The sequence below is a fragment of the Budorcas taxicolor genome, chromosome 25, assembly GCF_023091745.1.
Source record: "Budorcas taxicolor isolate Tak-1 chromosome 25, Takin1.1, whole genome shotgun sequence".
NCBI lineage: Eukaryota > Metazoa > Chordata > Mammalia > Artiodactyla > Bovidae > Budorcas > Budorcas taxicolor.
Window position 1 is genome coordinate 26,064,090 of NC_068934.1, and position 69,839 is coordinate 26,133,928.

The 69,839-nt window shown below is 44.5% G+C and overlaps 1 protein-coding gene across 1 annotated transcript; it reads left to right on the plus strand.

The window, feature by feature from the left end:
- Positions 1 to 34,151: 34,151 nt before the first annotated feature.
- Positions 34,152 to 49,982, plus strand: E2F8 (E2F transcription factor 8). Its single transcript, XM_052661723.1, has 12 exons — positions 34,152 to 34,166; positions 35,924 to 36,202; positions 36,547 to 36,703; positions 38,784 to 39,098; positions 39,316 to 39,477; positions 41,386 to 41,523; positions 43,179 to 43,382; positions 43,695 to 43,782; positions 44,042 to 44,573; positions 48,813 to 48,945; positions 49,063 to 49,457; positions 49,800 to 49,982. Exons 1-12 carry the CDS (start codon positions 34,152 to 34,154, stop codon positions 49,980 to 49,982), a joined length of 2,601 nt encoding a protein of 866 aa, XP_052517683.1.
- Positions 49,983 to 69,839: the final 19,857 nt, after the last annotated feature.

Consider the following 69,839-nt stretch of genomic DNA (forward strand, 5'->3'; position numbering starts at 1 on the left):
AAATCCTGTTTCCTAACCACGTGTCCATGAGGCCATCTTGAAGATGCTTAAATAACCTAGGGATCTCTCTGGAAGATACGTGGCAAGAGGGTCCATTGCTGGTGGAGAAGGGACAGAAGGCTGACCTTGATCCTCTTGCCAGTTCGGGGGAGGGGCTCAGGAGAGTTTAAATTTGCATAATTATTTCCTCTTCACTGAACTCCTCTCACAGCTAGGGCTGATCTCCTGGAGATGCTTTTCCAAATGACAAGTATGTTGTCAACCAGATCAGATCCATCCACTAGGCTCACTATTAAATCACAAAGAACGCCCCAAATGAGCAACTTTGGGGACCTGCAGGAGGAGGCTGGTAAGAACACATTCTCCCCACCCCCACCACGGCTGTTAATTATGAAGGGGAGCCTCAATAAATTATATTGAAAACAGATGATTGACTCGAGCTGTGTTTACTAAAGAAATAACCAATGGCATGATGCCAGCATGGATGAATCTCACTGTAATCAGTGTATTTATTTTGCCCAAAAAAATGCCTGTCTGGGCTTCTTTTTAAGCCTGATAAACTCATTATGCTAAGTTCCAGCCTCCACAGAACTAAGGCTTTTCTATATGTTAATTCATTTTAGTAAATAATTATTCTGTTTGAAGGAATGCATGTCTCCATCATTGGATAATTGGGAGGGTTATTCCATGTGATTAATCGGAATCATAAACAAATACTGAGAAGATAATAAAGAGGGTCAGTAGGGAGGCAGGAAAGATTCTCCTATAATCCACCCTCTCTCTCCTTCTCCTTTCAGAGTTAGGGACTCCAGACTTGGAATAGGAGAGACTGCCCTTCTTTTCTGCCCAAGACCCAATTCTGATACATAGCACAGCTCTCTTTGGAGCTTTGAAACACGCATGTGTGTGTGTAGGTAAAAGGAAAGAAACGGAGAAATTGAGAGAGGAATTGGAGAGACAGAAAAAGAAGGGAGCAAGAATTTGAAGGACGGGTTCTTCCAGGCCAGAGGCTTCCATCTGAATCCCAGCCTGTCTTTTCCAGGTTGACCAGTGACGTTTTCACCAATCCTCCGCGAAATGAGATCTATCAAGACAAGGCAGTAGCTTTCCTGAGCCAAAATGCACCCCAATTTTTAAAAATTCTGAGATCATCTTTCACACAATTGGAGTGTTCAAAACACCCTTTTGTGAAATAATGAGCACTGGTCACGTTGCTCTCCCTCTCTGTACCTAGAAAAGGAACAACCGGCCAACTCTAACATTCTGGGGCATTTTTCGTTTAGAAATTGACCAGTCTGTGAAACTCCGAAGTCCTAGAACCTCTGCTTTAAATCAGAGCCCTTCAGCCTGGAGACTTCCAAATCTGATTTTTCTGGGCTACTTCCTTGTTTACTAAGTAGTGAAACTGATTAAGCTATATATTAACCCAGCAATTCAAAAATATCACTTGAGCACTGCTCTGTGCTATTCTTAGCACTGATGATAAAGGATATGGTGTGTTTTAATAAATAACTAATCAATTTAGTTGAAGGAGTGCTAACCCTATAAATATGGAGGTTTGCTGCACGCAACTAAGGCAATGACTACAATGCCTGGTTCAGTGAAGTGTTCGCTGACTGAATGAAGGGATGGTTGTGATAATAGATATAAAGCCCCTGATATATTTCAATATTGTTGTTGTCATTGATTTCTGCCAGGAAATGGAGCTTCTGGCCCCACCAGGGCCAGATGGGGAGCCCTACAGTGCCTACAGGGAGCCACATGAACTGACACCCCACTATCACTCCAGACATGCTGGCCATCGGGGGCACCCTGGCTTCCCCTGCCTGTAGCCCCTAGACCCCTGCTCCCTGATCCCAGCCCTCTCACTCCCGACCTTTCTCAGCCCTGCCACCCGCACCTGCTCTGGTCTCTGGGTCCACTATCCAAGCTCAGGATTCTTCCTCCACTGTCCCTACCCACTAGAATCTTCTTCCAGGACCAGAGCACATTGGTTCGGACAAAGGATGTGCAGGTTGGGGCTGCCTCTTGCCATGCATGCCTCACTGCCAGGAACCCAGTGAACCTAGTGAAGCACAAGTCCTGAGGCCTGGCAGGCACCAGAGAGCTAAGCTTTAAGTTACTGCCTTGAAGCTGCAGAGGAGGAGAAGCTTCCAGATGCATTCTTTCACTCAGTAAATAAATTTAACTTGTTCCTGACATACACCAGTCTTGGTGTGAGGCACCGGGCATATTGCAATGAACAAGGAAGTGAAATACCTGCCCCCATGATGCTTGATTTCTGATAGACAGATACAAACACATAAATGATATACTGCCAGGGAGTGAGAAGTATTATGAAGACAAAGCAGAACGGGGAGTAAGGTGGTAGAGAGGGCCTCTCTTGGGAGGTAACATTTGAGGCAGAAAGGCATTCCAGGCAGAGAGAACAGCAGGTGCAAAGGCCCTGAGGCCCAAGCACACTGGAATGTTCTAGAAATGACAGTAGTAAGACCTGGATGGCTGCAGATTGGCAAGAGCAAGGAAAATGGACCACCAGTTCACGTGGCCCTGGTGGACAATTTTGAGGGCTGTGGATTTATTCTGAGTATTTAGGGAATCAATAAGAAATTTTCTAATAAATCAAAAGCAAGGGAAGGCGGGAGCTGAAGCCTGGCCTGACCAACCAACCACACAGTCATAAAAGAGGCAGCCTGTCTTCAGAGAATTCCTTCTAGGCTTTTCTTTTCCCTGTATTCTCCAGCCCCCACCTGACACCCTTCTCACCCACCCTGGTAAGGTCTCTTGTGGCCTCTCATTCCCATTGCTCATGGGGTCACTGACTCATCATCAACAATGCTAGAAGTAGGGGATGGCCATCACCTGCCAAGAACCAAGCCATATCTGAGGTTGGGTGCTCAGATAAACAATCAAATGAAAGCCTGGTTTAGTAGAGACAGTACCAGACACAGGATTACAGGAGCTGGTTCTAGTTCAGCTTTGCCATTTAATAGCTGTGTGACCTTGCACAGGTTACTTAATCTCTCTGGGCTGTCTTTATCTTTTTTTAAATTAATTTTTAATGGAATATAGCTGATTTACAATGTTGTGTTCATTTCTGCTGTATAGCAGAGTGAATCGGTTATACATACAGATGTTCTTTTTTAGATTCTCTTCCTATATAGGTCACTACAGAGTACTGAATACAGTTCCCTGTGGGTCTTTGTCTTTAAATGGCAACTGTAACCACTGCTCTGCTCACCTAATGTGGGGTGAGGATCCCACGTGACAGTGCTTCAGGTAAACTATAGAGCAATGTATACAGGTCAGCTCCTCATTATGATCATTCAACCCTGAGCCAGCCTATAGGACCTCGCCCTGGCAGCTAAGTGCCTTCATACCATCCTCCCGGACTTCCCTGGGTCCTGGGCCCCAGGACTGTCTCACCTCCATTTGCTCCTCCAAACTCCCCAGACCTCACTGTATCTCAGTTTCTAGGAAATAGTGACCTTTGAAATCCCAAAGGTCACAGGGAACATCTGTGGCATGTGAGGGCTCTGCTGAGTGTCTCACACATCGAGTGGTGTGCGAGGACCCCCTCCAGATACTCACCCCAACAACCTCATCCACAGCCTCACCCGCACACTCTCCCCACCCACACACACACGTACAGAGTCAAGCAAGCCCTTGATCACACCGCTATCCTCTGCTTAGCTGATCCATGCAGTGGGGATGATGGAGAACCATTTCCTCTTCTCATTCAGTCAGTCAGCCATCAAACATTTGCTTAGAGGTCAGCCAGGTTCCATGCTAGGGCCTGAGGCTCCATCAGTGAAGCATGCGGGTCTGGCCCTGGCCTATGGGGCACTTACTCAAATGTACTAGCCTTACAGCTGTGGGCAGCTTATCAGCACCCAGAAATCTCGACTGTGTGCATCCAAGGGGTCAGGGTTGGCTAGCGCTCCTCTGAGGAAATGTCTGGGTCCCCGCTCTTGGAGACCACATTTGCTGTTCTATGGAATGGACCATGGGACAAACCACCTTTCTCCATAGAAGTGCCCATCCCTGCCGCCCAGCAGCAGACAGCAAGCCAGGCGACCAGGGATTCCGTCCTGGCTGTGCCATGCCAGGTTGGCTCGTAACCCTGGACACATGCCTTCCACCCTCTGGGTCTCAGGCCCCCAGCCTGTCACAGGAAGGGTAGCAGGAGCCAAGCTCTCCTAAACCTTCCCTTCTCCCTGAACCATCCTTATGACTTGTGCCCGCATACCCCTCCCACCTTCAACTCCCTTAATGTTATCTGACAGTTACAAATACAGTGCTTAGTATCAGCTGGAAAATGTTCTAAGTGCTTTAGAAGTATTCACTCATGTAACCATCTCAACACCCTTATGAAACGGCTCCTATTTTGCAGATAAGGAAGCTGCTCCACAGTGAAGATCTCTGCCCATGGCTCCTCAGACAGGAAGGGTGGATCTAGGAATCCCATCCAAGAACTCTGGCTTTGGAGTTCACTTTCTTAACTATTATGGTTGGCTGCTCCTCTGAATATCTTTTTTAAACCAATTCACTTTTATGTCAACTTCTTTTTTAAAAACTTGGTATCATGGCTATCAATTGAAAAGCTATATGCCTCGCCATAAGTAGAAGAGACATTAAAATGCATCATTATTACACTTAAAACACAGTATTTCTTAGAACGAGGCATCACCACACGGCAGTCAGAATGGCCATCATTAAAAAGTCTGCAAATGGACTTCCCTGGTGGCCCAGGGTTAAGATTCCCACTGCAGGGGATGTGAGTTCAATCCCTGGTTGGGGAACTAATCAGGACTAACTGTTACATGCTGTGTCGTGCAGCCAAAAATCCAGATCTACAAATAATAAATGCTGCAGAGGGTATGGAGAAAAGGGAAACCTCCCACACTGTTGGTATGAGCGGGAACTGGTGCAGCCTCTATGGAGAACGGTATGTAGATTCCTTAAGAAACTAACAGTAAATGCGCCACATGATTCAGAAATCCCATTCCTGGGCATATATCCAGGAAAGCCTCTAACTCAAAAAGACACATGCACCCAACGTCCCTGGCAGCATTGTTTACAACAGCCAAGCCTTGGAAGCAACCCATGACCATCAACAGATGAAGGGATAAAGAATGTGGTGCATATGTTATATACATACCTGTCTACATACAACGGAGTATTACTCAACCACAGGAAAGAATGAAATAATGCCCTTTGTAGCAACATGGACGAACCTAGAAATTATCGTACTAAGTGAAATAAGTCAGAGAGAGACAATACCACATGATATCACTTATACAGCTGCTGCTGCTGCTAAGTCGCTTCAGTCGTGTCCGACTCTGTGCGACCCCATAGACGGCAGCCCACCAGGCTCCCCCGTCCCTGGGATTCTCCAGGCAAGAACACTGGAGTCGGTTGCCATTTCCTTCTCCAATGCATGAAAGTGAAAAGTGAAAGTGAAGTCGCTCAGTCGTGTCCAACTCTTAGCGACCCCATGGATTGCAGCCCACCAGGCTCTTCCGTCCACGGGATTTTCAAGGCAAGAGTACTGGAGTGGGTTGCCATTGCCTTCTCCCACTTACACAGCACATGGTATCCAAATATGATACAAATGAACTTACTTACAAAACAGAAACAGACTCATGGACACAGAAAACAAACTTACGGTTATCAAAGGGGAAAATGGAGGCGAGGGAGGGAACGGTGAGGGATTGGCAGATGCAAGCTATTGTATTTTGTAAGATGTGAAGCTATAAAATAAACAAGGACCTGTTGTATAGCACAGGGAACTATATTCAGTATGTTGTACTTTAATGGAAAAGAATATGAAAACAAATGTATATGCATATATACAAATGTAAGGGTTTCCCAGTGGCTCAGAGGTAAAGAATCCGCCTGCGATGCAGGAGCCACAGGAGACGTGGGTTTGACCCCTGGATCAGGAAGGTCGCCTGGAGGAGAGCACGGCAACCCACTCCAGTCTTCTTGCCTGGAGGGTCCCATGCACAGAGGAGCCAAGCAGGCTACAGTCCATGGTGTCACAAAGAGTCAGATATGACTGAAGTGACTGAGCATGCACACACACATTCGCATGTATATAAATGTATAATCGAATCACTTTGCTGTATGCCAGAAACTAGCACATTGTAAATTAATGATACTTCAATTTTTAAAAAACTCAGTATTTCTCCATGTGACTCCAAAGATCATCTCTCATACCACCAGGGGACACGCAGACAAACCTAGGAGGGGACGTGCTAATGGCCTTCCAGCGCCATTACACTGGGATCTCTGTCACTTCGAGGCACTGCTTGCTTCCCCAGGAGGAGGGCTTGAGGCAGCCTTTCCTCTCCAGCCCTCCTCTCCCACCTACCAGATTCCACTCAGTCGCACACAGTCTGAGGACTTCCAGGGAATTTGGAGCTTTGATGACTCACCTGCCTCCTCCCGCCGTGGGTGAAGCTCCCGCTAAAGGTTTGGTGATGCCCCAGCCCTCGACTCCTTTTGCACTCTGCTTTCTCAAAAGACAGACCACTGGAGATGTGCCCAACCTCCTGCCAGAGTAGTGGACAATTTGCAATTGTCCCTGGTCCACAGGGGCCCTTCAGGGAATGCCAGCCCCGGGTGCAGGTGCTGGGGTAGGCGAGAGTGGGTGCTGGCATTGCTACCCTGCCAGAAAGGAGTTTTTAGGATAGTGGGCGTAAACCACACCTCTGCAGCTGCATCGCATTGCAGACCAGGTGTATCCCCCACCACACATCCCTCTGCCCTGCACCAGGCCCTTCATTATAAAACCAAGGATTGTCTTGTATTGACGGTGGAAGGAAAGATAGGTGGGGAATGGATGGCATGGCATGAAACGGTCCGCTACTGAACAGTTTTCTTGGAGTACAAATTCACGCAGGGATGATGTAATTACTTGGGGAACCAAATTCTGCAAATGCCAGTGAGCAGGGAGCTGGGAGCTTGTGGTGCCCCCTTGAGCCTTGATCACAGCATGCGGCTGAATCACGGAGGTGAGAGAAGCTGAACTGAGACTCCCAAATAAAGTGTGAGCCCTGCCTTTAACCCCTTGGACAAGTGAGTGTGTGACCTTGGGCACCATTGTTTATTCTCTTTGGGCCTCTGTTTCTTCATCTTAGAAGCGAGGATCATATCCTGGGCTGGTCCAGCACAAAGGGGCATTGTTGGGGCCAAATGAGATGGCTGCTGTGAATGTGCCCCAGAAGCAGTGAGGCTCCCCGTGGAAGCAGGAGTCTGAGATGATGAACCACCATCCCCTGGTGACAGCTGGCATCACGGCAAGGATGCTTGGTCTCAGGTTCACCCTCTGAAAGTGAAGACATGGTCCTGCCCATCTCAGTGTCTGTAATAATTTGTCAAAAGGGGCATCATTTGACCTGTAAGATAACCAGAATTCTCAGGAGGGCAGGCAGGGACATGAATTCTTGACAGAAGCAGAATTCAACACACTTTGAAATGCCTTATTTTGTTCTGGAATGAAAGAGAGGTTTGAGTCCCATTATAACTTCCTGTGATTTTATCAAGTGAAATTTGACTTGTCAGGGATGGTGGGGGCACAGCTGTCATTCAGTCGCTCAGTCGTGTCTGACTCTCTGCGCCAACCCCATGGACTGCAGCTCACCAGGCTTCCCTGTCCTTCACTATCTCCCAGAGTTTGCTCAAACTCATGTCCATTGAATCCATGATGCCATCCAACCATCTCATCCTCTATCCTCACTTCTCCTCCTGCCCTCAATCTTTCCCAGCAGGGGGCACAGAGACAACTTTAAATCAAATTTCAACAGGTGGCAGATATATGGGTTAAGTTAAGCTTCCAAGCCAGAGGACTGTTGGCCTGGTTTGGGTTTAGGATCTGTTACATTCGGGGTTTCCTAGCCTTTTGTAATGGTGTTTGAGCAAGTGACACGTCATACTACAGTTTTCTAGTGTTTGCAGTCAGCATCCATTTGATAGTAGTCATAGCCAAATCTGAATGTCATCTAAGAAAATAAGCTGCAGAACCATTCACCCAGACACACAGGGCGAGCACTCATCCACTGCTTCATTCATTCACCCACCCATTCATCCATTCATTCACAAACATTTATTAAACCCCCACTGTGCCAGCATTCCCCCTAATGCTAGGAAAGTGAAAATAAGACTTAGTGTCTGATCTCATGGTCAGGTGAGAAACAAGCCTGTAGGGAAACATATTACAACCTAGCATGTCAGGGGCGAGGCCTATGCACAAAGCAGGACAAAGAATCGAAGCAGTGGTGCAGCCCAGAAAGTCTTCATGGAGGAGGGGGCCCCTAGTCTGTACCATGAAAGATAAGTTGAGGTTCACCAGCCAAACAACACTAACTACATTCTGATTCTCATTTACCAGTGTGTTTATTTCTGCCCAAGCACACGTGTGTGTATGCACCAGTGTACACAGAGTACGAGGATATCCCCAGCAGTGGGACTTGGTCTCACTGCTACATCCCCGAGAACCTAGGACGATGAATGGCACGTATTTGTCAAATGAATTATATGACTATTACCGTCGAAGAGCACGGCATGTGCAAAGGGCTCAGAGGAATTAAGTTAAAGTGGACAAAGAAGGTGGTATCCATTGATGCTGGAAGAGAAATCCTGTGGGCTGGCTCAGGAATGGGCAGCTGCTCAAGCCACTGGGCAGGGGGTTTGCCAAGGAGGAAGTTATCTGACAATCAACAGGGAGACGTAGCTGAGACCTTTATGTGGCCGTATGTTTTGGAAGGGTTCAGATCCTCCACTCTACCCTAGCCCCCACCCACACACACACAATTTATGCACTTAATTTGCCTGGAAATTGGCAGACAGAGCAGGCTGGCACCATCCATAGGGCAAATGCATTAACCAGACAGTGAGAAAAACACTGCAGAAAAAGGGTGGGTGAACACCACCCAAAAACCTTCCTCCCCTGACAAGCCAAGGCCCTGGACGGGCTAGGGTGACAGGTGCAGAGCCTAGAAGGCCACTCTTACAGAGCCGCCACTTGGAAGGCAGTGATAGGAACAAATAATGCTCATTTCCAATTCCAGGGGCTTAGGTTGGGGGATCTCGAGACAATCGAAGAGCCATGACTTTGAAGCGAGGCGAGAAGTGCACACCTTAACACCACATCTATCACTTATTCCTGAGCCAGAGAGGTAATCAGGGCCTTGGATCTGCAAGTATCAAATGGCAAAGTAACGTCTGTCCTTGCCAAAGATATGGACTGTGTCACGAGAACGTGTCAGCCATGGCAAACTCGGTCTGTGAAGGATCAGAGTGGGAGCAAAGGAGGGAAGTTAATTCTCCAAGGGGAGAGATGCTAGTGCAGACAGTATGCACCATAGCCAGTCGGCCAGGTGGCTGCAAATAAAAAGATGGGGCTTGCCTAAGTGTTCAGAGTGTAGAACAACTCCCAAGGAAGATGCATTTATCACAGCTTCACGACAGACGTCAGAGAAAGGCGTGCACGTGAGGGAAGAGAGAAGTGCATTGATTCTGCTCACAAAGGCAGGCAGAGGCGCCTCCACCCAGAAAACAAGCCCGTGCAAATATAGCGGCTGAAAGCCACTATAGAAATGGGTAGAAATGAAGAGAGAGGTAACACTCAGAAGAGGTAAAGCATCAAGCGATGGGGTCAAGGTGGACGTGTAGACTTAACAGGTTGTAAAGATGCACCCATTAAGTGAATTAGGTCCCCTAAACCACACCTCTTCCTTTTAAGTGGTCACTGACTTCTAGCTGGCAAGGCCAGACAGTCCTGCAAACCAAACCCATCCCTCATCTTCCACAAGAGACACGGTGATGTGGCAGGATGAAAGGGAAAGTGTCAGTCGCTCGGTCATGTCCAATTCTTGGCGACCCCACGGACTGTAGCCCACCAGGCTCCTCTGTCCACGGGATTTTCCAGGAAGAACACTGGAGTGGGTTGCCATGCTCTCCTCTAGAGGATATTCCTGACCCAGGACTCGAACCTGGGCTCCTGCATTGCAGGCAGATTCTCTACCATCTGAGTCACCAGGGAAGCCTCATGGTAGGATAGCTGGGAGTCAAAAGTGCTTCCTCTCACTAGCTACTAGTCCCCTCAGCCTCTAAGCGGCAGTATCTTCATCAGGGATATAGGAAGAGTGAGGTCGGTAGAACATAACTATTGTGAAGCTGCTATCAGAGATGCAAAACTGCATCAGAAAGTTTGGGCTGTGCCTATATTTTTAACAGGTGAGGGCACTGAGGTTGAGTTCAGTTCAGTTCACTCACTCAGTTGTGTCTGACTCTTTGCGACCCCATGAACTGAAGCACGCCAGGCCTCCCTGTTCATCACCAACTCCCGGAGTCCACCCAAATCCATGTCCATCGAGTCGGTGATGCCATCCAACCATCTCATCCTCTGTCGTCCCCTTCTCCTCCTGCCCCAAATCTTTCCCAGCATCAGGGTCTTTTCAAATGAGTCAGCTCTTGGCATCAGGTGGCCAAAGTATTGGAGTTTCAGCTTCAACATCAGTCCTTCCGGTGAACACCCAGGACTGATCTCCTTTAGGATGGACTGGTTGGATCTCCTTGCAGTCCAAGGGACTCTCAAGAGTCTTCTCCAACACTAGTTTAAAAGCATCAATTCTTCGGTGCTCAGCTTTCCTTGTAGTCCAACTCTCACATCCATACGTGACCACTGGAAAAACCATAGCCTTGACTAGACAGACCTTTGTTGGCAAAGTAATGTCTCTGCTTTTTAATATGCTGTCTAGGTTGGTCATAACTTTCTTTCCAAGGAGTAAGCATCTTTTAATTTCATGGCTGCAATCACCATCTGCAGTGATTTTGGAGCCCAGAAAAATGTTGAGATGTGAAGTGATTTTAGCCCAAGAAATCAGCAAAAGGGAAACAGAAGCAGAATTCCCGACCCTTCCCTCAGTGCACATCTTGTCTCCTCAGCAAGTTTCTCTGGGACAAGGACTATGCGCTCTCCACGGTTCAGGGTATTTAACAACAAAGACAACAGGTATGGAGCTGTTAAATGAGGCTAGGCTTTGCTCTAAGGGATCTTCCTGCACTAACTCATTTATCTACCTGTGAAATCTATCAGGTAAAGTATTATCATCTCCATTATTACAGGGGCAGCAGCCAAGGCCCAGGTTAAGAAACCAGCCCATATCACCCAGCCAGGAGGTTGGCGATATTTCTCTACTGAGACGTCTTACTGCAAAGTTCTGCTCTGGATACCGAAGCAGAAGCACTGGGGTCACCCAGAGCTGCCTGCGCCACTCCCCAGGAAGCCTGGCATAAGGCTTGTACACACCAAGGATGTAATCGACTGTGGATTCCCTTAACCTGAAGAAAATTCTGTGATAAAAAAAATTAACCACTTTCAACCCTGTCCCAGCTTCCTGTTCTTGGGATGACCTGAAACACTTCCCTCCTTCCCTTTCTCTCACAAAGGACTCAAGGAAATTTGTCCTAAAATGTGATGGACAGTCACAAAGAGACATTAACAAGCTAGGAGAAATCTTCACCCTCGCCGGGAGTTGAAAAAGACAAATTAGAATTAGACAGTCTTTTCACCTGTCAAATTAGAAAAGGTTTTTTTTTTTTAATGATAGTATCAAATGCTGGCAGGTGTGCAGTAAAACAGGCCTCTTTACCTCCTGCTGGTAACAGGGTGCATTGATTGTACTTCTCTAGAAAATAGTTTGGCCGTGTTCAGTCGATTCTTGCTATTCCCCATAGTTATATTTTATAAAGTCACCATGAACACTGAATTATAGTGAATACTGAATCACAGTTCCTAGGGGGAATACAGGGTTAGGTTACTGTGTGCCTCTGGTCATGGCATTTTTGTCAACCAATCAATACGTAACATATTTTACATGTGTCTTTGTTTAAAGATACCTCTTTCAATATTGGGCTTCCCAGGTGACTCAGAAAGTAAAGAACCCGCCTGCCAGTGCAGGAGTCCTGGGGTCTATCCCTGGGTCAGGAAGATCTCCTGGAGAAGGAAATGGCTATCCACTTCAGTATTCTTGCCTAAACAATTTCATGGACAGAAGTTTTAGAGGGCTACAGTCCACAGAGTTGCAAAGAGTTGGACACGACTGAGTGACTAACATTTTGACTTCACTTTCATTCAATATACTGGATATAGTTGACTTGTTAGTACTGAACTCGCAGACAGCCCCAGTACAAGCCAGGCCTAAGTGAAGCTTACCAAACACAAGTATTTTCTGTGTAAAGCACATCACAGCTTTCTTGTGCTTATAAGCTGCTGCTGCTGCTGCTAAGTCGCTTCAGTCATATCCGACTCTGTGTGACCCCAAAGATGGCAGACCACCAGGCTCCCCCGTCCCTCGGATTCTCCAGGCAAGAATACTGGAGTGGGTTGCCGTCAAGACAGCAAACCAGCACAGCAGGTGGGGGACATTTAGAACAGCAAAATCACCAACAAAAAACCCCCAAAATGCATGGCCCTGAGCAGACCATGTGAAGGATACTTCTTTACGGTATAAGGGGAATGAGAAGGCGGGACATCTCAGCTGGAAATAAGTCTGACGGAGACTCGGATTTTTCCACTCTGTGCATGTCAGGGCATCACTGTAAAAGCCCAGCAAGCACGGACTTGGAGGTTACCAACAAATTTTAGCAGGAAGTGCATTTGCAAATCCACTAAAAATGAGGAGCCACGGTATCTATTAAGAACTTAAAAAGCGCAGGTATCTTGAAAAGGTGACACAAATCTAGGCTTGATTTCACAAGTACCTTCTGAACGGATCCCATTTCAGCTGAAAAAGATCCACCTGAATCTGAGTCAGGGCTTGCCTGGTGGGAATCACTGTGCATTTCAGGCTGAGAAGGGCAGTAAGGAGAGCTGAAGGGCCCCATTTGGACTTGGGGACGGGGAGCATCATGAAGCCAGGCACAGGCTCCAGGCTCTGTCCTCTGGGGAAAGTTCCCAAGGACCAAGCCCTCCTCAAGTCTGTGCCAAGCCCTTGGCTCTTGGGATGGCCTGGATGCCAAGGCCCCTTCTCCCACTCTGACTTATCTCCTGCCCTCACTCCGACTTGTCTCTGTCCCGCTGGCCTCCCTTCTGTCTCCTTGAATGAACCAGGAAGGCTATGATCCCACCTCAAGGCCTTGGTACTTGCTGTCCACCCCACCTAGAACTCTTTCTCCCTAGTCGATGGCTCTCTCCATCATCTCTTTCCTCTCTGCTCAGTGAGGCTTTCTCTGCCTGTCCTCATCCATCTCTCGGCTCTCTCCTCGTCTTCATTTTTCCTGAGCTATTATCATCTGACTTATCATTCACTTTACTTGCTCATTTATTGCTATCTTTCCCAACAGAAGCTAAAAAGGGGGATTTTTATCTTTTTTATCCCCCATTCCTAAAAGAAGGCCTAACCCATGCTAGGCACTCATGGGGCACTCAATATTTGTTGATCAAATGAATGAAATTAATTAGTCAGATACTAGTAGTAATACTAGTAGTATAGTAATGCTGCTGCCGCCAAGTCACTTCAGTCGTGTCTGACTCTGTGCGACCCCAGAGACGGCAGCCCACCAGGCTCCCCCGTCCCTGGGATTCTCCAGGCAAGAACGCTGGAGTGGGTTGCCATTTCCTTCTCCAATGCATGAAAGTGAAAAGTGAAAGTGAAGTCGCTCAGTTGTGTCCAACTCCTAGCGACCCCATGGACTGCAGCCCACCAGGCTCCTCCATCATGGGATTCTCCAGGCAAGAGTGCTGGAGTGGGCGGCCAGTGCCTTCTCCGACTAGAGTAATAGGAGCTGGAGTGGGGGGCCAGTGCCTTCTCCGACTAGAGTAATAGGAGTGAACATTTTGGTACTGCTCACTGTGCTGCGTGCTTTATACTTGCTTCTTCACTGATGTCTCAAAGCTTTAATGGACGTGCACTGTTAAGCCCATTTTATAGGTGAAGGCACCAAGACACAGGGAGATAATACACTTGAATTAACATCAGCCAGTTAGTAAGCGACTGAGCTGCAATAAAGCCCAGATTTTTCTCATCCTATAGCTTCTACACCAGTGCTTTTCAAACTGTCTGTGATGAAGGACAGCTAGGGTGTTCATTTCTTTCTCGGTCCATCCCAAACTGATCATAGAAAAATAAAATGAAAAAAATTATAAGATACCATCTGCACTCCACAGTGTCAGAGTTTTCAAACACTTTCAGTTTGTACATATCTCACCAGACTGGTGGAAACCATACCATCCAGATGGTACTGAGCAGGTCTGCACTCACAGCTAAAGAATCAAACCGTCCTGAGTTTTCAGGGGGCCTGGGGAGCAGGGCTGAGGTTCCATGAGAAAAGTTCACACAGAGAACTTGAAGATTTCACACATCAACCTTCCTTCACTCAACCCCTTATAGTTCTGTGAGGTGGGCAGTAGGTTTTCTCATCCTCAGGAAGTAAGAAAACCTGCTTTTCCCTCAGCCCAGAAGGCCCCTTCCCCGGACAGACTCCTCATCAGCCCCGGGGGGTGACGGTTGGGGGGGGATCTCTGCTCAGCATCACCTTCTCAGGACACCCCTCCCCCAAACCCCGCATCCAAATAACACCTCTGACCCTCTCTGTTACACATCCTATTTATTTCTAGCACAGCACTCGTCGCTATCAGAAAGTGTCTTTTTTTCTATGTGCTTTACCTGTTTAATTTCCCTCTTCCCTCTTTTTAAAATAAACTCCAGGAGGGCAGAAACCTCCTTGGTTCATTGTCTCCGCCTAGTACCTGGCACAGAGTTAGGCTCCCTGAAAGAAGTGTTGAAGGAACTCATTAAAAAAAACACACACACACAACAGAAACAGAGTGGTTAGCTAGCTTACCCAAGGTCAAAGTCAAGTAAGTGCAGGAACTGGAAAGCAAATCCATTCAGCCGTTAGTTCAACAGATAACATGTCTGCGCCTCCTTCCCGGGGCCAGCCATGTGGCCGGGCACTGGGGTTGGTGGGGTGGATGAGAGCAAGTTTCCTGTCCTATGGAGGCTCACAGGGCTCCGTTTCCAAACCCAGGGGTCCTCCTCCATGCCCTTCTGGCCCTCTCTAGTTTCTTTCACCTGTACATAGCTTTCTGCCCACACTTTGTCACAATTGTGTTATTATGTAGCAGGGACTGTTTTACACTTGTGTTTGTTGGATAAAACACAACTACATTTGAATTGGAAATAAACAGTGAGTAATTCTTTAGGATAGTCAGGACATATTTATTCTAAGAAATTACTGTTTAATCTGAAATTCAAACTTGACTGGATGTTCTGGGGTTTTCCTTCTTTTCTTCCTCTAAGTCTGCTAACATTACCCATTTTACAGACGAGGAAACTGAGGCTCAGTGAGAACAAGTGACTTGCCCCAAGGCTACACAGCCAGTGGGAGAAGCAGAACTAGCCTTAGCTGCTGCCCCACAGTTAGCTGTGTCCGCATCCACTCAAAGACCCTGCACTTCTCTTGCTGTTGTTCAGTCACTCAGTCATGCCCGACTCTTTGCGACCCCATGGATTGCAGCATGCCAGGCCTCCCTGTCCTTCACCATCTTCTGGAGTTTGCTCGAACTCATGTCCGTTGAGTCGATGATGCCATGCGCTTCTGGGCCTGAGCCAATTCCTGGATGGCTATCTACACCCGCATACTGGGAAGATTATCTTGCAGTCGAAATGTCTCCTTGGCCTCCAGCAAGTTTCTGTGTCTATATGTAAGCATTTTAAGTAAATTTTTTTCTGATTATGAAAATACAGACCTGCAACATATTCCTACAATGGAATACTGCACGCCAACGAAGAACAGACTTCTGCTACACAAAACAGTAGGAAAGATTGGCGAGTCTTTACTGTGTTTACATACATCGAATTAAATAATATTGAACAAAAGTCGGGCACAAAAGAAGACAGCCTGTATGACTCCAATTACACGAAGTGCAAAATACTCAAAACCAACCCATGGTGACAGAAGAGTGGCTCCCAGCAGGGGAGGGGAGGGAAGAGATCCAAGGGAAATGTGAGGGGCTTAGGCAACGTATATCTTGATCTAAGTGGAGGTTATATATATAAACATATAAATCCAAACTGCTTACAATTTACATATCTTCCTTTTGTAGGTTGTACTTCAATGAAAAACTAAATACAAACAAACAAGAAAACTCATACATGCCCACTGTAAAAACTGAACAAAGGACAAACCAACATGAAACAAACCAACCATCAGTATTCCCACCACTAGGAGATATTACCACTAACATCTTAGTGCATCCTTCCAGATCTTCTCCCAATAGCATTAACTTTTCATTAGCATTTCCTAAGAAAGGAATCTGGGACCTAGAACAGGAGGTGCTCGTTTATTTTGGAGTCTGAAGTTCTCGGACATTTTTCACTTACCCACAAAGCCCTGACACGGGCAGATTTAATTTGACTGTTTTAGAAGAGCATGGAACAATTAACGGCAAATGAATGGAATTAAAATCCAATTGAATACAGCCTTTCAGGGATATGACTTAGAATTTGATTTTAAATACACTAATGAATATAAAATGAAAGCTTAGCGGTGGAAGGCTAACGGGCTCTAAGCCTCCTGTGACCCAGAGTGCCACCTACTGGTCACAACCTGCAATAACACCCCACTACCCTATTATCCAAATACATGGCTTTCTACTTAAAAGCCTCAAAATGATACCTCCTTTTCTTGTATGTATATATTGCTCCCAAGAGCTTTCTAGATACCTTTGCCTCACTAGTGACTTGCAAAGGTCCTAGAATATCATAGTGTAATAAATATTTATTGAATGAATGAATGAAGGGATGGATAGATGGATGATCAAACAGACAGACGCTCTTATGGAGCATTGTGAAATGAGGAAATAATCTCTGCTCTCCGCAGCTCACAGGATTTTTTTGGCTTATTTGATACACATAACGAAATGCTTACCACAGTCAAGCCAGCTAACACATCATCTCAGTTACCTTTGTGATGAAAGCCCCGGAATTCTATTCTCTTAGCATGTTTCCAGTATCCCACACAGCACTATTAGATAGGTACCACGCCATGCACTAGATCTCTAGACTAACTCACCCCACATAACAACAACCTTGTACCCTTTGACCAATGTCTCCTGTTTCCCCCACCTCCCACCCCCAGTAAACACCATTCTAACTTTCTGCTCCTACATACTCAGCTGTTTCAGAGTCCATGCATAAAAGCCTGCAGGGTTTTTTTGTCCCTCATAGACATTTTTTGGGAGAGTGAATAAAACGATGCTTGGAGGAGACCAGACAAATATGAGGGATTATCAAGACAGCCCAAAGCCAGCGGGTGGAGGAGTCCAGCGCTTACCAGAGTGAGCCATGAGCTTGCAGAGACAGGTGCTTCGTGAGAAACGGAAACGCAAAGAAATGGGAAATGTCTTGAGCAAGACACTCAGCAGGCACCTGCCAAGTGTTAGCTCTTTCCCCTTCCCTCCTCCTCTGTGCAACGCAGCTCACAAATCCTTGAGCAGGACGTGAGGCGCTAAGGACGGAGATTTGTGTTTTCCTGGGCTCACTCAGAGGGGAGGTGATGTTCCAGGTTTGTCTGCTGTCAGTTTTTGAAACAGGGCAGGGTCACTGTGCTCACAGTGTGAGCTGGCCTGTCAAAGCCCCGCGTCAAGAAAAGTGGTTTCTGAGCCATCACTGTCAGGCTGCCGGATGGCGAGGTGCCCATCTGAGCGTGTCCACTCTTGACAGCCAATGCTTGACAAGCATCATGCCAGCCTTGCTTTTACATGCCACCCAGCAGGGGCTCTGCTCTACAACAACAAAAAAGAAGTGGCCTGGTGCAGTTGAAAGGATACAGACAAGGGGTCAGAAGGCTGGGTTCAGTCACCTACTAGCCAGGTGACCTTGAGCAAGTTAGCTTGCCCTTATTGGTATATAAACTGTCTTTAGGATAGTGAACAGGATAATGCCTGGAAAAACATTGTAAACTAAAGTACTGGACCAGGTTAAGGTGTGGCTATTAATGAAACCACAGAAGAGCATCACACCTGGGTGACCTGTATGAGCTCAAACAGCTGGGAGCCTCACCTGCATTGATCTGGACCTGGCTTCTTCTAGTGGAATCCAATCCTGTTTCAGCAGCTACATCACAATTATGGCTCGCCAATACCTACGCCATGGGCTTTTTTTTAATATGGATTGCACCCCTTTGAGCACCATCTACTCCCTATTTGGGCAACTGCGTTATCAAACTAAGTGTAGAATTCGTGTTACACTACAGTTTGTACTTAGTTGCTCAGTTGTGTCTGACTCTTTTGTGACCCTATACACTGTAGCCAACCAGACCCTTCTGTCCACAGGATTCTCCAGGCAAGAATACTGGAGCGGGTAGCTATTCGCTTCTCCAGGGGATCTTCCCAACCCAGGGATCAAACCCCAGTCTCCTGCATTGCAGGCTGATTTTTTACCATCTGAGCTACCAGGGAAGCCCATACTTACAGTAGGAAAATCTAATCTTTTTGCTCTCATCTGTCTATATAGGCTATTAAAATATTTTAAATACTACCTTGGCCATGTTCTCCCTGCTGACTTGATGAGAATCATACATTGCAACAGTGTACAATCCATGCGTTTGTTCATTCAGTATACGTTTACTGAGCAGCTGCTGCTGCTGCTAAGTCACTTCAATCATGTCTGACTCTGTGCAACCCCGCAGATGGCAGCCCACCAGGCTCCCCCATCCCTGGGATTCTCCAGGCAAGAGTACTGGAGTGGGTTGCCATTTCCCCCTCCAATGCATGAAAGTGAAAAGTGAAAGTGAAGTCGCTCAGTCGTGTCTGACTCTTAGCAACCCCATGGACTGCAGCCCACCAGGCTCCTCTGTCCATGGGATTTTCCAGGCAAGAGTACTGGAGTGGGGTGCCATTGCTACTATTCCCTAAACGCCGTTAGGAACCAGGAGATTGAGTGCGTGTATCTGATGGAGGGTAGCAAATGCCACAGTAGAAGCTCCGAGAGCAGGGCGTGCTATTGCTGCCAGCAGCATGGGAAGGTTTCTCAGTTCAGGAGCTATGGTGGAGGCCACTAGCCACTTGCCTCTTCTTTCTGAACAAGCCACTGGACTGTATTTTCCAGCACTAACAATTTGTGATGCTTCTACATTAACGACCACATCTTCCTCCCTAGGCAGAAAAAGAGATGAAGTCCACTGTGAAAGGCTTCTCATGGTTTCCTCTACCTTCCAAGCAAAAAAACTGGAGGTTGGCAACAGCTAGCTTGCTTTTATTCATCTAACCTCATCACCCCATCCTCACCCCCTTGCCAGTACACACATCCATTCTGCAAATACCCAGACAGTTACTACAATGGACCAGCTCCATCGTAGTTGCGTTGCTGCGTTCTCTGAAATCCTGAGTTCAAAATCACACTGGGGAGGCAGGTGCTTTCTCCATGTGGGCAGATCTCCTTCCCTAGATCTTTCATCCCAGCCAAGATCAAGCTCAGAGCTTCTGCTTCCTCATACCCTGGCCTAGTACCTCGAGGCAATGTGTAAAGGTACCAGAGAGGGCAGGAAGGAAGGGAGTTAAGGCACACCTTGTACTCTTGGTCTCTTCATTAGCAAAGTACCGTTGCGAGTAAAACTTGGACACAGATAGAAATCCAGACTTGAGTCCCAGATCTGTGACCAAGCAACCTTGTGACTTTCGCAATGGCCTATAAAACAGGCTGAGTAGCCCAGATCTTTGAGTTCCCACTCAACTCTAATTTTCTGATTCTCTCTATGCTAATTCTGAATTCATAGATGAACCCTCCACTCTCTTCTAAAATCCAGCTTTATAGAGGAATAAAAAAGTTTCCACAAAGAGGCAGAAGGGACGAGCTTTGCCAGCCTCCCTTCCAATGAAGTGTCTGCTGGCAAGAAGCAGCCTGAAGAAGCTAAAAAACAAATGCTAAGGGTTATAACTTCAGGATATACAAAAATTCTTATTTGCCTCTAACCTGATTTCTTTTAGGCTCAGCCTAATCTTTCCAGTGTTCTTGCCTGGAGAATCCCAGGGACGGGGGAGCCTGGTGGACTGCCATCTATGGGGTCGCACAGAGTCGGACACGACTGAAGCGACTTAGCAGCAGCAACAGCAATCTTGCCCAGACTCGGGCTCTATGCTGTCAAGACCAGCTTGAATTATTCATGGAATTTCCACATTGACATGGTTTGTAAGATGTTCTTTGCAGACGTATTCATCCTTTCATGTCTGCAGGAACTCTTAATAACAAGCCGTTCGTATAGGCGAGTCCCTTCACTTTCATGGGCCTCCGTTTCTTCACCTGTAAACAAAGGAGGCAGCTCCTCCCAGAAAATCTTTGGTTCTGTGACTGCAGGTGCCTTAGCCAGAAATTCTACACACAGCTCACAACCAGCAGCAAACCATAGAGACAGGAAAAAAAAAAAAAAAAAAAAAGGATGCCATCCGACGATTAAATGCAAAAGGAATTATGCAATTAGCAAAGGACGTTGATCACAGAACACGGAAGTCTAATTGCAGCACATGCAAATGTCTGCTAAATTAGATAAATATGGGTTTGCAGTCACTCTGGTACACAGATTGAGTTGTAAAGTTAAGGAAAATATAAAAGCTAATTATGAGATGGGAGTGATAAACATAGGGTATGTGCATTAGGCCGATTAGGATTATTAACCAAGTAATCATCTCTCACCAAAAGTGGAGTGTTACAGGAGTCCCAGGCCCACTGTTGGACGACAGTGCACAAGTTACCACGTGTCACAGGACATGGAAAACACACTTCATGTTCACACAGCACCAGTCACCTGAGGGAGCCCGGCACTCGGGGCTGGTTCCATTGGCCAATATGCCCAGTGCCCATTGCCAAGGTGGGCCAGGCTTCGTGTGCTGGCTTAGAGAAGAAAAGCTGGATCCTAAAGGTTCTCAGGCTCTCCTGCCCCTGCTGCAAGTCATAAACCTATAAGCCCATCAAGCGGCTCTTACAAGAATGTATCTCTCAGCTGGGACATTTCAGGGAGGGGCAAAGAGTCCTGAAAGCCTGGGCTCTAGAGGCAGACAGCTTGGCTTTGAATCCTGGGCCCACCACTAACTCCCTGACAAGCTGGCTCACTTTGCTGTGCCCTGGCTTCCTCATCTCTGCCAGGGGGACAATAACGTCACCTACCTCTTGAGGCAGTTGCAAGGATTAGAGGACTTATAACCAATACCAGAACACTGGCTGGCACACAAAGTGAAGTCGCTCAGTCGTGTCCGACTCTTTGCGACCCTGTGGACTGTAGCCCACCAGGCTCCATCCATGGGATTTTCCAGGCAAGAATACTGGAGTGGGTTGCCATTCCCTTCTCCAGGGGATCTTCCCGACCCAGGGATCAAACCCAGGTCTCCTGCATTGCAGGCAGATGCTTTACCGTCTGCGCCACCAGGGAGGCCCGTACACACTCAGTTAGTGCCTTGTCTCTTACTCTCTGGTTTCCCCACTCATTAGACCATTCGTTCAACCGAGTAAGGACCCCGTGTGCGAAAGTGAAAGGTGCTCAGTCGTGTCTGACTCTTTGCAACCCCATGGATTATACAGTCCATGGATTTCCCCAGGTCAGAATACTGGAGTGGGTAGCCTTTCCCTTCCCCAGGGGATCTTCCCAACCCAGGGACCAAACCCAGGTCTCCTGCATTGCAGGCGGATCCTTTACCAGCTGAGCCACAAGGAAAGCCCAAGGATACTGGAGTGGGCAGCCTATCCCTTCTCCAGGGGGTCTTCCCAACCCAGGAATAGAACCAGGGTCTCCTGTGAGGCACTGTACTAATGAGAATGATCATGAGGGTGGGATGAGGGGACACACACAAGGTCTCCACCCTCACCTTGGGAATAGAGAGGAAATGGCGCACAGATAACAGCAGTGAAGCCACGTGTAGGTACACTGCTTAAGTGTAATCAACTGCTAAAGGGCACGTCATTTCTGCAAGGCGACTGGAAAAAGTTTCATTGAAGACAGGCCACTTTCAGGTGGGCCGTGGTACGGTTTTAATGGATGACAGGCTGGGTGGAAAGATGCATAACATTCAAGGCAGAGAATATGTTCATGAGCAAAGATGCCGAGGTCAGAACATCAAGTCACAGCAGAAAGTGATGGGTAAGACTGGCAAGTTTTGAGGTCAACCGTGGCCGGGGAAGGGTAGGGAGGTCTTAATGTCAAGCCCTGAGTATCAACTTTGTCCTGTGAGCCACAAAGAATCCTTGGGATGTTTTAGATAAAACATTTTAGGACAAAGCGGTGTTAAAGGAAGATGAATCTGGCAGGGTGAGCCAAAAGGAAAGAAAACGGAAAGAGCGATGACAATGGGAGCTGACAGCCTACTGCCATGGTCCAGGTGTGAAGCAATGAGGATACAAAAGAAAAGAAACGCAAGCCAAGGACAAACTGACAGGATTCAGTGACCAAGAGGACATGCAGACCATGGACAGAGAGGGGGTAACAGCGGGGAACTATGGGAGCGTGGACAGAAAAAGGAGGCTTGTTAGTCAAGCCAAGACTGACTCCCAGTCCCCCAGCATAGTAACCAGGCAAACCTTTACCAGTAGGAGGGAGTATAGAGTAGCGATTCTGAATGCAGGTTGAGAGGCCGCATTAGAGGGTCCCTGCTCTGCTGCTTGCCAGCTGTGTTACCCTCAGCCACTCTTCAGCTCCTAGAGCTTTCCTCATTTGCAAAATAGGAATTAAAAACAACCTCCCTCTGAGGGATGCAGTGAAGATTAAATGAGATAATATGATAATAATGTAAAACACCTGGAAAGTGTCTGCCCCCTTGGGGACCTCTCATTACATGCTGAAAAAAAAAAAGGAAACCAATGTCTTAAACTAGCAAAGACAGAAATAAAAGGTCCTATGTAACCCTGAAATTCTCCTGAACATAGTTTGTTCACATTTTGAGGATTCAGAAGCTCTTCCTGGAAAGGCGCCTTCACTGTGCAGGAGTTGCATGTATCCCCCCACGGACACATGGTGGGCATGGGTCAGAGTAAAGATGAACAAGCCCCCGTGCTGATTCTGAGCCGGAAGGAGGGAGAGCAGTGCGCACCAATCCCAGATCCTGCTGATGGACTCAGACCATGACTTTGGGTAAACTTCTCCCCTGAGAAATTTCCGTCAAGGACCTCACCGTTTCCTTCTCTTGCCTCTCAGGCAATGCCAGCTTTGACATGTTTCTCTTGATTTCCTGGGACAACGTTTACAGAGGTGATCCAGGGCTGCTGGCCTATAAGCTGGGGTGTGTGGACTTCAGAAGCTTGCTGACACGCTGCAGGCACACACCTGGGCTGGGGGTTGATGGCAGGAGACAGGCCTGTCTGAAATGCCTGGGTCACTCCTCGAGAGCAGCAGAACCAACGGCAAGGGGACCAATACACCGTCCCAGCTCTTGGAGCACTGTTTTTATTTTAAAAAGTTCAACATGCGAAAAAGCAAACTGGTTCTAGCAAATGGGCCACTGGCTTTTGGAAATTCCAGACCTGAACCTTGGCCTGATCCGTTTTATCACTGCGGAGCACTGCTCACAGCTGAGGTCTTCCTGAAGGCTAAACTACCCTCTCGTCGAACTGCAGTTCTCTGAGACAATTTTTAAGGGTCCAGAAAGACAAAAGGACAGCAAGCTGTGAAGTGGGGGACTGACCCCAGTCTATCAGCCTTCAAAGCCTGCACTTTTTCCAGTTCCCAAAGGAAGCTCAACATTAGCAGAAAATTATACAACGTTGGGAGATGTAGGTAATTAAGTCTGCTCTCTCCATATCGCAGGTTACGCTCTATCCAAAACTACAGTTCAGAGGAGCTGAGTGACTTGCTTAAGATCACGCCATGCACGGTAGCTCCTACCATGGAAATCAAAAAGCTCACAAGAGATCTGCTCATATTAACAAGACCATTTCCTTGCAATCAAATCACAATTCATGTTTTCAAATATTTTTTACATATGTTGCTTTGGTTGGTCCCTCACAATCAGTGAAATTTAGGCCACAAACCAGCCCCTTCCAGGGAAGGAATCTGAGGCTTAGAGAGGTTAAGTGGTCTACACTAGGGCACAGAGGCAGAAGGTGCCACAGCCAAGGCTAGGGCTGAGTCCTTGTATTCTAATCCAGTTGGCAAACTCTATGCCCAGGCCTAGGATAAGAGCCTTTAAGATGCTGGTGTGCTGGGAGCAGACAGACAGGAAACCAAAGAGCAGGAGATGCAACTGCAGAGCCAAAAACTAGACAATAAGCCTTCAACCATCTTCAAGCCTTCAAGAAAAGCTATGGCCAACCTAGACAGCATATTGAAAAGCAGAGACATGACTTTGCCCACCAAGGTCAGTATAATCAAAGCTATGGTGTCTCCAGTAGTCATGTATGGAGGTGAGTTGGACCATAAGGAAGGCTGAGCACCGAAGAATTGATGCACTGATTGATTCTAATCAGAGATAAAAGTGTGTTATCTTTGAGTATGTTTCCTCTTCCAAGTATCTCTCTCAAGCATTTCTATAAGTTAGGTCCTTAAAAAAGGCCTCAAGGTCTAGGGCTTCCAAGAACACTGGACGTGTGCCCCCGACGCTGAGCAGAGAACCAGCTGCCCCTCCTCCAGGGGCAGTGGAGGAAGAAGAACAGGGCGGGAAGATGCGGGCTCTGTTGGTAAAAAGGAACAATTTCCTGGCCAAACCATCTGGGTACGGGGACTCTCTTTCCCCAGAGGCACTAAAACCAGTAAAAAACAAAAACGAAAATGAACATTGCTCTGTCTGGATTTGTTCAGATTATAATAACATGTAATAATAACTGTTCAACAACCTCAGATATGCAAATGATACCACTCTAATGGCAGAAAACAAAGAAAACTAAAGAGCCTCTTGATGAAGGTGAAAGAGGAGAGTGAAAAAGCTGACTTAAAACTCAACATTCAAAAACTAAGATCAAGACATCTGGTCCCCACCAGTTCATGGCAAATAGATTGGGGGAAAAAGTGGAAACAGTGGCAGATTTTATTTTCTTGGGCTCCAAAATCACTATTGACAGTGACTGCAGCCTTGAAATTAAAAGACACTTACTCCTTGGAAGAAAAGCTGTGACCAACCCAGACAGCATATTGAAAAGTGGGGACATGATTTTGCCCACCAAGGTCAGTATAATTAAAGCTATGGTGTCTCCAATAGTCATGTATGGATGTGAGAGTTGGACCATAAAGAAGGCTGAGCACCGAAGAACTGATGCTTTTGAACTGTGGTTCTGGAGAAGACTCTTGAGAATCCCCTGGACTGCAAGGAGATCAAACCAGTCCATCCTAAAGGAAATCAACCCTGAATAACATTGGAAGGAATGATGCTGAAGCTGAAGCTCCAATACTTTGGCCAGCTGACACGAAGAGTCAACTCAGTGGAAAAGACCCTGATGCTGGGAAAGATTGAGGGCAGGAGGAGAAGGGGATGACAAAGCATGAGATGGTCGCATGGCGTCACTGACTTGATGGATATGAGTTTGAGCGAACTCCGGGAGATAGTGAAGGACAGGAAAGCTTGGTGTGGTTAAGTTCATGAGGTCACAAACAGTTGGATACAACTTAGCGACTGAAGAACAATAATAAGTGATATTGAGATCTTACTGTAACATGTAAGTAAGTACTCGATAACAGTTATCACCTCACCTAATCCTCACAACATCCCTTCAAGGTGGGCATTTTGATCCCCATTTTAGTGAGGAGAGAAAAGTGAGTATCAGAGATGTTAAATAATTTACTTAAGGTTATACACTTTATTTCAGTCCAAAGTCCTAACTTGTATCCACATTGTATCCTCTCTCAAGGAAGATGACTGACTAGAAGACCCGTCTCCATTCTCCAAACCCTGAATTTCACCAAGAATGGGCCATGGATGGTACATTACAGATAGAACGTAATTATCACAGTGATGGCGGCTCAGCTGGTAAAGAACCTGCCCGCCAATGCAAGAGACACAAGAGATGCAGGTTTGATCCCTGGGTCAGGAAGATCCCCCTAGAGAAGGAAATGGCAACCCACTCCAGTATTCTTGCCTGGAAAATTCCATGGACAGAGGAGCCTGGCAGGCTACAGTCCACAGGGTCATAAAAGGTTGGACATGACTAAGTACACACATACATACACATATCACAATGATACCAAGATAATCAGCATCTAAAACTCTGATCACCAAATACCTTTCCCTTTTTTCATAAAAAGTAATGTTATTTCATAGTATTCAAATTAACTTTAAAACAATTGTACATTTTTATTACAAAGACTGAATCTGAAACAAAGCTAGCTCTATTATTTATTGAAAGAGTTAAACTTTAAAGCTCAGCTCTATTTATAAATGCATACATAGAACTACTCGTTTTGTGGGCACATTCATATGCAATTAGTCCAGCCAATTTCCATATTGAAAAATACTTTTTTATTGAGCATTTGCAACTAAAGCTGAGAGGACAGCTATGCACTACGTATTCTGTCAACAAAATTAATTATGTACATCCTATCTAATCTCTGTACTATATGATGAAGCAGTGTGGTGAGCCATTAAACCATAATATGTTGGGGTACCAGGGTATATTAGGTCAAGTCAGAGCCTAAAAACCATGACTTTGAGGGGAATTCACATATGCCAGTGAGTTAGAAGAAATGTGTAAGGGGAAGAAGCGGGTTGTTAGAGGGCTTGGTGACTGCCTGTAACCCAGTGCAGGAGATGCCCCCAGCCCAACTTGGCCTGTCTTCCTGGCTCCCATCTCCAAGACTTGGCAAACAACAGCAAGCCAAGATTTAACTAACCCACTTAAATTTGACTTCAGTGACCATCCCAGGAGAAATCGGGTTGCCTCCAGGAACTCTGGAGCAGCAAACTGAAAGCCTCAGCAAAGCAGACAACCCGTCCAGATGAAGTCTGTGTCCCTGGAAAAGACAGAGAGAAAAAGAAAGGAAGGCGGTGAGTAAGCGAAAGTGTGGTTTTGTGGCTGTGATCCGAGGGCAGGCACTGGGTCCTACAGCAGGTGCCCAGCATAGCCCCTAGGCTCAGAGCAAGAGACCTATACATGTGAGCTGAAAGAAAGAAAAATCAGAACTTGGGCTCCTAAGGAAGAAAAGTACCTACAGAAAACTTAAAAAAAAAAAAAAAAAGTACTATAGTGCAATAGAGGTAGGACACAGAAAAAGAGACGTTTGGTAAACAGAAGTCTCACATTTACAGGGGAAAAAATAAGATGATAGAAGTAATAATAAGAGCAGTTAACACTTTGTGCCAAACACTGTTCTACTACTTGACTGTAAATTCCAGTAGGGCAAGGACTTTGCCTCTTTCACTCACCTGTATACACCAAGTACCTACGTCAGGGCTTGGGGCCATAACAGGCATTCAGGATACTATGCGTTAGTGAATGAACAGATAAAACAGAAGTCATGGGGAGGGGAGGGGAGGTGGAAATAGCATTTAGCTAAAAGTAAAAACATAATAATCATAATTAAAGGATGGTCATTATGAGCTCATTTTTTCCTAACATTATTGAGCACCAAGTTAAGTGCCAGGCATTGAACTTGGCCCTGAAGATAGAGATTAAGACAAGGTATATTCTGGGCTTGGTGAGATGGCGCTTATTCAATCAACCAACACTTATCAAGTCTCTGCTCTGAGCCAGGCATCCAGCTGGGCACTGAGGGGACAGAGATATAAGGAAGTTCCTTTCCCTGCCATTCAGGAGCTCACAGTGGTGTGGGTGGGGTGTGTGTAACAGAGACACACACACAGGGTTATGGTCAGGATGGGGCATGAGGAACCTATGTAAAAGGGGCCAGGACAGCTACCCTTCCCTACCAGACCTCAAGTGAAGCGTAGCCATCGCTCATCAGGGAGGTTATGGGATTCTTCCACTGACTGGGACTTTTTCATGTAATAATTCCTGCCCCTACTCCCAGGAATCAGCATATATTTCCAACAGTCTGGAACCTGGAAAATGGGCTCTTTTAATCCAGGATAAGTGCTAAACACAAAGACCCTCAGCTTTATAACTATTTTAAGATCAAATGATACAGTAAGGGGGCTTCCCCAGTGGCTCAGTGGTAGAGAATCCGCCTGCTAATGCAGGAGACATGGGCTCAGTCCCCAGGTGGGGAAGATCCCTTGGAGAAGAAAATGGCAACATATCCCAGTATCCTTGCCTGAAGAATCTCATGGACAGAGGAGCCTGGCAGGCTACAGTGCATAGGGTCACACAGAGTCGGACAGGACTGAAGAGACTTATCATACACGCATGCACCCGATGCAGTAAGGCGATGAGGACAGCACTCGGACTCCAGTTCTATAAAAATTGTCCTTGGTATTTTGTGTTGTTATTCCCAAAGCATTGTAAAAATTTAGGTGCAATAATTGCTCAATAATTGGCAGCAACAACTGTTGCTGCAGCAGCTGAATCTAGAACTGCAAATATCCTTCCAGGGCTCAAAGTTGAATGGAGTTCCACGCAGGAAGTCACAGGAGAGTGGGAACCAACTTCATACACAGCCCCCGAAGGCTCTGACCAATTCTGGCTCCAACCCGTGGTCAGCATAAGTCAGCTCCAAGCTCTCCCACCCTCCTGCATCCCTTGCTAAATCAACCCTCCTTAAACTCTGCCCAAAGTGGACGCAGCACCCTTTATTTTCATGAAGAGTAACCAACTATTTAAAAAGCCCAGGGAGGGCTGAGATTTGCTTGGGGGCATCTGCAGTCTAACCCAGCACACAGGGATTTGTGCAATTGAAAGCTGTAGAGCGCTGTTTTGCAGAGCCTGTGCCAACGTGTGCTGCAGAAAAGCACAAGTCCCGAACTGCCCCTCCCTGGGTCAGGAAGTGGAGCTGGTGATAGAAGCACGTGGGAGTGGAGGCAGTGAAAGAGCAAGGGGGAAGTCCTAGAGCCCACTGGCTAAAGCAACCTTTTTCTTAGCCCCTTAGCCTGCCCCAGTCAACAGGGAAGAACTTGTTCTTTTTACACTTGGTGTGAGGCTCTGGTGATAATAAAAAGGGGTATGATTCCAAATCCCCAATGTTGCTTTTGAATCTAGACACCTCAGGTGACCCCCATCTTTCCCCCTTACTGTGGATCTCTTTTTTACATTGTTTAATGCTGAATGTGTTACATAACATCTCACCCTCCAAGTTATGCTAGCATAATGGTGACAGCAGAAAATAGAAAGACAGGCCTCGTTCAGCAAGACACAGATTACACAACATGGTAAACAAAAGACCAGAAACAGATGCACAAATTGTCCCCTGGACTACATAACTGGAAAGCACGACTGACGGTAACACAAGAAAAACAGACTTCAAATCTGTCCCTTCAACCTTTCTTCATGGTTGTGCAGTAAACATCAGTTTTCAATAGTCTTGTATCTTTCCTTTCCATTCAGGCTGAATTTCAAGTCAGACACATGATACAGTGTTGAGCAGAATTGTTTCAGCTTGGTTTCTTTTTTCATTTCCTTTCAACCCATGAAAGAGTTATTAAGACTTTAAAACTACATCATTTCCCTCTTAATAGGGTCACTTTCCATCCTAGTCGGGCTTCCCTGATGGCTCAGTTGATACAGAATCCTCCTGCAACACAGGAGACCCAGATTCAATTCCTGGGTCGGGAAGATCTCCTGGAGAAGGGAAAGGCTACTCACTCCAGAATTCTGGCCTTGAGAATTCCATGGACTGTATAATCAATGGGCTCTCAAAGAGCTGGACACAACTAAGTGACTTTCACTTTTTTCACTTTCCATTCTAGTCAGTAAGCTGGATTATATTTGGCATGCTTCAGTAAACCAATTGTCATTCAAACAAGGATTCAGTTCAGTTCAGTTCAGTTCAGTCGCTCAGCCCCATGAATCGCAGCACTCCAGGCCTCCCTGTCCATCACTAACTCCCGGAGTTCACTCAGATTCACATCCATCAAGTCAGTGATACCATCCAGCCATCTCATCTACTGTCATCCCCTTCTCCTCCTGCCCCCAATCCCTCCCAGCATCAGAGTCTTTCCCAATGAGTCAACTGTTCGCATGAGGTGGCCAAAGTACTGGAGTTTCAGCTTCAGCATCATTCCCTCCAAAGAAATCCCAGGGCTGATCTCCTTCAGAATGGACTGGTTGGATCTTCTTGCAGTGCAAGGGACTCTCAAGAGTCTTCAAACAAGGATTACAGATTCCATTTTTTCTATATTTTGTTATGTTAGAAGAAGGGTTATGTGGTTACAAGAGTGGTCTAAGGTGTCACCAACATTGCTTTCTTAGGAGCTTTCTGAGCCAGTGGAATGGGATATATGAAGTGGGGGCAGGTAGATCTGGATTATAATCCTAACTCTATAGCTAAATTGGCCACCACTTAAACCTTTTGGTGCCTCAGTTTTCTTCTCTATAAAATGAGGCACAACTATCCTGTGAAGCAAGTAAGGACCAACCCAAGCACAGTGGAGAACATGGCTTTCAGTGGAAAGCCCTTAAGAGTTAAAGAGACTTGGCTTCAAATCCCAGACCAGCCACTTACCTTAAGACTGGGGTTTGTTAGTTTAAAATGCTCTACTTTGGGGTTGATAGAGGCAAACTATTACATATAGAATGGATAAGCAACAAGTCCTACTGGATAGCATAGAGAACTATATTCAATATCCTGGGATAAACCATACGGGAAAAGAATATAAGGAAGAATGTATATATGTGTATAACTGAGTCACTTTGCTGTAGAGCAGAAATTAACACAGCATTGTAAATCAACTAAACTTCAGTTAAAAATTTAAAAAAAAAAAATTTTTTTTTAAGAGCTCTATTTCACTTTCCAGATGGTAACCCACAGTTAACAACTATGCTGAGTACTGAATGCGATGCCATCTGTGCAGCCTAGTGAGAGGTGGCTGCTCCGAGCATTATTTGTGGCACTCAGACACCTGGGAGAAGGAATGCCCCTGTAGTCAGAGACGTGAGCACGGCAGTCACCGGTTCTCAACACAGCGGCATCAGAGTGTCGCTTTAAAGAGGATTCCCAGCTTGCATTAATAAAAAATTAAGGTAGGTTGGGCAGAGGGGGACACCACCCACTGCTATAAACCCTGGTGAGGAAAGGGGAACAATCTGTGAAACAAAGGCTAACTCAGAAGCGCCAACTGCCCACCTTTTGTTGATATATCTTAAAACACACCTTGCTCCAAAAAAGGTGCACGGGGCTCGGTAAGAAACAGTTGCTCTGTGCAGTCTAGGGTGGGGCCCTGCCCAGTGGCCGCACTTTATTTTAAATCTGAGGGCTCTAGGTGACCGCTGGTTTCTGCACAGCACTGATCCTAAGGCCGGTTTTCAGGTGGCGGCGCGGTCTTGAGCGACACTTGCCTGAAGCCCGGTAGCGGAGAGCAAGGACCCAGCCAGCGCGGCGCTATCTGTTCGGGGCAGCCACCCTGCGCGCCCTGAGCTTGCGTTCCGCGAAGAGAAAGAGCCGCCGTTCGCCACCGGGACCTCCCCGGTCCTACAGCCTGCAGCTACAGCACGGCGACCTTGGCCTCAGTACCAGAGTATCCCCGCCCTCATATCGCGACCAGGAATATAAAACTATTTGGCGCTGCAAGTCATTGACACACATGGATACGAGACAGGACGAGGGGATCGCGGCTGCGGGCTTTGCTGGAGCTTAAAAGATGCGAGATTACAAAAGAGGAGGAAGAGCTCAAACCAAACTGTCGATAGATGGGCCCCTTGATCTGGGCGCTGTTGGGCAATACGTGCGGTCCCGCAACTCCGGCACAGGTCCCCAGAAAAGGGAAGCGCTAGAAAGCCGAGTACAGCCAAGCAAGACAACGCGGGCGCACGCAATCCAGGCGCAACCAAGGGCAGAGCTGCCGCGCGGCGTCTCGATCTCCCCATCTGCAAAGCAGAGCGTTGGACTAGAGTGTCTCCCAAAACTCCTATTAATCTAGAAGTCAACAATATTCCATCCTGGAGCTGCCCAAGGGTTTGAACCCGGAAAAAAGAGAGGAAAGCGAGGGAAGACGACAGGGAGAAGGGAGGAGCCGGTGGGAGACCTGGAGAGGGAAGACAGGGGACGCCCGGAACAGGCTTGGCGGGTTTTCGACCTTACTCCTCCTCCTCCACCTGAGTTCTCACATTTGGGCCAAGACCCCGCGCCCATCAAATGGGAGCGCCAGTTAGCCAAGCTTCTCCCCCCAAGCCCCAGTTTCTTAGAAGCCATGGGCAGATGGTGAGCAGCACAATAATGCATGCCACGGATGGTAGGGGTAATGGTCCTGGCTGGGGTCTCCAGCACAGGTGAGCGGACCTGGGACTGGGCAGGCCGTGGGACGGACCCAGGATGGGGGCTGCGGAGCGCCCGCGTCTCATCCCGCGTGTCCTCGGCGGACTAAACTTAACTCCCCAACTTTGAGCAAGGGGAGGGGGTGTTTGCCCCCCCAAAAAAAGTTTCTGAACTTTTCCCCCAACTCTGCCGTGGAGGCGGCACCGGAGGGCGGTGCCTGCACCCTGATTCGCCGCCAGCTCCTGTCTGGAGACTCGGATTGGCGCGCGTGGTCCGGGGCCGGGAAGAGCGGGCGTGGGGGAGGGGAGTGGCCCTCCCCGCCCGCGGGATCGGCTCGCGCCGGGAGCGGGTTAATTTCAAATCGGGGGCTTGACTGCTCCTGGACGGCCACGTCCACTGTGCCCGCCCGCCGGCCCGCCAGTCCCGGTCCCGGCGTTTCCCTCGGGCACCCACCTCAGCGCGGCGTTTAAGGACCGACTGACGGCCCGACACGCGGGCTCCCGGGCCTGAGCGGGGAAGGGGTGCAGAGGCGTCCCCGCTCAGCCCCCATCGGCTCCAAGTGTGAGGTGAACTGACAGGTCAGCGGGGCGCAGAGGGGCGCAGCGCCGGGCCAGACTGGCACCGGGAGAGGGATCGGGAAGGCAGCGGCGGCCGTTTCCCGCCTCTCGCTCCGCGGGGGGCCGTGGAGGGAGGAGCCGAGATCCCGCGCAGAGGGGAGGGGGCGAGCGAGGGGGAGGGGCGGGGACGCCGTGGTTCCGGGCGCGGGTTTGCCCGCGCTCAAGCCCCGCGCTGCTCAAGGGGCGGTGCCGACCACGGGATGGCTTTCCGCGCCAAATTTTTAAATCGAAGGCGGAAGGTCCAGACCTGCCCCTGGCGCCGCCAGCCAATCGCAGGCCTGCAGCTAGCGCTCTGATTGGTTGGGAACCGTTGCCCTAGAAACCGCGAGGATGCTGTCCGGGAACTGCCTGACTGGCGGCGCGCGTACTGGGCCCAGGGGGGAGGGGAATTGGCCCGGAGCGAGGGGAAGCCCTCAGGGCGCGGGAGCCGGTGGCTACTGTACCTGGTTGCCTTGCTGAGCAAATGCAGCCTTCCATGGTAGGGTCCAGGATTGTGGCGTGAACTGGCCACCTGAATAGCAAGTACATAACTTTTTTTTTAAGTCGCATCTTTAAGGATGTCTTCAAAAAACAACAAGTTTTAATCGTAAGGCGCTCTTTAAATGCCCAGGAGCTTAAGAACTGAATTTGGGAGTTACGTATGAAGCTGTTTCCCCAAGACTTTGCTGCTGATCCCATGCACGTGTGTGTCAAGGGAGAAATTCGAGCATCTAGATGTAGATTTTTATCCAGATATTTGGAGTTGCAGCTCCTTAGCCGGAACCTGGGCTCATGCGCTTGAGTCTGGAACTCTGATCTGTGAACAGGTGGGTGCTTGTGCTCGCTGGAGTCCATTCGGTGGGGTCCGGAGAATGATTTGCCCTCTCTTAAGGTGGGCAAGGGCTGTCACTGGAATTCCTGTGGTTTGCTTGAAGTCTTACTGACAGCAGATCGGCTTGCTGAAGTAATTTACGGGCGTTTGATGGGAGTTCTCTGCCCTGTGGGGCTATCTCCGGTCGAGAATAAAATGTTCAGTGTAGTTTGTCAGTTTTCTTTACCTTAGCCTTTGTTTCAGCAGACTGTGGCGTCTCGCACAGTAGAAAGGTATTTTCAACAGATCTCCTGCATTTTTCGTTAACTTTTTCTATTTTCTTTTTTTCTTTAAAGATGTTAAACTTTTTAATTGGACTACCTGAACTACTTGAACCATCAGGATAAAGAACTCCAGATTTTTCATTTTTAAAGAAACTAAATGTATGAGAAATTTACAGAATGGAGAACGAAAAGGTACTTTTTTAACTTCCATATTCATCCTTGCAGTTTTAAATGCAACATTATCCTGACTTTACTGCATAATTTTTCAGTATCCAACATCTTACTAACACCACATTCTTTTTTGGTTAACCTCTATTAAAAACCTAGAAGGAAGAAAAATTTAATTTTTGAAGAGGGGAAAAGTTACCCAGGATTAATCTTTCTAGTTTTTAGTGATTTGGCAGAAGTTTCAGAGGGATAAGTAGAGAGAAAAGATATTTTTAAGAATAATAAAATTTGTTAGCTGCTTTATGATATTTCTGAGAATTCTTAAACTATAAGAATTCAGAAGGGGCATTTGACATGACTGGACATTGGATCTCTTGTTAAGATAATTTTCTACCAAATCACCAATTTCTTTTAACTATAGGGGCCACTGTCACTGGAGATACCTTGATTGATTTCTAAATATTGATAGGGTTAAAAAATGAAATATGCAAATTTTAGATGTAAACAAATAAGAGAACTGCTGTTGCTTCTGATGGTCAGAGGCAAAGGACAGCAGCCCTGAGAAAAATCCCATTCTTGGATTGGAAGCTCTCAAGTGTACCATCTCAGTGCACTTATCTGTCATCCCAAGCATTTTCTTTAGAATAGATACAGATGGCAAGAATGTGTGAAGTCGCCAGTGGGCAAAAGTAGAAAAAACATAGTTTTCTTTAGTCTTAGGTATGTGGAGAAGGCAATGGCACCCCACTCCAGTACTCTTGCCTGGAAAATCCCATGGACTGAGGAGCCTGGTGGGCTGCAGTCCATGGGGTTGCTAACAGTTGGACTGAGCGACTTCACTTTCACTTTTCACTTTCATGCATTGGAGAAGGAAATGGCAACCCACTCCAGTGTTCTTGCCTGGAGAATCCCAGGGACGGGGGAGCCTGGTGGGCTGCCATCTATGGGGTCGCACAGAGTCGGACACAACTGAAGCGACTTAGCAGCAGCAGTCTTAGGTATAAACTGCTGTTAATTTACCCTCTTATGTCTCAGTGGCAGTCCAGCCTCTGCCAGGAACCAGCTTTGTGGTCTTGGGTTAACTAATTTTACTTCTCTGGGTTCCATTTTCTCCATCTGTAAAGTGAAAAGGGTAAATATTCAATGAGCAGAATTTTCTACTTGTAGCCACTCTGGATTTTGCTCCCCAGTGGATTTTGCTGACACAGGCTAGCCCTCGCCCTTGTTTCCTTGGCTCTCTGACTTTTCTTCATCAGTGGTATTTCACTGAGTACCCACTACACGCAACTGTTGTGCTAGGTGTATACACAGGTGAATGGCATATGGTTTCTGCCGTGGAGACCTTTACTTATTACCGTGTCATGAGTCAAAGTGACTACAAGGAGTTTGGGGTCACTTAAAATTATCAGTCCTATTAAGGGAAGTTAAGTAAAAGGTATACGGGAACTCTCTGGAGGATCTTTGCAACTCTAAAGCTAAAATTATTTGAAAATAAAAATTTTAAAATTGTAAGTCTTAATGTTTTCTTTTTAAATTCTTGGAACATAAGATGAAAATTTTAAATCCATGCATTGTTGCAGAATTAAAAATGGGGAATTTAGCTGTTATGGACAAATGTCAAAGTGATTATTGGAATATAGTCACTAATTGAATCATCTCTACAACCTCACTGAGCATGTTTCCTAAGAACTGTTTCTATTTATACAATTCTTAGAGTCAAAAGCTATCTGATAAATCTTTTTTTTAATATTGGATTTGATAATTTACTTGTTTTGAACCAGGAAAATCTCTTTTTCGAGCCACATAAAAGGGGACTGATGAAAACACCTCTGAAAGAATCCACTGCTGCAAATATAGTGTTGGCGGAGATCCAGCCTGACTTTGGCCCTTTAACCACACCCACCAAGCCCAAGGAGATCTCCCAGGGAGAACCGTGGACACCAACAGCCAACCTGAAAATGCTCATCAGCGCCGTGAGCCCCGAGATCCGCAACAGGGATCAGAAAAGGGGTTTGTTTGACAACAGAAATGGATTACCTGAGGTCAAAGATTGTTTACATGTAGGTTTGTTTGCAGAGGACTGGGTGGAAACTGGGGGATTTGGGGAGCTAGGGAGGGGGGTTTCTGTTGAGGAGGTACTAGCAGTATAAAGTATCACCCCAGTCAGAGCACTGGAAAGGTTTGGACCCCATCAAATACAGCTCTGGGAAATCTGAACCTATCACTTAATTATGAGCTTCTTCCCTTTCAGATCCTTCAAGCTCCCCACTTATCTGACTTCTCCCCACTTACCTTCCCAATTTTGCAGCCACTGAAGCAAACTATGTATATGTGTTAGTCACTGAGCATTAATGCCTCCAATAAATCTTTCTGAATAAGACATTATTTACATCTTTCTTTGTAGGAACACTTCTCTGGAGATGAATATGAGAAATCCCAACCCAGTCGAAAAGAGAAAAGTTTAGGATTGTTGTGTCATAAGTTTTTAGCTCGATACCCTAACTATCCCAACCCTGCTGTGAATAATGACATCTGTCTTGACGAAGTAGCCGAAGAACTTAGTAAGTATGCAAAGAGCTCGCTGAAAGGGTCAGTCATTAAAGGCACTTCACAGACTGAGGCCTTCAGACCCACGCTCCTTCTAGCCAGTGTTTGTAATGGCACAAGACCACATGGAAATTATCCATCTGTCAAGCCCTATTAATTTCAGAATAACAGCATGTAGTTCCCAGTCACATTTAAGTCTCAAAACAGAAGCAGAAAATCACAATGGAGATTGCTCTGCACTGTGAAAGGTCCGAAGCTTTAAAGTAACGCAACATTGTTTTATGACTTATTTCACAAACAGCTACAACTCTGAACTTGCATCTTGTTTCTCATTGAGGAGCCAGGCTGCCAAATGCTTTCTTCACAGTCGACATGAGGATCAGCCTCTGGGCATGGGAGCCGGGCTTTAGCCCTCTCTGCCATTCAGCACTTTCTGAATGTTTTGTGTTTGCCAAAAGTTACTGTATCCCCCTGCCCTCTTTTCCTCCTCTCTTCATGGACTCAAATCTAGTTAGAGCTAAAAAAGAAATCCGTGGCAAATGTAGGATACCTGTGGAGTCATGAAAATACTACGACCTGAATCTGTGAAGAGACATACAGGATATTTTAGTATATAGCTATCACTCCATGAAGAAAGTTTTGCCCTTCTAATACATGTTTATACGTATCAACTTTAAGAAATGCCATTTAGATTCCTCTCTTCACATACACTTCATTATAGCTATGGAGGGTGTACCATTTAATTTAGCAGGTATCTATGGATTATCTACTATGTGGCAGGCAATGTCATAGCAGCTGGGATAACATCAGTGGACAGAAAGAACAAAGTTCCTGCTCCTGTGGAACCTGCTTTCCAGTGGAGACAATAGACAGTATGCAAAGGACATAATCAGTGGGTAATGAGGATGTAAGAGGGTACCGTGTGCTGAAGGAAAGCAAATGCAGGCCAGGGCAGGCGGGGACCCAGAGTGCTAAGAGTGTGCTCCGTAATTTTAAACTTCATTTTAAATTAAGTAGTTAGGTCAGGCCTTGTTAGGAGCATGAAATCTGAGCAAGGAGATTTCACAAGATTTCGCCTCTCAAGAATAGAGGTGGGGAGCCGTGAGGACATCTGGGAGAGGCAATCCAGCTAGAAGGAACAGCCTAGCACACAAAGACCCTCTGGCAAGTTCCAGGAACCAAGGAATCTCAGCACCTTGTATCTATCGTGTAACAGCCATGTTTGTGTGTGTTGGGAACTAATATAAGAAATGGAGTGTAGAGTGTGGAATTTAGAGCTCTAAAGACTTGATTTTGCCACATACTAGCTCTGTGCCTTAGGGTGAGCAGCTTAGCCAGCCTGACCCTCTTATCGCCTCATCATTAAAGCATAGATAATAAGGAGAAGTTTCACCATGTAACCCACTCCCATGTTCTTGCCTGGAAAATCCCATGGGCAGAGGAGCCTGGCAGGCTGCGGTCCATGGGGTCTCAAAGAGGTGGACACGACTTAGCAACTAACACTAACTTTCACACTCAGGATGGATTTTCTAGCTCTAAGTCACCCTTTGAGGAACTGCCTCATTTTGTACTGCTTTGTGTAAAAGTAAAGACTATTGTTAAAGAAATAAAAAAGCATGGATGATAATCACCTACCTCACAAGTTAGCGTAAAATCTTGTTAAACCTGTATGATGCATCAACGACCCTCAATCAACACCACCTTTCTGATCTATATTAACTGTTTGTACCCTTTGAGAGCAGGGACACGCCTTTCTCATCTTCATACTCTGGTTAGCTGTGCTGTGCTCAGTTGCTCAGTTGTATTCGACTCTTTGTGACTCCGTGGACTGTAGCCCGCCACGCTCCTCGGTCCATGGGGATTCTCCAGGCAAGAATACTGGAGCGGGTTGCCATGCTCTCCTCCAGGGGATCTTCCCAACCCAGGTCGAACCCAGGTCTCCCACATTGCAGGCAGATTCTTTCCCATCTGAGCCACTAAAGTTATTTAATCCAGAACCTACGGACTAGGAATCCCTGGGGAAAGAAAGGTATTCGATTCTATCCACATTACAGTATCTGATCCTAGTAAGGTGCCGTTGCTTGTTCTCCACAGATGTCGAGCGCCGACGCATTTATGATATCGTCAATGTCCTAGAAAGTCTACACATGGTGAGCCGGCTCGCCAAAAACAGGTACACTTGGCACGGGCGACACAACCTCAACCAGACCCTTGGGACTTTGAAAAGCGTCGGGGAGGAGAACAAGTACGCCGAGCAGATTATGATGATCAAAAAGAAAGAATATGAACAAGAGTTTGACTTTAGTAAGAGTTACAGTATAGAGGATCCCATCATCAAATCAAACACTGGCCAAAATGGATACCCAGACATGTGTTTTGTCGAACTCCCTGGAGTGGAATTTCGGGCAGGTGAGAGCTGGTGTTGAAAAGCCCAGGTAGCAGGGAACCTCTTGGAGGTCTAGAGACCAGGTTCCTTAGGGGAACCTAGCTCAAAGCTACTGCTGCTTTTCATATGAAAATCATGCATGTCGATGGGATCAGGTTGCGGTATTTTTAGCTTTGTTACTTTTGAAGGCACTTGTCCCTTCATGAATTTTAATTCTCTAATCCTCTTCCTTTTCCAAAGCCTCTGTAAACAGCCGCAAAGACAAGTCTTTAAGAGTGATGAGCCAAAAATTTGTGATGCTGTTTTTGGTGTCTACGCCTCAGATAGTAAGCTTGGAAATTGCTGCCAAGATTTTAATTGGGGAGGACCATGTGGAAGATTTGGATAAGAGCAAGTTTAAAAGTAAGTGGCCCAACTGCCCTGGACTTTTGGACCTACTCTTAAATTACTTTCCAATACATTGGCTATATAAACAGATCATCTCTAGTTAGGCTTTTGTATCTTCACTTCTCCCCAGAATTCATGAAGATACTGCTTGAGCTAGCTTGTAGGGATTCAAAGATATGTATATAGCTACTCTTACCTGACACTTTTATCTACCTCACTTGATACTGTAACATTGTCTCCATTTTACAGTGTCTGAAGTCTAAATAAGCAGTAAAGTGGGACTGGAACCCAAGTGTCTGTTCTCTCCACTGACTCTCATATTTGAGGGTGTAAATAACTTCTAACACCGTCTCCAGACGGTGCAGCACAGTGGATTGGACATTTTGAAAGAGTGGTTTTATGGTGTCCCTTCTCTGCACTTACTGCCTTAGACAGTTTGCTTCCACAGTGACTTGGCTGGTCCAAGCAACTCAGCCTGTCTAGCGTGGTAGGCAAGGCTTGCTCTCTCTGCCCTGAAACCAAAGGCTGACACCCTGTCCTGTGTGTGGACAACCACCATCAAGAGCGGTCCCAAGGGCTTGCTCCTGAGAGTCTGCCCCATAGCTAAGCGAGGAAAGTAACCTAACAGATTAATTGCCCTTCTTGTTACATGCAGAAATATTTATTTAAATATTGGATTTTCTTTCACGGCTACTGATTATTTCCAATTCATAAAGAAAACTATTTGATTTCACTATGGAAAAAAAAAAGCATGATTTTAGCCAGAATATCTGCTCTCTGTTGGGAAGAAATCATAGATTGGAGTCTTAAAACAGCTCTGCCCTTGCCTCTAGAAAAGACTTTGTAGGAACTGCCCCCCCCCCCGCCCCCCCCCCCGCCGCCACACACACACACAGAGGAGCAGAGAGAAGGTATAGAAGGCATTAGCTGACCTCCGAGCAGGGCATTAGGCTGGCCTAGACATGGATCACTCAGGGGACCGGTTGACTGGTGACCCCAAGGCATAGCAGGGGAATGCCTGGGAGGTGTCATGCAGACCCCTTCCCATCCTTGTGAAGATGTGCTGGTCCCATGAAAGTACTGAGGCACCTCCAGTTTGATGGTGTCTCCATAAAGACAAAATGAGTAGAAATTAAGGCAGTAAGGCTAGCATTTGGCTTAGGAGATTTGCCATATCAGAAAACACACCCCAATCCTACCGACAGGCGGCCTGCTTTCTCTGAGTCACCAGTTTTCAGCTCTCTATTTCACTGGTTAGTCACAGCCTTGGAAACTATTCCAGGAACTGCAGATGTGTAATTTGCTGAATCCCTGGGGAATTCAGAACCCTCTGGCATGGCTGTGAAGGAGGGACTTAATTTGCAGCTTTGTACTCCAAGCTGAAGTAAAGGCAGACTTCTGTAACAGAACTTTTCATGATATATAAGACTTATAGAATTAGCAAATCATGCTTTGCCTATACATATGGACAGTATAAATGTTTATAAATTTTGACAGGTATAAAATTTTCCATGCTTGTGAAAAATACATTTATTTTCATAAACTATCACAAGCAGGAAAATGATTATTTCTGTTTGTTCCTAAAATGCTGAATCCTCATCAGGAGATGCCCAGCAGTGGTAACTTTTTATTAGAAAAACTGTAGGATGTTTCCCAATAGGGTGATTTCATTGAGTCATTTTTCCTTTTGTTTCAAAATCCAGTATCAGCAGTAATTGAGTCTCAATATTTAAAATGTTTTTTGTTTTCATTAAAGCAGTGTTACTAGACTAACTCTAGAAAAGTCACTGATGGTTTTTCTCTGACATTGATGGTTAGAATAGCTCTTTGAGTGTACACTGTACACATGAAGTCCTTAGGAAGCAAAGTCCTTTGATCTTTCATTATTCCATTAAGTGATATATATACTTTTTTTTCCCCCAGCAAAAATTAGGAGGTTGTATGATATAGCTAATGTTCTGAGCAGCCTGGATCTTATCAAGAAAGTTCATGTTACAGAGGAAAGAGGCCGAAAGCCAGCTTTTAAATGGACAGGCCCAGAAATCAGTCCAAATCCCAGTGGTATGTATTTATTTCCTTTTATTCGTTGCTGCATTACTTTGAATTAGTACACATTTGGAAATATCTTCCTTTCTCTTCCTACCTGTACTCCCACATGGGAAGAGCATATATGTAAGTGACTGAAAAGACAGAGACGAACACCAGTATGGAAAGTCTGGCCCTTGGTTCCATCAGCAACTCAAGGTCCATAACCATCACACCCGTGTAAGAGGCCGAGTCTGTGTATAAAAGAATTTGAGAAAGTTGAAACAGCCTGTGCTTGTGGAGAATATGAAATGGATTCATTCCAGAATGAATAGTCTGTCTCCATCTCAACTCTGGGATTCTTACATTTTGTGTTCTACCAAGACCCCCCACACAGAAGTTATGGAAAATGGCAAGAACACAGGCCCCAGAAGCAGAGGGAAGCTTAGGTTCCAGTCCCAACTCTCACTTATTCCAGCTGTGTGGCCTTGGGCAGGTGACTTCTCTAAGACTGTTTCCTCAGCCCGAGTAGGAAGAACGACAGTGCCTTTGCGAGGTTATTCCAGTTTTGGATATAACCTCAGTGAGAGGTCCTTCAGTACAGGGATTTGGAGGACAGGCTCTGGGCTAGATGAAGTTCATATCCCAGGCCCACGTTCTTCTAGCTGAGAGACCCTGAACCAGTTAGTTAATGTCTGAAATGTCTCTGAGATGGGGGTGCCTTTCCTGAGAGGTACCTGCCTGAGCTGTGGAGAATGTCTTAGGCTGTTCAGGCTGCCACAACAGAGTACCATCGGCTCGGTGGCTGATAAACAATATATTTACTTCTCATAGTTCTGGAGGCTGGGGAGTCCAAGATCAAGGTGCTGGCAGACTCGGTGTCTGGTGAGAACCTGCTTTCTAGACTTTTCTAGTCTTTTCATAGTAACCTCACATAGTGGAAGAAGATTAGAGAGCTCTGTGGAGTCCCTTTTATAAGAGCACTAATCCTGTTCAAGAGGGTTCCTCCCTCATGAACATCTCCCAAAGGCCCCACCTCCCAGTATCATCACATTGGACATCAGGTTTCAACATGTGAATTTGGGGAGAAGGGATGGGGCAGAGGATGCAAACATTTAGTCCATAGCAGGGAGGGTCACCCTATTTCATCAGATGAAGTCTCCACTGATGCTGAGATACCCGATGTTTTATATTTCAATAAGAAATAAAAACCACTGACAGTCACCCTGAGAGCACACCACTGGTTATAAGATGACAAAGTCTTTCAGAGATGTTAAAGTGAATTATTATCTCAGAATTCATTCAGAATAAGATGAACAGGGTTTTTTAGGTAAAGCCTTTGAAATGGTATCTGGCACATAGTAGGGACATAACTGTTGCCACTTTAATCAGAAATCATTTTAGAACCGTTCCCAGGTGGCTCAGTGGTAAAGAACTCGTCTGCCAATGCAGGAGACATAGGAGATGTCAGTTCGATCCCTGAGTCAGGAAGATTCCCTGGAGGAGGAAATGGCAACCTACTCCAGTATTCTTGTCTGGAGAATCCCCATGAACAGAGGAACCTGGCGGGCTACAGTCCATAGGGTCGCACAGAGTTGGACAGAACTCAGTGAACGCGCACACACTGACCTCATACCCCAGAAGGAGGCTGAACCACTCATGTTTTAACACACTGCCCTTTCCTGTTTCAGGTCTCAGCCCAGTCCTTCCTTTGGCTGCCTCTGATTTGGAAGCGAGGCGGTCTTCAAAAGAGAACTGTGCCAAAAACCTCTTTTCCACACGTGGGAAACCAAACTTCACTCGACACCCATCTCTCATCAAACTGGTAAAGAGCATAGACAGTGACCGGAGAAAGATAAATTCTGCTCCCAGTAGCCCTATCAAAACCCACAAAGGTATGTTTCCTATCATGTCAGGGCTCCGCTTGAAAGAATCCCTCCTCATCTGACTTTTAGCTTCCTTGATCCCTCGGGACTTGCTAGAGAATTGTTTGTGTCCATAGTCCCAAACACACTTGAAGCCCAACTTACATATGAATTAAAGGATAAATGCGAATCGTGGGCTTTATCACTTAATTGCTGTGTGATTTGGGGGAGGGAGCAGTGCCTGTTTTCTGTTCCTTTGACCTCAGTGATGTTTCATCAGTGTGAAGATTCATTCTTCTGCTTTGACCAACTCCCTCCCCCACCTTCTTTTTCTTTTACCAGCTGAGAGCACTCAGAATTCTGCACCTTTCCCGAGCAAAATGGCCCAGCTCGCAGCTATCTGCAAAATGCAGTTAGAAGAGCAATCCAGGTAGGTGGGCAACGCTCTTCAGTAACAGGATGCGTTACTTTACATTGCATCATTAGGGTTACTTATTTCATGTAAGAACAGGCAATAACCTTGGAAACCGGTGAGAGAATCTTCTCTGTAACTCATAATATGGAATCATTACAGAAACTGTCTGCTAGTTACATAAAAGCGTAGCTTCAATCTGGGGCAATGTAAAATAGTAGGACATTCTAGAGAACATGTGTTCCCATTGTCTCATGTTTTCAATCTTGTCTTTTAGTGAACCCAGAAAGAAAGTGAAAGTACAGCTGGCAGGATCTGGGCACTGCAAACCAGTGGCCCCTCTGGACACTCCAGCAAATGCCGAGCTAGAGATGACAGCACCGTCCCTCATCCAGCCCCTGGGGGTGGTCCCCCTCCTCGCCAGCCCATTGTCACCAGCAGTGCCTGTGATCCTACCTCAGACCCCTTCGGGCTCATCGTATACCATCTACTTGCAGCCTGCCCAGGCCCAAACTATAACGCCACCCCCAGGCCTGAGCCCCACGGTCTGCCCCACCACCTCTTCTAACACTATGAGATCAAAAGACTCCACTGATGCCACCGGTGAGAATGCAGACAGTGACGCCCCAAAGTCCAGTGCATCCACCAGGCCTGGAAGTTTGCTGCCAGAGCCAGAGAGACAAGGTGCAAAGAACCGAGAGAGGGAGCCAGCTGGAGAAAAAGGCTCCAAGAGGGCGAGCATGCTCGAGGACGGTGGCTCCAAAAAGAAATTTAAAGAAGACCTGAAAGCACCTGAAAATGTCTCCACAGTAAGTACAGCCATTAACTGTGCAAAGCTTTAGGTACCCCCCAGTTAAGCAAGAGGGACTCTGCTGGCGTGTGAAATTTACCAGAGCAAAGAGCAGTCTCCCAGAAAACAGGGAACTGTTCCTTAGCACCCCATAATCCAAACAAGGCCTCAAGCAGCTAATCCCCCGACTGGGATGGCGGCAGGGGCATTTTTAACCTTTGGAGGAAGGGATTATCCACTCTCTTTTTAAAGCACTGTGGGTGGTTGTCCTTAAGTCCATTTCTCTGTCCCACACTGGAATGCAAACACCTGCCATGAAAGTCTTAAATAATTTACAAGCAGATGTGACCCCACATGAATGGATGGACGCATAGGGTTCCTCTAACTCCTGCTTTCTGAGTCATTACTTGATATTTGTTTGACGTCATGCAACTGGCATCTATGGCCTAGCAGAGAAATGGCTCCCCCCACTGTTTTTACTTTCTACGTCAAATTTAAACCAAAATGTCCATGTTGTGCAAATAGAAAAATCAGACTTAGCTTGGTAAGGTTTAGGGTATTTGATGCATTGGTTTCTAGATGTTTTGATGTTTTTTTCCTGGATGGAGTTTAATTCAGGAAGGAAAGAACATGTATTGGCTGCCTACCCACATGCAGAAGCGTTAGACGCTTTTGCATACGTCCTCTTTTTCCACTCTCAGGATAATTGTATATGAAAGACAGCATCACCAGATAAACAGACCTCACTAAACATGGAAGCAGAAGTTAATCTCTCATTTTGTCCCTGCTGTTAACTCGGGTTATTTCACTTCTCTACATCTTGTTTTCCCACATCTATAAAGAATTTGTTCTGCCAGTTTTTCCTGATTGTGTACTGGGTACGAAGCACTTGCGCTCTGGATCAAATCAGCACCTGCCTTTGGGGATGATTGCTTTTGAGCACTTGCCCCAGAGCCATCTTACAGTTTTTGTGAGGTTAAGTGAATTTATTACATGATGATATATATAAAGGGGTTTGTGATCCTTTCAAGGCACTGTAGAAGCTGACGGGTATTATCTGTAACTGTTGTTATTAAGGAGGCTTTAGAGTCTGTCAGATCTTATTGAGGATGGCCTCATGGTAACCATTCAAAACATCCATTATCTTAGCATAGTATCATTTTGCATTTAATACACATGCTAGGGGGAAAATCACAAGGCTTCAGCTTGATTTGATTTTCTGGGAGGTCCATAATCTCTTTGAGGCAATGAGTATGATTTAATAATGGTCTCCTGTTGCTCACTTAGTTATTCAGGATTAGGGTTTTCACTGGATAGATTCCTCACACCCCCTGCTCTTTTTTTCATCTCTGACTTCATTTTGACCATTTCTTTTTAGCATGGACTGAGCAGAGCAAAGAAAGGGAGAGATTCACGTGTTAATTCATTCAACAAATATTTACTGAGAATCTACACTTCTAGGGGTGGAGAGAAGAGAGAACACAAACAAACACAAGCATATCAGGTAGTGAATAGTAAGAAATATGGCGAAAACAAAAGAGGATAGTGTCCTAGGAAGAGGGGTAGGAGTGCTGATATATAGTCTGGGTGAGAAGATGTACAAGTGGCAATATGTCAAATTATTTTCATCCTGCTACTTTAATAGTTCTAATTTTAAAAAAGGGATTGGCATTATAGATGAAACAGTTTTGTGATGAATATAGTTTATAGGAAAAGGAAAAGTAATTATTATTAGATTTTTGCTGGAGATCTGAAGAGAGTTAATCCAGAAAACATTGTACTGTAAGATGACAAAGAGCAGCTATTGGTAAAACACCTAAATCTACCCCTTGAAAATTTTCTATTCCTGAAGGCTTCAAGGAACCTGCTAGTAAAGATATTGAACAGAACCAAGCATCTAAGAAACAAAATTGAAAGTTTTTGGTACCCCTTAGCACTGGGGATTCTGACCAGACCTATTAACAGCTAGATCAAAGCATAGGCCGTTGTTCTGACAGTGGTGAGAAGAAAGATCTGCAGGGAGATGAAAGGTGGGCCTCTGGTTTACAAGAGCTGCTTTTCGCTTTTACCAATCCTGTTCCTGGTAAGACCGATCAGACTTTGCAGGCAGCTCAGCCACCCACGTAGGCTCTGTTGGAAAAGTATCGTGATGAGCAGGTGTGCTGCAGACACACACAGCCCAACACTCTGGCCATTTCCGTATGGAATGTAACTTCATTCCCCATAGCTTTATCTGCATGATATTTGGACATCTCATATGAATTAATCAGTTCTCTTATCTGTCGTTTTTGAAACCTAGTACCCTGCCCTTTCATTTGTATATTATAAGAGTGTTTGCTTGGTATCATTGGATCCTAAAGTACTAAGGGGAAAAAAGACCTATAGTTCTATAATTCCTTTATTCCAAATCAGGAGTCAGCAAACTTTTCTGTACAGGACTATAGCCCGCCAGGCTCCTCTGTCCATGGAATTCTCCAGACAAGAATACTGTAGTAGGTTGCCATTTCTATCTCCAGGGGATCTTCCTGACCCAGGAATTAAACCTGCATCTCCTGCATTGCAGGCAGCCTCTTGTATTTCAGGCGGATTCTCTACCAACTGAGCCATAAGGGAAGCTTTCTGTAAAGGGCCAGAGAGTAAATGCTTTTGGCTCTGTGGGCCATATGGTTTCTGTTACACCTATTTAACTCTGCCATTGTAAAAAGATTTTTAAAAATAGGAATGCATCTGCAGACAATATGTAAATGAATGGCCATGGCTATGTTCCAGTACAATTTTATTTGCAAAAACAGCCAAGAGGCTATATTTTGGGCCTGTGGTTTGACATTCCCTTTCTCTAAATCAACATTTCTTAACATGTTTTTTTTTTTCCCTTAAATGCTAATACTACCAAACATTTAGTTGCTGAATAGCCTGGGAAATGTTACATGATGAACACTCTCTTAGAGATTCACATTGTATGCCATCATGAAAGTCCCTTAGAAATTCTGCCATAAAGATTCCATTTTCCTTTGTTGAATTCAGCATTTCCCCAAACATAATTTAACTACGATTCAAGTAGTACCTGCTTGCATCCCATAGAAAGAACTAGAGTCCCGCAGAATAGTCTCTGGGAAACATCATCCCAGGTAATTCAAGGACAATCAGATATAACACAGCAGTGTCCCTACGGTGTCCAGCTGCGTTCAGCTTGTTCTGACAGTACCGCTTCATACCAAGAAGTCTGGAAGCAGACTTAGGATGTTGAGGGTGGTGGGGAGTGCTAGGTAAATCCTGCCCTTAAGCAGACTCAATGCTAACTTTAGGATGCTTCCTAAGACCCCAGCTGGCATTTAAGAAACATTTGGTTATTTAGGACAACTGTTGGGATGGGAAGGAGGGATACTGTCTTCAAAGAGCCATAGAGCTGGCCTGCCCGTGGCCCATACCACTGGAGGCTTTGGTCTGATGAGACAAACAACCACCAAGGGATATTAGTCCCAGAAGAGGCACATGGTCATTTTTCTTGTTTTTGTTCAGTCACTCACTTGTGTCCGACTCTTTGCAACCCCATGGACTGCAGCACGCCAGGATTCTCTGTCCTTCACCATCTCCCATAGCTTGCTCAAATTCATGTCCATCGAGTCAGTGATGCCATCCAACCATCTCGTCCTCTGTCGTCCACTTCTCCTCCTGCCTTCAACCTTTCCCAGCATCAGGGTCTTTTCTAGTGAATCAGCTCTTTGCATCAGGTGGCCAAAGTATTGGAGCTTCACCTTCAGCATCAGTCCTAATGAATATTCAGGATTGATTTCCTTTAAGATTGACTTGTTTGTCTCACCATAAAGAAGGCTGACCGCCTTCTTTGGGAGAAGGAAAGGATGGGAGAGTGAAGTGATTAAAGGCCTGCCTTCCTTGCAAACCCAGGAAGACTGCTCAAGGGATTCTCAAGAGTCTGCTCCAACACCAAAAGTTCAAAAGCATCAATTCTTTGGTGCTCAGCCTTCTTTATGGTCCAGGTCTCACATCCATACATGACTACTGGGAAAACCATAGCTTTGACTAGACAGACCTTTGCGGGCAAAGTGATGTCTCTGCTTTTTAATATGCTGTCTAGGTTTGTCATAGCTTTTCTTCCAAGGAGCAAGCTCTTTTAATTTCATGGCTACAGTCACCATCTACAGTGATTATGAAGCCCAAGAAAATAAAGTCTGTCACTGTTCCCATTGTTTCTTTCTGTATTTGTGTGTAAAATAAACCCTTCCTCTTTGTTTTCTAGACCTTGTTCCCATCAGGATACCTAATCCCTCTCACCCAGTGCTCAACCCTGGGGGCAGAGTCCATTCTGTCTAGTAATGAAAACTCAGGTACACTTTCCCCAAACCACAGGATCTACAGCTCCCCGATTGCAGGTGAGTGTACTTAAAAACATCTTTCAAACACAGTCATTCTCAAGCTCACTCAAGCCTTATATACTTCTTGGACAAATGCCTGTGCTTTTAAGATATTCTCCTGCCTTTTCCTTCCAGGTGTTATTCCAGTGACATCATCTGAACTCACTGCTGTTAATTTTCCCTCTGTTCAAGTAACACCTTTGAAGCTAATGGTCTCACCAACTTCCATGGCAGCCGTCCCTGTCGGGAACAGCCCGGCTCTCTCTTTGAGCCACCCAGTTCCCATCCAGAACCCGAGCTCAGCCATTGTAAACTTCACCCTGCAGCACTTGGGCCTCATCTCCCCTGGTGTGCAGGTGTCCGCCAGCCCTGCCCCCGGAACCGTTGGCATGTTGCCAAGAATAGAGGCTGTTAGTGTCACACCCGAAAGTGCAGGCGCTCAGCAAGGAAGGGCCACCAAGTGTGACGCATCCATCCTGAGCCAGAACCAAACAAACGGACAATCATTTGCAGGGACAGGGGCACAACAGGTGAGAGTGTGTCCATTCATTGATGTTTTTTCCTCTTTTAGTTCTTAAGTCCCAAATATCAGTATCACAGGAGACTCACTTTTGCTTTCGGACAAGGAAAGGATGGGAGAAGGAAATGCTTAAAGGCCTGCCTTCCTTGTAAATCCAGCAAGAGTGCTCAAGGAGTCCAGATTATGGGATTATCATGAGCTTTTTGTTTCCCTTAAAAAAAAATAGTTGAGCGTGTGAAACTCAGGCAGGCTCACTTAGCAGATTTCAAGGCATTCAAGGTTCCCATCATGTGACACGTCCTTCCAGTTCACTCTGGGTCTGACTTTTCTCCGTTCCTCTCTTTCCAATCAGCCTGTTCCTGTGACACCCAAAGGGTCCCAGCCGGTGGCCGAAAGCTTCTTCCGTACTCCAGGTGGACCAACAAACCCAACAGGCTCCACCTGCGTGGATTTTGATGGTGCTAATCATACCTCCGTAGGAACTCTCTTCGTCCCACAGCGAAAACTGGAAGTCTCAACGGAGGATGTCCATTAATTGACATATTTGGCTTCGTTTAATCTTCTGAAGAGTTGTTTAACAGAGAAGATGGCCTCAGACTGATTTGGAGAACACGTTCTCTGAAAATACTGTAAATACGTTGAGGGTTTACTTATTTGCAAAACAGACACTTATTTTCGTACTTAAATATATATATATCCACACAGACATATAAATATATATTTGTATTAAGCTAAGTTCAGCCATCAGTCCTACAAAATAAAATGTTGAACTAAGGTATATTAACTTCTGGGGGAATGGGTTCGTTTTTTCAGCTGTGCCTATCCTATGATGCCAAGTAACTGTGTTAAAGTTTACTTCCCTTTGGGTGAACCTGTGACAGGCCTAACACAGTGCTCTCTTCAACTTTGCACAAAGAAAACGCTGTGATGTATAATGTATTTTTAAATGGGAGGACTGTAGCTATATTTTTTTGTAATTTCTTTCTGCTATTGTTGCTGTATGTCTTTTTGTAAAGTTCGCAACAATCCTTAATCAAGTCTATGGAAAAATTATTTATAAAATGTATTTTTAATCATAAGTTGTTCAAATTAAAACTTTTCTAAAATGTATTTAACATCTTCATTTGGCCTGTTGGAAGAAAGTCTTGGTATGGAGCATGCATCCTGGTTCCCCTTAGATATGCCAAGCTTATCCCCTGTGTTCTTCCCCTCTTTTGATCCTGCATATGGCTCCACTTTTACAGAAGTGACAATGGCTTCAGAGAAGCCACTGCTTGGCCAAGGACAACCAGCTTAGTCCTGTGTGCTTTCCACCACACCCTGGGAGGTTGGAAATGAGAGGTGGGAGCTGGGGTGCTCCCTGCCTTGCCCTGACATGGCCAGCATCCACCTCGCCTCCCACTGTCAAGAGAAGAGAGGCTGCAGCTACAGTCCTCTTGTCAAACAGCCCAGCTCCAGGGATGGGCAAATAGGATTCTGATTTTGAATCCTATACACACAAGGAATTACCACATGAAACCCTCCATGAGCTTCAAGAGAAGGAATGAGCTACAATGTGTTCAGCATGCATTTTCTTGATCCTCTGGTTATGTGACGAATTGTACCTTAAGAATTGACACGTGCCTTCTCTGGTTTGGGTTCTTAAAGGATCATTATAATATCTATTTCCTGCATGTCTACTATGTGCCAGGCATCACCCTACATATTTTAAAGGCATTACCTCTACAGGCTAGTATGACAAGTTCACTGAGGCTATCAGAGATTCAAGCAGCAAGTCCAGGGTCACACTGCAAGTTTCTGCAAGGACTTAACCCATGTCTTTATCCATTTATTACCCATCTGCCTCCAGATACATGCCCAGCAGCTCTAGGAGAACCACGCACATCATTTCAGGGTAATCAATGTTTATAAACTCACTCCTTTCAAATACATTTTGTTTGAACAACCAAGTACAGCTAAGAGGGCAGATTTTCTTTCATTTTTTAAATTTTTATTGGAGTATAGTTGACCTCCAATGTTGTATTAGTTTCAGGTGTATAGCAAATATCAGTTATACATACACATTGTTCAGTCACTAAGTCATGCCCAACTCTTATTCCTTCCAATGAATATTCATCCATGACACCTTGACTACAGCCTTATAAGAAAACCCATCTAAGCCATTCCCAGACTCCTGACCCACAGAAGCTAAGAGATAATAAATTCACACTGTTTGAAGACACTAAGTTAGCAGTGATATTGTCATGCAGCAATAGATAACCAACACAGCTGCATAACCCACTGGTCTTCACAAATGTCTTCTTCCAGTTTATCTTATTACTGTTCACTGGTTTTATAGGCATTCATAGAAACAAACATCACTGGGATATGGAAACTGCAAAGGGTTTCATGCGAGAATCACTCTCCATTTTTAAAGCTGGAAGCAACTTTAAAGATGCCAGATAGTAGAGTGGACAAAGTTACCTGCCCAGCATGAAATTTCTTCCTCAAACTGCCTCCTGAATTTCTTCTTAAGGAATTACTGGGTGGAGCCCAGCGGACTGTAACTGGGGTTCCCAACTCATATCGAATAAGAGCAGGCTTGTCATCCAGTCTAAACCAACCTCCCTGGAATCTGATATTCATTTCATCCTTGCAGTAGCATTCTTACTACTCTGTCCCCACCACAAGACTTGCTGGGGTTCCTGCTTCCCAGCCTCTGGAAAAGCCATGACACCTGCTGGAGTTCAAGCCTGATTTTCAGTCATCTGCTGATTCTGCATATCTTCGCTATCCTTCCAAGAAATTTCCTTTGCTACAAGTTGCTGATCACACCTGTGACTAGCAAACAAAGAGCCCTTGCCAAATCACAGAGTGAAACTCAGAGCCAAGGTTTCCCAGTTCCCAAACCAGTTAGTTCCCTGTTCCACGGGCCTGGTGAAATCCAGTCAAAGGCTGAAGAGAAGAGACCTTAAGAAATGCTTGGGCTTCCCTGGTGGCTCAGATAGTAAAGAATCTGCCTGCAATGCATGAAACCCAGGTTCAATCCCCAGGTTGGGAAGATCCCCTGGAGAAGGTAATGGCAACCCACTTAGGATTCTTGCTTGGAGAATTCCATGGACAAAGGAGCCTGGCGGGCAACAGTCCATAGGGGTGCAAAGAGGTGGACACAACTGGTCAACTACACTTTCACTTTAAGAAATGCTTATCTCACCAGAAAAATGTAAGCAACTCACATATGCTCAAATGAATGCAACATGCTGTTCAAAATACCTAGAAGGGTAGTGATAGTATGAAGAAGAGATGCAAGTAACCCAGGGAATAAGAGCAACAGAATTTGCTGCAGAAAAAAAAAAAATTGTTTAAACCCAGCTTTAAAACAAGTTTTCCTCAGCCTTGTCCTTTTCAAGCGATTAGTGTTTCTGCAGATAAAGGATAAAGAGATTTTCAGAATTTAAGCAGATAAGCTGCCTGAGCAATCCTATTAATTATACAGAAGAGTGTGGGTTGACTGCAGATTCTTTACTGTATTTACCACTGACTGGTAGTTTTTAAATCTTGAGAACCTAAAATAAGAGATAAGCTGGAAAGAAAATTATCATTATTCTAGGTTGAAAAAAAAAGTATCAACCTTTTAATCAACTTATAGAGTATGATTTTATATCTCAAAGTTCTGTTCAGGGCATGCAGGTCAATTACTTGTTCAGTTGGATCAGTAGCTAAATTAGATTTATTGTGATTGTCAACAATTTGTAGAAAAGTAGGTAGGGAATATATTATCAGTGTCCTTCAACAGTTAGGTAATTAACTACATTTCTGAGAGATTTCAAGAGAATTTTCCATATTCCATGAGTTAAGTTCAGAGTCCAATCTGCCCTGCATAATCTGATTTCTAACTTAAAAGCATTATTCTAGTTCAATCTCAGGTTTCATTCCCCCCCCTAAAAAAACCATTCATTCAATTTTTACCATATGCTAAAAATTGTTATGGTAAAACAATGCCAATTATCCTACTTTTGATAATAAAATATCCTCTGTGATTCTTCTAAAAGTTTATCCTGCATAAATTTTTTTAGTTACTACTAATTAAAGTCTTTCTAAAATGATAATATAGCTTTCCAGATTCCTAAACAGAGTACTGTGAATATAACTAAAATTTTTCTTCATGTTTCAGAAGTTCATGAGCATTATTTTATTAAATTCAAATTCAACAAACAATTTTGGGCATCTATAGTACAGCAATGTCCCCAAGGGCTATCAAATACATAGGTCTGTATCCTCCTAAAATTAATGGCTACAGAATAATTATGCTTTTCAAGTTCTGTTTTTCTGATTCTCTTTCTCCCTTTGATATCAGCTTCAACTTGCCTCTTTCTTCTAACTTCATGATTAATGAATCTCTCTCCTAACCTAGGAAAATGGAAGGATTCCAGGGGAGCTGATGTCACCCCACTCACTTTTATAAACCAAGTCAATACAGAGGGATGGATAAAGATGTGGTACATAGATACAATGGAATACTACTCAGCTATCAAAAAGAATGGAATAATGCCGTTTGCAGCAACATGGATAAACTCAGAGTGTCATACTGAGTGACATAAGTCAGACAGAGAAGGAGAAATATCACATGACATCCCTTATATGTAGAATCTAAAAAGAAATGATAAAAATGAACTAATTTCCAAAACAGAAAGAGATTCACAGACTTAGAAAATGAACTTATGGTTGCCAGGGGGAAGGGATAGTTAGGGAGTTTGGAATGGTTAAAATGGACAACCAACAAGCACCAGCTCAGTGTTATGAGGCAGCCTGGATGGGAGGGGAGTTTGGGGCAGAATGGACACATGTGTATGTATGGCTGAGTCCCTTCGTTGGTCACCTGAAACTATCACAACATTGTTAATTGGCCCTGAAAGAAAGTGAAGTTGCCCAGTCGCGTCCGACTCTTAGCGACCCCATGGACTGCAGCCCACCAGGCTCCTCCGTCCATGGGATTTTCCAGGCAAGAGTACTGGAGTGGGGTGCCATTGCCTTCTCTGTAATTGGCCATAGCCCAATACAAAATAAAAAGTTCAAAAATAAATAAGCCAAGTCAATAGATTCCTAACTAATTACAGAGTGCTCTATTTCTCTCCTGGGGGGTCAAGTCCATGAACTTCATCAGATGTTTCTCTTGCTAAATAGTGGTCCTTTCACTGTCAATACAAATCCAAAATTGTTGATACTAGGAATCTGGGACATGATGGAGTGTCAGGAATGCTGAATATAAATTATATACCTAAATTCATGATCAAAATCCAGTAGACAATAAGCGCATTCCTACACAGAGATGTTCTGAGAAATAGTACGTCTTAGATGTACTAGGGGAAAGGATGGAACTAGATAAATAAAAGGAATCATTTTTGTTAGAGCATCTACAAGTATATCTACTCCAAATCAGTATTATGGGGTGATTACTACTGGCCCCATTTACAAATGAGAAAGCAAATACGTAGCTTTTCAGAAAATACAGCTCCAACACCACAGTAAGTGTGCAAAGCCAGCGTGCACATGCAAATCAGCCTGGGGACAAAGCTAGTCTGATGCCAGGGCCCCACGTCCCAGCACTCCGTCACACTAAAGCTGTCACACGTTTTCAGACTGTGGTGAAACAGGCTGATTCCAGATTGTTCATGACAAATGAGAACAGAGCCAGGAACATTACTCTCAAAGCATGACAGCTATTTCTATTTTAGGCTCCCTACCTATAGTGATTAATGCTGTATCAAGTTGCTTAAGCCAAAACATTTCACAAAAACCCCTTCGTGTAATGGCTATGCTTGTGAGTTCACCAAAAGAGGAGTGCTTGGCTCCTTGGACTGACTGGTTGGTGCCAGCCCTGATTCTCCATTTCACCCTTTCAAACCTTCACTCTCCCAGCTCCCCCTACAATGGTGCAAGGTCTAATTCCTGTAAAAAAAAAAAAAAATATATATATATATATATATATATCCCTTATCAAGGTTCTGCTTCTCTGATTTAACTCTGATTATAAGACACTATGTAGGACATTTAAAAGGAAATGGGATTGGGGGAGTTCCAGAGGTGATCAAGGGCTGCCTAGTGCCCAGTGTGCAGAGAATAGGATGTGCCAGTATGTTGGTACTTTATAAGCTGTGGGTCATTTTGGTTGCCAAGATTTTCATAGCTGCAAATGCAGGAGCTAGAGCATTTTTAGGCCAGCGTGCCCTTTACAAATGCACTGCATGTAACTTGGTCGCTGTGCACCCGCTGCAGCATCTGACCCGGCTCAGTCACGATGCCAGGAGACTTTGCATCCGAGACCTCACCTGCCTCAGCTCAGACAGAAAATATGTGGCTTGGGAGCCAACAGCTGGCTTCTGGCCCCAGCTCTGACGCCCTAATTAAGACACATAACTGTGCAGGCCTCGTTTCCTCTTGTATCATTAGAGGTGGGAACCCAAGGAAATTATTTCTGAGGTCCCTTAGAAATAAATTTTGAAAGCAAGTCATGAAAAGCAAATTCAAAGTCACTAGCGATTCCTAGCACATAAGCAGAAACTGCACTCAACCAAAAGAAGTTTATCAAATATATGGGAAAGGGATGATCCTAGAGAGAAAAGGAGCCACTTAATGAAACCACTAATCCTCAGACCTGAAAATACATGGTCTCCCCTCCTGACTAACACCACATGAAGCAGATTGAGAATTTGTTGCTGCTGTTATTACAAGAAGCTCTCATTTCCAGTGAAACTCATCTTACAGGTTGAGAGTCTGTTCGTTTTCCTGTTGATATCACTATCTGATTTTGCCTATCAGTTCTACGCATTTTTGGTCTCTTCTGTGGCATTATTTGAGATGACATATGTGATCCAGAGCAACAGTTACATATCTGAGGGAAATGGATAGTCAGGCACCTCCCTTAACAAGCAGCTTTCTGAATGGAATATTCTCAACATAAAGCCTGAGGATCTCAGGGTTGAAAAGGACCTTAGCAATCATCTCATCCAGGGCTGCTCACACTTCAGCTCGGACCCTAAGTCTGAGCGCCCCGCTCCCAAAACTGGTGCCAGGTTGGCCATATCAGAAACTCAGAAGCATCTTTTACAAATTCTTAGATTCCTATCGTCAAGAGATGAGTCTGGGATTTTTTTTTCCATTTTTATTGGAGTTAGTTTCTACTGTACAGCAAAGTGAATCAGCTATATGTTTGCATATAGTCCCTCCTTTTTGGATTTCCTTCCCACTTAGGTCACCACAGAGCACAATAGGGTTCCCTGTGCTGTGAGGTAGGTTCTCATAAGTTATCAGTTTTATACATAGGAGAAATAGCAATCCCAATCTTCCCTTACGCCCCGTGCCCCCCCTCCCCGCCGCCCCAGTACCCATACATTTGTTCTCTATGTCTGTGTCTCTGGAATTTTCTTTTTCTTAAGCTTGCCAGCTAATTCAAATTTGTTGCTAGGTTTGAGAATAACTCTCTGGAAGGACCATCATTTGGCATTTAAATTGTCATCACAGAACTTCTGGTGCTGATCAAGACAGAGCGAGCCCATGAGAACCTCTCCCATTGATTATAACTAAAACCTCCAGAAAGAACACAATAGCAACTAGCTAAGAACTCTGAAAAATGAACAGTAGCAAGTAGATTGAGAAGGGAAGTCAAAATCTGCAGAGCAACTGGTATGGCAGTGAGATTACTTGGTTTTTCTTTCCTGTATATCTTGGCTTTGATCCAAGGATGGGCTAAGTCCTGCAACTGTCCACCGGGTATAGACTGAAAAAAAATAAATAAACAAATAAAAAAGAAGCCCCCTTTTCTAACCGAAGGATCAGGAAAGGGTGCTTGTCAAGCAAAGGAGATGGGAGAGAATCCCTTTTTCTTTTTCTTTCCCTCCCAGACCTCAATGCTTCACTGTCATGATGGTGGCAGCAGAGGTTGGGCACCTAAAACTCAAACAACCATCTCTCAGTTTACACAAAATTGGTAAAGGAAGGCCCAATGGTCTGAAGAGTGTGGCAGGATTCCTGTTATTTTTCTCTCTTCTTTTTCTTCATGTTGCCTAGGAAGCACCACAGGGGCTCAGAAAGTGCATGGGCTAAAATACTGGGAGAAACAGTGGGTCTCTAGCCAGAAGACTGCCAAAAAGGACCCTTGGGAGCCAGAGAGAGTCAGGGAAAGTCCGAGGATGAGAAAGCTGGAGAAGGAAATCCATTAGTTCTGAATATGAACTATTACCAGTCTCAGACTCACTATGGAGTTACACATTGCACAACACAGACCCAAAGAATAATGGAAAAGGTTTTGAAAACTAATGATATAAATCACTGCCCAAGGAACAGATAAACACCTGAATGGTGTATGTGCTGGGCAGACATGCAAAGCACAGCAAAAGCTTTGAGAACTGAACTGACATTGGAGCCACCACTCTCAGAAGGCAAAACACAACTTGGGGTATGAGCCTAACCAGGTACATTGCCTACTAAAATAAACAAGCAAAAATTAATGTTCTCCAGAGGATTTTAATACAACCCAGAGTCTCACAACATGATATTCAAAATTCCAGAATACAATTCAAAATTACTTGACTCACAAAAAAAGCAACAAAGAGAAAATCTGCTCAATTCTCAAAGGAAAAGAGCATGAACAGACACCAAACTCAAGATAATCCAGGTGTTGGAATTATAACGATTTTACAGTGATGATTATAACCATGATCCATGAAGTTGGACACTCTTGAAATGAATGGAAATATAGCTGTTTTCACCATAAAAAAAATAGAAGTGATAAAGAAGAACAAAGTGGAAATTTTAGACACTTAAAATAGTTTCTAAAACAGAGAAAATTCACTGGATGGGCTCAATAACACAAACAAAAATTAGCATTCTCCAGAGATTTTAGAGGTACCCAGAATCAATCGAGAGGTCAGAAATAGACCCTTACAAATATGGTCAATTAACTCAATACAATTTTTTGATAAAAGTGCAAAAAAGTGTTAATGGAGAAAGAAGAGTCATTTCAGCAAGTAGTGATGGAACAGTTAGACATCCATACCCACAAGAGTCAACCTCAGCATACACCCTATGCCATATACAAAAATAAACTCAATACGGATAATATGCCCAAATATAAAGTGTAAACCTTTCAAACACCGTAAAGGAACCATAGGAGAAAACTTTGTTATTTTGAGTCAGGAAAACTTCTTAAATACAACCCCCAAAACATTCATAAGTAACAAAAGACACTATTATTAACCTGGACGCCATCAAAGTGAAAAATATGGAGTCATAAAAGGCTTTTAGGACAAAAAGGTCTTTCCACCATGGCTCAGCAATAAATAATTCACCAGCAACACAGGAGACGAGGGTTTGATCCATGGGTTGGGAAGATCCCCTAGAGGAGGAAATGGCAACCCACTTTAGTATTCTTGCCTGGACAGTCCCATGGACAGAGGAGCTCCAGTCTATGGCATCACAAAGAGCTGAACCCGATTGAGCAAATGAGCACACGCTCATACATTCATAAAAGGCTTTAAAAATGGTTTTAAAATGAAAGGAACATCACAGACTGAGCAAAAATATTTGAAAATCACATAACTGATAAAGAACTTGTATCCAGAATATATAAAGGACTCTCAAAACGCAACAGTAAGAAAACAATCCAATTTTTCAAATAGGCAAAAGATTTGAACAGTTTACCAAAGAAAATATATGGATGGCACATAAAAAGATTTTCAACATCATTATTCACTGAGGAAGTGCAAATTAAAACCACTTATTAGAATAACTGATTAAAATACCATTATTAGAATGACTAAAATTTTAAAATCAAGAAATTGATCATACCAAATGCTGGTAAGGATGTAGAATCTGGAGTTCTCACTTATTGCTGATGGGAATGCAAAATCATACAGGTACTTTGGGAAACAATTGGGAAGTTTCTTATAAAATTAAATATGGACTTGCTTTATGACCAGAAATTCTCCTTGGTTTACTCCGAAACGTGAAAAGTTACATTCACACAAAAACCTATATGCTGCTAATGTTTGTAGTATTAGTAGTTTATTCATTCTAAACTGGAAACAACCCAAACATTCTTGAAATTTATCCTAATTGGTATTCTCTGAGATTCCTAGATCTGTGGTTTGGTGTCTGACATTAATTTTGGGAAATTCTCAGTTATTATTGCTTCACATATATCTTTTCTGTTCTTTTCTCTCTTCTGGTACATTATACCTTTTGTAGTTATCCCACAGTTCTTGGATATTCTGTTTCAGCTTTTTTCCATCTTTTTTCTCTTCGCTTTAGTTTTGGAAATTTCTGTTAGCATGTTCTCATGTTCACTGATTCTTTCCTCAGTTGTATCCAGTCTACTAATGAGCCCATTAAAGGCATTCTTCATTTCTATTGGTATTTTTGAATTCTAGCATTTCTTCTCGATTCTTTCTTGGGATTTCCATCTCTGGATTTCCACCTATCTATTCTTGCATATTGTCTCCTTTTATCATTAAAGCTTTTAGCATATTAATCATGTGTGCTCAGCCACTTTAGTCATGTCCTAAAGTTTGCAACCCTATGGACTGTAACCCCACCAGGCTTTTCTGTCCATGGAGTTCTCCAGGCAGTAATACTGGAGTGGGTTGTCATGCTATCCTCCAGGAGGCATCTTCCCAACCCAGGGACTGAACCTGCATCTCCTGTATTGCAGGCAGATTCTTTACCGCTGAGCCGCTGAGCCATAGTTGTTTTAAATTCCTGGACTGACAGTTCTAACATTCTTGCCATATCTAAGTTTGGCTCTGTCTCCTCAAACTCTGTTTGTTGCCTATTGATATATCTTGTAATTTTTGTTGAAAGCTGGATATGAGTACTGAGTAAAAGAAACCCAGTAATCATTCTCATGAAGGTCACGACTTGTAGGTTTCTGTTCCAATAAATTGTGATTCTCTGTATCCACCTATCTCTCTCTTCAATTTCAGGGGCAGTAGTCTTTCCTGTGATCTCAATTCTCTGATGAAAATAAGAAAAGTTGTTGATTTTCAGTTTGTTCAGCTTTTAAATTGTTGTTAGAATGGAGACATGACTTCCAAGCTCCTTACATGCCATACTGGAAACCAGAAGTCACTTAGATATTCTTCAGCTGGTGAATGGAGGGACAATGTGGAAGATCTATACAATGGAGTACTACTCAGCAATAAAAGGGAACAAACCTTGGATGGGTCAACAATGTGGATGAATCTCAAATATATTACGCTGAGTGAAAGAAACATGTTCCAAAAGGCTGGATATTGCATGATTTCATTTACACGGCATTCTGGGAAAGTCCCAGGCTTCCCTGATAGCTCAGTTGGTAAAGAATCCAACTGTAATACAGAAGACCCCAGTTCAATCCCTGGGTTGGGAAGATCCCTTAGAGAAGAGAAAGGCTACCCACTCCAGTGCTGTGGCCTGGAGAATTCCATGGACTGTATCGTCCATGGGGTCTCAAAGAATCGGACACGACTGAGTGGCTTCCACTTTCACTTTCTTTTCACTTTCACTGGGAAAGTAAAAACTTCAGGGCAGAGAACAGATCAGTGGTTGCCAGTGCTAAGGGATGGGTGTTGATTTGACTACAATGGGGAAGTACAAAATAATTCTGGAGGATGGTAATGATTCTGTATCTTAATTGTTGTGGTAGTTGTAGGAGTCTATGCATTTCTCAGAATTCATAAAACAATACAAAAGTTTATACATTTTAAAGAATTTTTAAAATTGCCATTACAGCATCCCATCTACATTGTCTCCAAACTCTGCCTGAAGGTTTCCTATGATGAAGAATTTACTCTTTTCAGAGCCCACTGATCATATTATTAAAGAATTTCCCCATAAATGTGCTGCGAATGGATTACAGGTTGTCAAGATATTAAACATCTCAGCCCTCAGGCAGGCAGGAGTCATTGAACCACTCTTTCCCACAATGAGCTGTAAAAATTCTTTCCTTTTCTATAATTTCCATAAAGTTAAAAAGGATGCACTGTTACTAGACTTTTTATACACTGAAACAGTATCAGCCCATCTATAATGTCTATTCTTATTGGTCCTAATTTTTTCTTGAAACAAATGTATTGCTTCCTTATATATATTGAAGCTCCTCAGGTATTTGGAGATTTGCTATATGTTTTCCTGCTCCCACCATCACCAGTTCTTCTCTGGTTCCTTGGGCTGTTCCTCATATGGCACATTCTAAGATTCTTTATTACCTCCTAGAACATGATTTTTATTTTCAGTATTGCTTCCCAATCTCTAGAATATGGTATTCAATTTTCAGCTAGCGTAGGATCTACAAGGAAAACATTTTATACTGAAGTTGGTCCCCTGCTATCTATCTTCCCATATCCATCAGAAAATGAATACTGCAGTCTTTCTTCGCAGACTGAAAGGACTACAGTGTCTCACAATGTTCGAGGTTTGTGGTTTAACTGTACTGGCTCTACGGCCTCTACAAGTTCTTGGAGCACTATCAAATTCTAGCATTTGGAGACAACTCACTAGAAGGAATTCATAGACTCAAAATATCACAGAGCAAGTCAACAAGAACTACAACACAACTACCAGCACCATATCTCAGCATCTATAAAAGGATCCACATCTATAAAAGGATCCACAGTTGCCACACCATATACTTGGCCACCCCCCACCACCGCGTCATTCTGTAACGAGAGCTCCTTGTTGCTCTGACCCCTTTCTCTCAAATCCTCATCGGGCAAAGCTCTCCTCTCGTCCAGGAAACAGGAGACCTTTCTTGGGTTCCAGCTAATCCTCTTAGGAAACTGTTCCTCACTCACATCAACTCACCATCTACTTAACCCACATTCCAGCTGACAGACATGGCCATAATATAAAATATATACTTAGTCTGAAATAAATTTTATCTACTGCGGGTTTTGGGGACTTTAGTTTAAATCCCTTGGTCTATGACCTCAGATATAGCAAAAATGGATTTAAGAAATTAACCCACACACTTATGGGTACAGGATTATTTTTGACAAAGGGCGCAAGAATATACCATGGGAAAAAGTCTCTTCAATAAGTGATGCTGGGAGAGCTGGACAACCAAGCGTGAAAGAGTAAGATTAGAGCACTTCCTGACACCATACCCAAAGGTAAGCTCAAAGCGGGCCACAGACCTAAATATAAGGCCAGAAACCATAAGATCCTTAGAAGAGAACATGGGCAGAACACTGTATGACATAAATCATAGCAAGATCCTTTATGACCCACCTCCTAGAGTCATGGAAATAAAAACAAAAAGAAACAGTTCAGTTCCGTTCAGTTGCTCAGTCGTGTCCAACTTTTTGCAACCCTCTGGACTGCAGCACACTCAGCTTCCCTGTCCATCACCAACTCCCGGAGTTTATTCAAACTCATGTCCTTTGAGTCAGTGACGTCCCACCTCCTAGAATAATGGGAATAAAAACAAAAATAAACAAGTGTAACCTAATTAAACGTAAAAGCTTTTGCACAGCAGAAGAAACTATAAACAAGGTGAAAAGACAACTCTCAGAATGGGAGAAAATAATAGCAAATAAAACAACTGACAAAGGATTAATTTCCAAAATACACAAGCACCTCATACAACTCATTCCCAGAAAAATAAACAACCCAGTCAAAAAATTGGGCAAGAGACCTAAACAGACATTTCTCCAAAGAAGACATACAGATGGCTAACAAATACATGAAAAGATGCTCAACATCACTCATTATTAGAGAAATGCAAATCAAAACTACAATGAGATATCACTTCACACTGGTCAGAATGGCCATCATCAAAAAATCCACAAACAACAAGTGCTGGAGAGGGTGTGGAGAAGAGGGAACCCTCTCGCACTGCTGGTGAGAATGTAAATTGATGCAGCCGCTATGTAAGACAGTACGGATATTCCTTAAAAAACTAGGAATAACACCACCATAAGACCCAGCAATCCCACTCTTCGGCATATATTCTGAGGAAGCCAAAACTGAAAAAGACACATGTACTCCAATGCTCATTGCAGCATTATCTACAGTAGCTGGGACATGGAGGCAACCTAGATGTCCGTCGACAGATGAATGGATAGAGAAGCTGTGGTACGTATATACAATGGAATATTGCCCAGCCATAAAAAGGAACACATTTGAATCAGTTCTAATGAGGTGGATGACCCTAGAGCCTATTATACAGAGTGGAGTAAGTCAGAAAGAGAAAAACAAATATCGCACATTAACACACATATATGGAATCTAGAAGGATGGTACTGATAAACCTATTCTCAGGGCAGCAATGGAGATGCAAATATAGAGAACAGAGTTACGGACAAGGGCGGGAGAGAGGGAGGAGAGGGTGAGATGAATGGACATAGTGGCATGGAAGCAGACGCACTGACACAGGTGAAATAGACAGCCACTGGAAGTTCGCTATATGACTCAGGGAACTCAGACCAAGGCTCCGATGCTGAAGCTGAAACTCCAGTACTTTGGCCACTTGATGCGAAGAGCTGACTCATTTGAAAAGGCCCTGATGCTGAGAAAGACTGAGGGCAGGCAGAGAAGTGGACAACAGAGAATGAGATGGCTGGATGGCATCACTGACTCAATGGACATGGGTTTGGGTGGACTCCGGGAGTTGGTGATGGACAGGGAGGCCTGGCGTGCTGCAGTCCATGGGGTCACAAAGAGTCAGACACAACTGAGCGACTGAACTGAACTGAACTGAAACCAGGGCTCTGTAATAACCTAGAGATGCGAGAAAGTGTAGGAGGTGGGAGAGAGGGGACATATGTACACTTATTGCTAATTCATGTTAATGTATGATAGAAATCAAACCAATATTGCAAAGCAATCATCCAACAATCAATTAAATATAAATAAATACAATCTTCTGGAAAAAGAAATTGGGTTGAAGTCTCCCAGCCCCAAGTCATCCCCTCAATGGATCTTTGAAACACACCCTGCAAGTTATAACTCAAATCTGATGACAGATCATTTTCACAACTTCTATTTATAACTCCTAAATCAAGGAAATACAAATAAAAATAGTCTATTTCTATAGGTTAGAAAGAAATTTCTGGATAAAAAGGATTTCTGCTAAACAATTTAAAAGTAGAATTTTGCTTGAATGGATCTATTAAAGATGGGACTGGATCCACAGAAGACACCAAAAACAGAATAAGGATACAAGTCACAAATGGAAGAAAACATTTGCAAAAGACATATCTGATAAAGGACTGTTATCCAAAATATACAAAGAACTCTTAAAACTTAACAGTAAGAAAATGAGCAACCCAGATAAAAGATGGGCAAAAGCCCTGAACAGACACCTCACCATAAAGACATGCAGATGGCAAATAAATATATGAAAAGATGCTCAATGTCATATGTCATTAGGGAACTGAAAATCAATACAATATACCTTTTAGAATGGCCAAAATCCAGAAAACTGACAACACCAAGTGCTGACAAGGATCTAGAACAACAAGAACTCTCATTAATTGCTGGTGGCAATGCAAAATAATACAGCCATTTTGGAAGATGGTTTGGCAGTTTCTTATAAAATTAAATGCATTTTTACCATATGCTTCAGCAATTGCACTCCTTAGTATGTACCCAAAAGAACTGCAGACTTTAAAAACCTACACATGGATGTTTATAGCAGTTTTACTCATAACTGCCAAGACTTAGAAGCACTCAAGATGTCCTTCAGTGGAAGAATGGCTAATAAACTGTGGTACACCCAGACAATGGAATAATACTCAACGCTAAAAAAAAAAAAAGCTATCAAGCCATGAAAAGACATGAAGGAAGCTTAAATGCATATTATGAAGTAAAAGAATCCAATCAGAAAAGGCTACATACTATGTGATTCCAACCACACGACGTTCCAGAAAAGGCAAAACTATGGAGGCAATAAAAAGTTCCAGAGGTTAGTGGGTGAAAGAGGTTGAATAGACAGCAGACAGAATTTATAGGACATCGAAACTATTCTGTGTGAAAACATGACTGTGGGAACATGTCCTTATACATTTGTCAAAACTCATAGATTATAAAACACCAAGAGTGAACCCTAATGTAAAACTATGGAGTTAGGATGCTAATGATGTGTAGTGCAGGTCCATTGATTCAGTCAACTGCACCACTCTGTGCAGGACACATACTGGAAGAGGTTGTGTGTGTATATGAAATTCTCTGTACATTTCACACAACACTACCGTGAACCTAAAATTCCTCTAAGAAATAAACCCAGTTTAAAAAAAAAAAAGCATTTCAGGATATTAGAGGACTTTCAAGTTTCCTGTACACAAAAGGAAATTGTCACAGTGCCTAACAGGTTCCAGTGACATCACTTCACTCACCACCTTGAGGATTTCCAATTCTCTTTGTCCCTGTGCCATACTGTAGACTGCCTTCCCCAAAGACTTGAGTTAAAACCCCACCTCCAAGCATCTTCTCCTTCTCCTCCAAACCATCTTCGTGTATGACCCGACTACTTTATTCTCTCCTCCATCTTTTTGAACCCATCAGATCAGTTAATCTTTCTGAGGTCTTTTTCTTGGCCTTATGCATGGCCTTTCAACTTTAAAGGACCAAAGCCCTAACATTTTGTCAGTAAGGAGTTTTTTTGTCAGTTAATTCTGCTTTTTTTTTTTTTTTACCCTATATCAAGAACTCTTGCTTCATAAAATATTTGGTACTATCTCTAATACATACATTTTCTGTAATAGGGCCACAGTAGGAGAAAGGTGCTTCTATGACAATATAGAATGTCTGCTCTTGTTGCTAAGGGACCATCACACACAAAAGGAAATAAAGACTTACTTTCCTTAACTAAAAAATAAGAATGTTCAAATTTTAGAATTAGAAGACACCTTAAAAGTCATTTTGTCCAGCATGAACTGTTGGCTGTGCTGTGCGACTTTCAGGATCCTAGCGCCCCGACCAGGGATTGAACACTTGCCCCCCGATAATGAAAGCATGGAGACTCAACCACTGAATTGCCAGGGAATTCCCAGCATGAACATTTTGTAAATAAAGAAATCTGAAAGGGGGACTGACTTGCCAAAGGGCACACAGCTCAGTTCATGGCAGAGGTAAGACTAGAAATCCATTTCTGTGCATTCCAACCTGGTGCTATTTCCACTTCAGGCTGTATGGAGCGGCTACGTGCTTAAATAAGGCATTTCTTCTTGCTGATTTTGTGCTGTCTCCTTTGCTGTTTATCTAAGATCTGGAAGGAATTTAGCCCTTTTAAGACTTCTCAAAACCACTCAGTTAGATGAATAAATTCAACCAAAAATGTTCGAATGCCTGCAGGTGCCAACACACAGGACACAAAGATAAATATGATACTCTCTGTCCCCCTAAGGAGTTCAGCATCTCATGAGCCAAAATGACATATGACAAACCAGCCAAAATTCCCTGAAGGAGGCATGCGAAAGGAGTGTTTGGGGGCCAGCACAGAGAGCGGCATATCCCACCTGGAAAGGGGCAGGGAGGAGGCCTGCACTGAAGAGGTGGCATTTGAGCTGCTCATGGAAGGCCAAGGAAGATTCCACCCGAGGGGGTAGGTAAGGAGGGGAGGACATTCCAGGCAGAGGATGGAGTATGAGCAGAGCAGAGAGGCACGATAGAGGGCTGGCTATTTTTGGAGAAGAGTGATTAGCCTGGAGAGGCTGGAAGATAGGGTAAAGGAAAGTAGGGTGGTGGGAGAAAAGGTTGGAATGTTAATCCGTGGCTAGAAGATGAAACTGAAATGCTATGTCAAAGTTTTTAATATGACTGCATACTAAAGGGGTGTTAATGGGGGCGGGGGTCTCTAAGTGGGAAGCTGCCATCCTCAGATCTGTGTTTCCAAAAACAGACATTCTTGTAGCAGCGTGAGAGATGGAAGAGAGGTGGGGAAAACTGAGCAGGAAGCTTCCTTAAAGAAAAAAAAAGTTAGGCAAGACATCTGAGCTAAGGCAGTAAGAGAAGCGGGGATAAAAAGAAAGACTGGATTCAAAAGCATTTCTATAGTTTATACAAGGGCTTTGCTGCTGGCTCAGTGGTAAAGAATCTGCCTACAGTGCTAGAGATGCAGGTTTGATCCCTGGGTCGGGAAGATCCCCTGGAGAAGGAAATGGTAACCCACTCCAGTATTCTTGCCTGGAGAATTCCATGGACAGAGGAGACTGGGTGGGCTACAGTCCATCAGGTCACAAAAGTGTCAGACATGACTTAGCAACACAACAGCAACAACAAATTGTTGATACACGTGAGCAGTGAGAGACGCCACTCAAGCCACAGCAATCACTCCTAAAATGACCCCACTGATCCTTTTCTGAACCTCCATGTGTTAATCTGCATTTGTCAATTTGCTGGCCCTGTGAGACCCACCTAAGGGTTTGCACTGCTTCGGGCTCCTCCTAGAGGCTTTGTCCTGGCTGAACAGTGAATACAAAAATAGCCTCTACTGAACCCTGGGGACCATTGATGCAGATTAAGCCCTTCTAATCTCTCAGGGCAAGACGAAGTTGAGTTGGTGCTTTGGCGGCAGGGTTACTCTGACCTGCAGGGTCCCGCCCCTGCACTGTCCTCTCTCCCAACCACAAAGCGCTATCAGATCAGCTGAAACTTCCCTTAGGGCATTGGTCCCAGGCAGAGAACCTGGAGCAGGTTCTCACTTTACCATTTACTGGCTTTACTTCACCTCTCAAACCAGGTTATTCATCTGTAAAAAAAAAAAAAAAAAAAAAGGGAATAATAGGCACTTCCCTGGTGATCCAGTGGTTAAGACTCCTCACTCCCAACGCAGGGGCCCAGGTTCAATCCCTGGTCACGGAACTAGATTCCACATGATGCAACTAAGACTTCGCAGGCTGCCACAAAGATCAAAAATCCTGCATGCCCCGACTAAAACACAGCACAGACAAATAATAAATAAAAATAAACATTTTAAAAAAGAGGAAAGGGAATAATAACACCTATCTATACCCTCCCATTGCTTGAGAAACAGAGAAAGGGACAGAGAGAGGAGAACCACATCTAAGAGAGAATCAAACACTCAGTAATGCCTTTAAGCTAAAAGCATTATGTAAGGAACCCTGTCATCACTACAATCAGCAGTGATGTATGGTCATAAGAACAAAGAGGCCAGTAAAAAAAATATCTGAATGATGCAAGTACATAAATTATTTGTTTCTCCAAGTCTCACTTCATTGTAGTGAGGATGACTATATATACATATATCTTGGGAAAAAGGAACCATCTTGGTGCCCTTAACTGTTGCTTTGCCCATTTCTCTGCCTTTCATGAAAGAACCACATGGCCAGGGGCAAGCTTTGAATGGCAGTTTTAAATTAACTCTCTCTTGGAAATAAGAGCCAATGACAAATGTCAGACCACTGGTGCAGAGAGAGATAGTGAAAAGCACTATTTACTCTAAGAATGTGGCTGACGTTGAATACATTATAGTCCAATTATGTTTCTTTTCAGAGTGCTTTGGAGGAGCGGATGGAAGCTAAGATTCCCAGGCCTATACGTTCTCCTGCGTATTTCTCTGTGTCTGACATGGTTTAGAACAGTGGTTTCTAAAGTGGAAGGGAGGCCAGCATCCTAGACAGTATGTGAAATACTAGAGCATGAGAAAAAGAATTAGAACATTTATTTTTATGTTTTTAGTGCATGGTATGGAGTGTGTTTTATAGTATACATGACAGTAATATGTTGGGACTTCCTCAGTGGCTCAGAAGGTAAAGAGTCCACCTGCAGTGTAAGAGACTTGGGTTTGATCCCTGGATCGGGAAGACCAGGAATGGCCACCCACTCCAGCATGCTTGCCTTGTGAATTCCATGACCAGAGGAGCCTGGTGGGCCACAGTCCATGGGGTCTCAAAGAGTAGGACACTACTGACTGATTAACACTTTTTCATGGAGTGTGTTTTATATTGCATATTACAGTAATACATCCATAATTTACATATATATGTACATATATACGTGTGTGTAAGCCTATAAACAAAAATGTTTACTGTGGGGGCAATGATTCAATGAATCTGGGAACCAACATTGTAGAAGGGATTTGAAATTCAGTCTGGGTTTGAATTTCCTGTCTCCTTAGAGATCTGCATTTCCCAGTGACTACTCAGATTTTGGTTATCCTAGGAGAAGGGAAGAGAGGAAACAGTGATTCTAGTCCTGATATTGGCACTGACTCACTGTTGACTCTGCTGTGTGGCCTTGAGGGAGCTACTTAGTAGCTTTCAAGGCTGTATTTATTTCATTCCTCACTCATGGGTATAGTAATGGGTATAGAAATATTTTCTTTACCAAGTCATTGAGAGAATTAAATAAAATACAGCTTATTCTGATTTATGTATAAAGACGGTGTTTTCAGGTGTGCATTTAAAATCATCGTCCC

Excerpts from the sequence above, each read along its gene's own strand:
- E2F8 (XM_052661723.1), top strand. Across the intron at positions 36,203-36,546 it reads AGGTCAAAGATTGTTTACAT|GAACACTTCTCTGGAGATGA; the intron begins GTAGGTTTGTTT and ends CTTTCTTTGTAG. Across the intron at positions 48,946-49,062 it reads CTACAGCTCCCCGATTGCAG|GTGTTATTCCAGTGACATCA; the intron begins GTGAGTGTACTT and ends TTTTCCTTCCAG.